Consider the following 71,108-nt stretch of genomic DNA (forward strand, 5'->3'; position numbering starts at 1 on the left):
GGCCTGCAAATCCATCTCACCTTGCCAAGTCTGCCAACCTGGCATATTTACACATGGAGTCTTATGGAGGGATGTAAGGTGCACAGCACTCCAAAGAGCAACAGTGAGCACCACAGTTTACCTTCATTCACATTCTTTATGTATATGTGTGTATATATATATATAAAACTTTTTTTGTTTGTTTATTTTTGACTGCACTAACTCTTCATTGCTGTGCTCGGGCTTTCTCTAGTTGTGGCAGGTGAGGGCTACTGTCTGTTGCAGTGCAAGGGCTTCTCATTGAGGTGGCCTCCCTTGTTGCAGAGCACAGGCTCTAGGCACTTGACCTTCAGTAGTTACAGCACGTAGACTCAGTAGTTGTGGTTCTCAGGCTCTAGAGCACAGGCTCAGTAGTTGTGGCACATGGAGTTGGTTGCTCTGTGGCACGTGAGATATTCCTGGACCAGGGATCAAACCTAAGTCCCCTGCACTAGCAGGCAGATTCTTATCCACTGCGCCACCAAGGAAGCCCCATATGCATTCTTAATCATAGGATATCTGGATATAAATGCCTGCAAGGTGACCTTTGGGTTTCCCTCATGGCTCAGACAGTAAAAAGTCTGCCTCCAATGCAGGAGACCTGGGTTCAATCCTGGGTGGGGAAGATCCCCTGGAGAAGGAAATGAAAACCTACTCCAGTATTCTTGCCTGGAGAATTCCATGGACAGAGGATCCTGGTGGGCTACAGTCCATGAGGTCACAAAGAGTCAGACATGACTGAGTGACTGATACACACAAAATGACCCTACTTTTAACAATCATCACCCACAACTCCCCTTGACAATTCCCTTCTCTCCCTAAAGAAATTCATGCAACTTGGTCACTTGGCTTAGGTTGACTGATTCAGTTGTGATTCTGGAGCCCTGGTTTATTTTGTTTGTGCTTGTGATTAGTTGCTTTAGATAAGCATTGTTTAGAGTTTTCTTAGTAAGGTAGACTTACTTAGTAAGGTAGACTTAGTAGACTGGTGGGCAGCTTCCAGAATCACAGTGGGAGAAATAACCTTGCATGCGACCACCTATACTCTTGTTGCTGCTGCTACCAGTTCCAGACTTAGGCATGACCCAGAATTGGAGGAGAACTGAGGAAAAGGGCAGAAAAGTTTTATGTCTTGAATTTAATTTTTTTGTTTTGTTTATGATGTTTAGTGTTTGCCGTCCGTCTCTGTCTCCATAATTTAAGCTCCTCCAATCCAGGGATCCTTTCTGTTCGTTAATGTGTGGCAAGCACCTAGAACTGTGCCTGGCACACAGAGGCTCTCAGTAATTATTTACAGATTGATTGGATTTATCTTAAGTGTTTCTTCGTCTTCGTCCTTCTCCCCAAGAGAAACTTTAAAAAAAAAAAAAAAAGAGGTGCGCTTAGTGACCAAGGTAGGATGAGGACTCGGTCAGTAGAGTCGTGGCCGAGACCCTGGACAGATCCTTCCCAACCCGAGGATCGGGCGCTCCTAGACACGCGCCTCCCGAAATCCCACCCTGTAGGCGGGCTCTGGGCCGAGCGCACCGTGCGTGATTGGTCGGTGGAGGTGATGGACAGGAGAGGCGGCGAAGGAGGAGCCGCCCTCTAAGCTTCCGGGCGCAGCGGTTACGCGGCTGAGGGGTGACTGTTGGCCTGGTGGTCTGCCGGGTAGTCCCTAACGCTTGAGAGGAAGACAAGGAGGGTGAGCCTGGGATAGGGACCCGGGGCGTGCCCATGAGTTCGATTAGCTCTCAAATTTAATAGGAGGGGGTACTGGCGGCAGCGTGGAAGACAGGTCTGTGGGAAGAGGGAAGGATGGAAAGGGAGCGGGACCGGGGATGAGTTGTAGGGAGGTAATTGGATAAGCAGGCCCCAAAAGAGGCCTCTGTGGGCAATCGCTACCCGAAGCTCCCTTGCAGATGTCTTCCTGTTACTTCAGACACCCGCGCTTATACGTATCCGAAGTACGGGCACCTTAAGGTCAGGGAGAGGTCGCAGTGGTTAAGGATGTAGAGGTATGGGTGTGACTCTTTCTGCCTAGGGATTGGAGACCCTGGAGTAGGATAATGAGCCCTTTACTTTTCTGCTATCCTGGTCTCTGACAGGTTTGAGCATGAGCATGGCAGAAGGGGATACCCTGATATCAGTGGATTATGAAATTTTTGGAAAGGTGCAAGGAGTGTTTTTCCGCAAGTACACTCAGGTATGTGGCCTACCTACCTTATCAGCATGGGAACAAGAGACATGTTCCTGAAAAATATTCTTTGGAGAAGCTGGCTCTTTGGTAACTGAATGGCAAAGAGGTGGTTTGTGGAAGAATAGGTATGAAAATGCTTTGCAATGGGTAAACCACAACGCAAATGGAAGCTTTTCTGTGTATGTGCATGCTCAGTCGTGTCCGACTCTGCAACTCCGCAGACTGTATAGCCTGCCAGGCTCTTCTGTCCATGGGATTTTCCCAGGGAGAATGCTAGAGTGAGTTGCCATTTCCTCCTCCAGGGGATCTTCTCCACCCAGGTCTCTTGCATTGGCAGGTGGATTCTTTTACCACTGAGTCACCTGGGAATCCCTACTGGAAGCTTTGTCTGCTGTTATTATTGGTCTAACAGTGGTATTGAGTACCAGCACACATATGGATGAGCTTCTCTTTTACAAAGAGAAAGGGCTTCTCCAGTTCTCCCTATTGGGGCATCATCAAAACAAATCACAATTCTTACAGGAAAGTTAACACTGATCAGAGATGACATTTAAATGACTGTAATTTATGTAACTGCTTCCTCTGTAGCTGTTGCATTTTCTTCAGACCTTTTTTCCTCTTCAATCCTCTCCCATTCCTCTACTTAATTCCTTAATTATGCTCATTTTAGGTTTTAAAGGACAAGTACCTTTTCCAGGGGAGGACTTCCCAGGTGGCTCAGTGGTAAAGAATCTGCCTGCCAATCCAGGAGATGTGGGTTCTATCTATTCCTAGGTCAGAAAGATCCCTTGGGGATCCCTTGGAGAAGGAAATGGCAACCCACTCCAATATTCTTGTCAGGGAAATCCCATGGACAGAGGAGCCTGGAGGGCTACAGTCCAAGGCGTCACAAAGAGTTGGATACAACTTGCCGACTAAGCAACAACACCTTTTCCAGGTGAACTTTTCTAATGAAAATATTCATTCCAGGGTAAGTAATAGTAACACTGAACATGGAGCCTGGTATTACTATGACATATTAGTAATTGAGGGGATGAACAGACTGTTGACAGCCTCTGCCTTGACTTCACTAATCTTCCCTAATGACAAAGATGAAATCTTAGTTTGCCTTCTGTCTTCTATAGGGGAGTATCAGGCTATTGCCTTCCCAGTGTATCTCCAACCCCAAAGATAATGAGTTAAGACTGCAGAACTTGCCAAAGCCACTTAAAAGTTCAAACCTGAATCTTTGAAATGTGAATGTTAAGTGTCACTACCTCTTTTTCCAATGATTTGCAAATCAGTTCCTCCTGGCCCCTGCTCATATATGAGTGCCTGTTGGAAGAAAAGAATTACTGAAAATCATAGCAAGAGCTATGTTTCAGATAGCTTTGCCTCCAGTCATGTAGGGTAGGCTTCCCTGATAGCTCAGTTGGTAAAGAAGCTGCCTGCAATGCAGGAGACCCCGGTTCGATTCCTGGGTTGGGAAGACCCCCTGGAGAAGGGATAGGCTACCCAGTCCAGTATTTTTGGGCTTCCCTTGTGTCTCAGCTGGTAAAGAATCTGCCTGCAATGCGGGAGACCTGGGTTCGATCCCTGGGTTGGGGAGATCCCCTGGAGAAGGGAAAGGCTACCCACTCCAATATTCTGGCCTGGAGAATTCCGTGGACTATATAGTCTGTGGGGTCACAGTCAGACACAACTGAGCAACTTTCACTTTCATGTAGGGTAAGTTCCTGTGGCTTAATAAATGGGTTAAAAATTAATGAAGATTAATAAAAGTTGTTGAGGGAAAAGGAGCAGATGGCAGAAGAGCCCATCTTTATAGCACCTTCCACCCCTCAATGTAAAGAGATAATAAAAGAATGCAGAAAAACAATTTTTAAATATTTATTTATTTGGCTGTGGCGGGTCTTTTAGTTGCAGCTCACAGGATCTTTGTTGAGTCCTGCAGATCTTTTGTTGTTGAGCTAGGACTCCCTAGTTGGGGTTGTGGGGGGTGGGGGTGGGTCATGTGTCTTAGTTGCTCTGGGGCATGTAGGAAATTAGTTCCCCTACCAAGGATCAAACCCGCATTGCAAGGCAGATTCTTAACCACTCTACCACCAGAGAAATTTTCTTTATCCCTGTATTATTTATTAACTCCTGCTCTAATCTTTGTTATTTCCCTTTTTTGCTTGATTTGAGTTCAGTTTGCCCCTCTCTTTCTAGTTTCTTAATGTGGAAGTTCTAGGTTATTGGTTTGAGGGTACCTTTTTTTTTAGATTGAGACTAGAATTGGTGATTATAATCTTTAAAATGTTTGCAGATGACTGTTCAAGAGGAAATATGGTTATGAGGGAGGATCAGCTCTTGGGAATTTTCTTAGGAGAAAGCACTACTTGCTTGTTTAGATATATAGTCAAAGCTGAACATGAGTCAGCAATATTGTGTTACCATTTAAAAATAAGAACAGAATCCAGTGCACAGATAAAAAGCCATAGGAAATCTCTATTCTCAACATCTGTCAAAGTTGGGAGTGTTTTGTTTACTCTCAGGAATTCAGATAAATCACACTGCAGTTTAAAGTGTATCGAACTATTATAACCTCCTGCTCAAAACCTCCACACAATCCTTCTTATAGCAAGTTACCATATAAGGTAACTAAGAAGGAGGCACAGCCCACCCCCCTGGGTTTACATTAAGTAGAAGAGAGTGCAGTTGTTGCACAAAGTCAGTGGGACATGGAGTCTTATTCAAATCCGTTCTCTGTATTCTTCTTTAATGCTTCAATCTACAACCCTTAATCATGTTGTAGATATCTCTTGTTTTTCTTGATTCCTTAATTTCCTCCATATCCTTTAAACTGTTATTTGACCGAAGCCTCTTTTGTTCATTATGCAAACATGTCTTTGCTTTGAACATAACTGATTTGATGAATACTTCAGTTCCTCATCAAACATACTTTTGCTCTGCATAACATTTTCTTTGGCCAACTCCAGCAATATCCCATATTTACTAGATCACTAGTCCAGCATTTGGACATGCAGTCCTGTTAACTCCCATTTTCTTTTGTAATCCAACTCCTTCTATTTAGATAGAATGTAACAAGCAATAACTTTTATAAATCCTTAGTTGGAAATTTTACAAAAATAAAATTGCCTCTGAAACATTGCTACTTTCCCCCAATTTTCAGTTATTTCACAGTTAATGCTTTATAGGAAAGAACAATAAAAAGTCTAAGAAAAGAGCAGTTACAATGATTAGATGTTTTTCCTAAGCTTATTCAACATTAAAGGCCTTGTGATTATTTAGACAGAAGAAAGTCAAGTGAAAACAATAGTTAATGTGGTCTTATGAAATGTAGTTGTTTAGAGGCTGATCACCAGCAACTTTTTCCTTCTCTCAGAGGATGAGAGAAAATGGGCTTTGAATGCAAGGTAAGGACCTTGGATTAGACTGTTTCTTTACAGTGAGAACAATGGAATGATTTGCCCAGGAAATTGTGAAATACTCTCTAATGATCTTTAAAGATACTTAAGTCATTGGACACTTAATGGACACTTAATCATCTGGGTTTGTTTAGGTATGGTCTTGGCTAAAGAGAAACAGAAGGATCGGATAACTTTATGCTTTTTTCTATTTAATATATCTATTAGATTCTTGATTAGGAGAAGGAAAATGAACAAGATATAGTCCAGTATCCTAACAAAAATCAGCCTTAGAGAATCATTTTGAAAACATCTGATTTGGTCTTAAATCTTTAGTACTTAATCAAATTGACTACGCAGTGAAAAATGCTGGTGCCTGGGTTTTATAGGGTGGAAGAAGGAAATGGAGTCAAGTGGTCAACACTTCACATTAAGATCAGCAATGAGATTCTCCTTGCTGTAGTTCTGTTTTGACTGTTCTGGACAATATCAAATTAGTTTCAGTGGCTTGATTGTAGGCCAAGGTTCTGGCAAGAGACTGTAGTCTTGCTTTGTTTTGTTCAGTCTCACTGGATTTCTCCTCTTTGTCTTTTTCTTTCCCTTAGGCTGAGGGTAAAAAGCTTGGATTAGTAGGCTGGGTCCAGAACACTGACCAGGGCACAGTGCAAGGACAATTGCAAGGGCCCACCTCCAAAGTACGTCATATGCAGGAATGGCTTGAGACAAAAGGAAGTCCCAAATCACACATCGACAGAGCAAGCTTCCACAATGAGAAGGTCATCATAAAGCTGGACTATGCAGATTTCCAAATTGTGAAATAATGGCCTGCATTTAAATTTTCCAAGATACTGAGTGGTTTTGTTTTTCATTGTTAATAGAGATAGAACTATTCTGTGTTCAATATTAGAATTTGTCAATAAGTTATTTTAGCATGTTACTTGCTGGTTACTGTGTATTATATGTGTGATGAAAAGAATTAAAACTATACACAATTCTAATCAATAAAAACAGAACCTTCTGTGTAAGATACTTCTTTTCTTTTTGATGAACTTCATTTTGGGCAAAATAAGAGGCATTTACTCTGTGAACATCTTTGGGAAGAGAACTTTGAGGTAACAAGGAAGTCTGAAAGAAAAAGCAGTTACTTTTACTCATTTCTTTTTAATAGTTTCCACGAAATTTTCTTCAGGAAATTATACCTAATAAGAACAAAAATCCTGGGACTCCCCTGGTGGTCCAGTGGCTAAGACTGTGAGCTCTCAATGCTGGGGCCCTGGGTTTGATCCCTGGTTGGGGAACTAGACCCCACATGCCACAACTAAGACCTTGTGCAGCCAAATAAATAAATAAAAATAAATATTAAAAAAAACCCCAAATCCTAAAGTTCAATTTGTTAGCTGTCCAAATGATATCTGGGTTTCCCTGTTGGCTAAGTAGTAAAGAACCCGCCTACCAATGCAGGATATCCCAGGTTCAGTCCCTAGGTCGGGAAGATCCCCTGGAGCGGGAAAAGGCAACCCACTCCAGTATTCTTGCCTGGAGAATCTCATGGACAGAGGAGCCTAGCGGGCTATTACAGTCCATGGGGTTGCAAAGAGACACGACTGAGCACAGCACATACACAAATGATATCTTGGACTAACTATTTTACATTTTCTGGAGTTTCTGCTGTCATTTCTGTCCTCCAGGTAAGGCATTCACATAAACTGATGCTATGGGTTAAATTATGTTACCCTCCCACCCCTGCCAAATTCACATGTTGAAGTCCTCTCAATACCTAAGTATGCGACTACATTTGGAGAGAGGGCCTTTATAGAGGTAATTAAGATTAAACAAAAACAATACCCAGTTGTGGATGGGACTGGTGATAGAAGCAAGGTCCAATGCTGTAAAGAGCAATATTGCATAGGAACCTGGAATGTTAGGTCCATGAATCAAGGCAAATTGGAAGTGGTCAAACAGGAGATGGCAAGAGTGAACATTGACTTTCTAGGAATCAGTGAACTAAAATGGACTGGAATGGGCAAATTTAATTCAGGTGACCATTATGTCTACTACTGTGGGCAGGAATCCCTTAGAAGAAATGGAGTAGCCATCATAGTCAACAAAAGAGTCCGAAATGCAGTACTTGGATGCAATCTCAAAAACGACAGAATGATCTCTCTTTCCAGTGCAAACCATTCAATATCATGGTAATCCAAGCCTATACCCCAAATAGTAACGCTGAAGAAGCCGAAAGTGGAACGGTTCTATGAAGACCTACAAGACCTTTTAGAACTAACACCCAAAAAAGATGTTCTTTTCATTATAGGGGACTGGAATGCAAAAGTAGGAAGTCAAGAAACACCTGGAGTAAAGTAACAGGCAAATTTGGCCTTGGATGAAGCAGGGCAAAGGCTAATAGAGTTTTGCCAAGGCAACACACTGGTCACAGCAAACACCCTCTTCCAACAACACAAGAGAAGACTCTACACATGGACACCACCAGATGACCAACACCGAAATCAGATTGATTATATTCTTTGCAACCAAAGATGGAGAAGCTCTATACAGTCAGCAAAAACAAGACCTGGAGCTGACTGTGGCTCAGATCATGAACTCCTTATTGCCAAATTCAGACTTAAGCTGAAGAGAGTAGGGATAACCACTAGGCCATTCAGGTATGACCTAAATCAATTCCCTTATGACTATACAGTGGAAGTGAGAAATAGATTTAAGGGACTAGATCTGATAGACAGCCTGATGAACTATGGACAGAGGTTCGTGATATTGTATAGGAGACAGGGATCAAGACCATCCCCATGGAAAAGAAATGTAAAAAAGCAAAATGGTTGTCTGAGGAGGCCTTATAAATAGCTGTGAAAAGAAGAGAAGCATAAAGCAAAGGAGAAAAGGAAAGGTATTCCCATCTGAATGCAGAGTTCCAAAGAATAGCCAGGAGAGATAAGAAAGCCTTCCTCGGCAATCAATGCAAAGAAATAGAGGAAAACAACAGAATGGGAAAGACTAGAGATCTCTTCAAGAAAATTAGAGATACCAAGGGAACATTTCATGCAAAAATGGGCTCAATAAAGGACAGAAATGGTATGGACCTAACAGAAGCAGAAGATATTAAGAAGAGGTGGCAAGAATACACAGAACAACTGTACAAAAAAGATCTTCATGACCCAGATAATCACAATGGTGTGATCACTCACCTAGAGCCAGACATCCTGTAATGTGAAGTCAAGTGGGCCTTAGAAAGCATCACTACGAATAAAGCTAGTGGATGTGATGGAATTCCAGTTGAGCTATTTCAAGTCCTGAAGGATGATGCTGTGAAAGTGATGCACTCAATATGCCAGTAAATTTGGAAAACTCAGCAGTGGCCACAGGACTGGAAAAGATCCGTTTTCATTCCAATCTCTAAGAAAGGCAATCCCAAAGAATGCTCAAACTACCACACAATTGCACTCATCTCACACGCTAGTAAAGATGCTCAAAATTCTCCAAGCCAGGCTTCAGCAATACATGAACCGAGAACTTCCAAATGTTCAAGCTGGTTTTAGAAAAGGCAGAGGAACCAGAGATCAAATTGCCAATATCTGCTGGATCATCAAAAAAGCAAGAGAGTTCCAGAAAAACATCTATTTCTGCTTTATTGACTATGCCAAAGCCTTCGACTGTGTGGATCACAATAAACTGTGTAAAATTCTGCAGGACATGGGAATACCAGACTACCTGACCTGCTTCTTGAGAAACCTGTATGCAGGTCACGAAGCAACAGAACTGGACATGGAACCACAGACTGGTTCCAAATAGGAAAAGGAGTACTTCAAGGCTGTATATTGTCACCCTGCTTATTTAACTTAAATGCAGAATACATCATGAGAAACGCTGGGCTGGAAGAAGCACAAGCTGGAATCAAGACTGCCGGGAGAAATATCAATAACCTTAGATATGCAGATGACACCACCCTTATGGCAGAAAGTGAAGAAGAGCTAAAGAGCCTCTTGATGAAAGTGAAAGAGGAGAGTGAAAAAGTTGGCTTAAAGCTCAACATTCAGAAAACTAAGATCATGGCATCCAGTCCCATCACTTCTTGGCAAATAGATGGGGAAACAGTGGAAACAGTGGCCAACTTTATTTTTTGAGCTCCAAAATCACTGCAGATGGTGATTGCAGCCATGAAATTAAAAGATGCTTACTCCTTGGAAGGAAACTTATGACCAACCTAGATAGCATATTAAAAAGCAGAGACATTACTTTGCCAACAAAGGTCTGTCTAGTCAAGGCTATGGTTTTTCCAGTGGTCATGTATGCATGTGAAAGTTGGACTGTAAAGAAAGCTGAGCACTGAAGAATTGATGCTTTTGAATTGTGGTGTTGGAGAAGACTCTTGAGAGTCCCTTGGACTGCAAGGAGATCAACCAGTCCATCCTAAAAATCAGTCCTGGGTGTTCATTGGAAGGACTGATGCTGAAGCTGAAACTCCAATAATTTGGCCACCTGATGCAACGAGCTGACTCATTTGAAAAGACCCTGATGCTGGGAAAGATTGAGGGCAGGAGGAGAAGGGGACAACAGAGGATGAGATGGTTGGATGGCATCACCAACTCAACGGACATGAGTTTGGGTAAACTCTGGCAGGTGGTGATGTACAGGGAGGCCTGGCGTGCTGTGGTTCATGCGTTCGCAAAGAGTCGGACATGACTGAGCGACTGAACTGAACTAATCTCACAATCCCCTTAGAGGTCCATTCTCATTCCATTAGAAAAATACCAAAAAAAAGTCAGCGAACAGAGTCTTGTTGTCCTCATCTGTAAATTAAGAATAGAGCTATATTGATTCTTCATCTTTCCCAGCTCTGAAATAACTACAGATCTTTAAGATGGAAAGCTCTGGATTAATATTTTAGTGTCTAACATAAGCCTGCAGTTCCTGGGGTAACAAGGAGTCGGACACGACTGAGCGACTGAACTGAACATAAGCCAGGCACTGTTCTTGCCATGGGGATACAGCAGCAAATAAAAATAGACAAATATCCACATTCTAGTGAGTAGACAGATAAGCAAATAAAATATCATGCTTAGTCGTGCCTCTTTGCAACCCCATGGACTGTAGCCCCTCAGGCTCCTCTGTCTATGGGATTTTCTAGGCAAGGATACTGGAGTAGGTTGCCATGCCCTCCTCCAGGGGCTCTACCCTACCCAGGGATCAAACCCTCATCTCTTGCATTAGCAGGCGAATTGTTTACTACTGCAGCACCTAGGAAGCCTCTGTTGAATTAAATGGTAGTACGCACACAGGAGATATGAGAAGGGGAAAAAGGGAAAAACGAGTAAAAATTGCTAGAAACAGCTTTTCACGCCATGCTAAAACGGGATAAGGACTGGAAACTTCGGTGTACCAGTGAGAAGAGACCTGGGGACACGGGCGTTTCCAAGCCGGCGATACCTGGTGCGCATGCGCATCGGGGTGTCACGGACTGGAGGGCGTCCTCCGCGCGGTGCCTCAGAAGCGCATGCTCGCGGGCTCGCGCGTGCACGAGCCTCACGTGTACGAGCCACACCAGCCAGCGAGCGCGCGCCCGGCGTCCCAGGCGGTTGGTATCAGGGAGTTGGGGAGGTACGATTCCGGGTGACTTGGCGTAAAGCACGCGACCAGAGGACGATTCTGGGAGCGCGTCTACCACTCTAAGGGCCTTGGCGACCGCTGCGGGCCAGCCTTACGGAATCACCGCGCGAGGGGCCTGGGAGGCCTCCCGGCCTACCTTCAGCCGGGTGCCCGAGCCTGGGCGGGCCGGGCCGGGGTTTCCGGTTGCCAGCTGGGAGGGGGCGGGGGTGGAGCTTGAGTCTGACTGCCGCGGAGGGTGGGGTGGGATGCGGGTGCGGCCCTGCTCCTCCTCCAAGCTTTTCAGCTCTGAACCCGGATCGAATCGTCCCACTTGTCACAGGAACCCCGAAAGCCTCATAATTAGGAAATCGGATATCGTTGAGTTTTGGGTACCAGTAGGAATACTTACCAAAGCTTGACCTCTCATTTTTTGCCGGCTGCAAAGTACATTATCTTAGAAACCATCAGATCTGCAATTAGAGCTCTGATTTTCCCCGTTTGAAAAACAAGCCTTACCACTTGTGAGACGGTCCAGCCCATGCTGCTGTCAGCTATGAAGGGAGGGGACCTTTCATTGAACTATGATTTTTAGCTGCAAGAAAATGTCTCGTTTGAAGATCCTCTTGCCATCATTATCATTGCTGAGGTAGTTTGGAGCCATCTGTAAAGACCAAAAGTGTATTAATACAAAATAATAAATCATAAGTAGTAATAGGTAAGGGCCTTCTGAAAATTTAGTAATACATGTACAAGATTTAAAAATCAAATGATAGAGAAAGGCTTAAAAGGCAAAGGAATTTTCCTGCTCTACCCGTTCCCATTCTTAGTCTCTTTCCCCTGAGATAACTACATTTAACCAGTAGTAATTATTATAATAATTATCGCTCCTTGATATAATAATTTTATTTCATTTCCTCCTCTTCCTTCACCCTAATTAGTACAGTGTCTTAACACTTCATTGTAATTTTTTTCTAAAAGTCATGGTTATTGTGTAATGGATAAATGTTATGAAACTAGCTTGGACATTTTTTTCAGGAATAATTTCTAGCTAATGTTTCTTAGCGGAAATTAGGCATCTGTTTTTGGTGAAGTGATTGGCATTTTGAACAGTTTAGGGGTCAATTTCAAGTGTGATTATGATTTCACTTAGGGCATTTGGGATTTAGAGAGGAGCAGTAAAAATTGTGAAATTATGAATACTGTTTTGGATGTTAAATCTGCTGTGCCAAATCTGAGCTGTTTGATCTGCCTAGAGATCAGAAGTATAATTTTTGTTTCGTTAATAAGAAATTTCGTTTACCTCAAATATTTCTTTATAATGCTTGAGAGAAATGGTTGATGCCATGTAACTCTGAAGCTTTAATTGTGTGTGTGTGTGTGTTTTGTTTTCTTCCCATAGGCAATTATTTCCAGTCAGAAAAGGGAACCACTGCCTGGCATTCTCACCAGCTTTCTACTTGCCATGATCAAATGCTTGTCAGTTGAAGTACAAGCCAGATTGCGTTCTGGTTTGGCTATATGCTCCTTAGGCCAATGTGTTGAGGAGCTTGCCCTCAACAGTATTGATGCTGAAGCAAAATGTGTGGCTGTCAGGGTGAACATGGAAACCTTCCAAGTTCAAGTGATAGACAATGGATTTGGGATGGGAAGCGATGATGTAGACAAGGTGGGAAATCGTTATTTCACCAGTAAATGCAACTCCATACAGGACTTGGAGAACCCAAGGTTTTATGGTTTCCGGGGGGAGACGTTGGCCAGTATAGCTGACATGGCCAGTGCTGTGGAAATTTCATCCAAGAAAAACAAGTCAATGAAAACATTTGTGAAACTGTTTCAAAATGGGAAAGCCCTGAAAGCTTGTGAAGCTGACTTAACTCGACCAAGTGCGGGGACAACCGTCACTGTATATAACCTGTTTTATCAATTACCTGTTAGGAGGAAATGCATGGATCCTAGACTGGAGTTTGAGAAGGTTAGGCAGAGGATAGAAGCTCTGTCACTCATGCACCCTTCCATTTCTTTCTCTTTGAGAAATGATGTTTCTGGTTCCATGGTTCTTCAACTCCCTAAAACCAAAGACATATGTTCCCGGTTTTGTCAAATTTATGGACTGGGTAAGTCCCAAAAGTTAAGAGAAATAAATTTTAAATATAAGGAGTTTGAGCTTACTGGCTTTATCAGCTCTGAAGCACATTATAATAAGAATATGCAGTTTTTGTTTGTGAACAAGAGGTTAGTTTTAAGGACAAAGTTGCATAAACTCATTGACTTTTTATTAAGGAAAGAAAGTATTATATGCAAACCAAAGAGTGGTTCTGCCAGTAGGCAAATGAATTCAAGTCCTCGGCCTCGGTCTAACCCAGAACTCCATGGTATCTATGTAATCAATGTGCAGTGCCAGTTCTGTGACTATGATGTGTGCCTGGAACCAGCAAAAACCCTGATTGAGTTTCAGAACTGGGATACTGTTTTGGTTTGCATTCAGGAAGGAGTAAAAACGTTTTTAAAGAAAGAAAAATTATTTGTGGAATTATCAAGTGAGGACATTAAGGAATTTAGTGAAGATAATGATTTTAGTTTATTTAGTGTCAGTCTTCAGAAGCAAGTGTCCTCTGATGAGAAGTGTGGCCAGGTCAATTTCCAAGAAGCATGTAATAATATTTTGGATTCCTATGAGATGTTCAACTTGCAGTCAAAAGCTGTGAAAAGAAAAGCTCCTGTAGAAAACATAAGCACACAGAATTCTAGGGATTCAGAAGCTATCAGGAAAAAGACAAATGATTCATTTTTGTACACTTACAAATCCAGTGGGCCAGCCCATTGTAAAATGGCAGAGTCATCTTTGCAAAATGAAGACAGTGCTTGCTTACAGTCAAGGAACTTAGAACAAGAGACAGCTGGAGCATCAGAATCGGGAGAAAATAAGAAACATCAAAAATTTTGCTTGGAACATAATTCTCCAGAAAATCCATGTGGAACCAGTTCAGCAATGTTTGGAAGTCCTTTTCAGACATTATATCACTTTGAGGGGAGTGGAGAAGATCTAGAAATACAGAAAGTAAGTACTACTGTTAATAGCATGGATGCCAACATCCTGGAAAATAACAGAATTCAGAATCAACCAGAGAGATTTAAAGATGCTACTGAAATGGAATGCCAACCTCTGTCTTTTGAGACAGCATTATCAGGAGAACCTAGTGCTCAGAGAGAGGAAGAGAAAAGAAAAAAACCTAGTACTTGTGGAAGAATAAATGTTTTTCATTATGGACAAGTTAAATTATGTTCCACTGGCTTCATAACTCATGTGGTACAAAATGAGCAAACTAAATCAACTGAAACAGAACATTTATTTAAAAATTATGCTCAACCTGGTCCTGTGAGTGCCAAAGAAACATTTGGAAATAGAACACTCCATTCAGTTGAGACTCTAAACAGCAAAGATTTAACCAGCACTTTAAGTAAAGAATTTGCTCAACTGCCCAACAAAAGTCTCTGCAGAACAAATCGAAGTTATGGGCTGGAGAACAAACATACAGCAGCTTATAAAAATTTTGCTATTTTGGGGGAAAGTAGTAAAAAATCACACACAGGTGGCTTATTACCTGACACATCCTCCTTCTCTTGGGGTAGACATGTTTCAGATGGTAGTAAGAAAACAGACAAGTTGATTTGTCCTGCCAAACCCATACCTCGTAAGAAGCTAAGCTTAAATTCACAGCTAGGATCTTTAGAGAAGTTTAAGAGGCAATATGGGAAGGTTAAAAATCCTCTGAATACTGAAGTGGAAGAAAATAATACTTTAGAAATCACTACCAATCTCAGTCCTCAGGTTGAACCTGACATTCCATTGAAAGACAAAAACCACTTAGACAACTCTGATATCTGTGAAATCACTACTATGAAATATAATGATTCCAATAGTAGCTGTCAACCAGTAAATCACATGTTTTTTTCAGAAAAGTTTCCATTCTCCAAGGAATATGATTGTTTGGAACAACAGATGCTTTGCTTAACAGAAAGCACTATAACTCCACAGGAGTTACCTCATTTTAACAGGAAATTTTTGGATGTTCAGAAGTCACCTGAATCACTAGCCTCTAAATTATCCAGATTGAAGGGTTCCGAAAGAGAGACTCAAAAGATGGAGATGAGTCATTTTAATGAATTGCCACAATTAGATTCCAGTAGGAAAGATGGTGACTTGTCCAGTGGGTTAACCCTAGATTCTTGTAAGTTATTTAAAACTGAGCATAAAAAAACAGAAAGTGACAACATCCCAATGTCAGACTCTGTCACACAAGGTAATCTCTTCAGTAAAGACAGTGAAACATATTCTAACAACAATACCACTGAGAAGATACCAGGAAATCCTTTGGTACTGCCCTATGACCATGCTATAGTTATCAGTAAGGATTCAGATGTTCCTATAGCTTCAAAACAACAGATTGGAAGTCCTGACTCTCCGAGTAGAATGTTAATGAGTCGCGTGGAAGATTCCACAGCTAACCAAAATGGAACTTGTTTTCAGAGTGAGGGATCCATAGCAAGAACTTGTTCTGGAAATGAAGAGTCCAACACTTGTTCTTTGGATTGGCAGCAGCATTTTGATGGAACTCTGGGAAGAATGGTTTACATCAACAAACTAACAGGACTTAGTACATTCACTGCTCCTACTGAGGATGTTCGGGCTGCTTGTACTAAAGACCTGACAACTCTGGCTGTGGATGTTCTGCTGGAGAATGGTAAGTATATGGCGTTCACTGGCATGAGTGCTTTTGAAGGTGGAAATAATGGCTGAGGAGTAAGATAGTCATTATTCAAAGAGATTTTATCAACAGAACATTTTGAAGTTTAATTATAAAATGTGTTTTATTATATATGAAAACTCTAGGTCCAATATTATTTAAACATAAAATTACAATGAAAGAATGGTATAGAATGGAACTGTAAGTATATTTATGGGTGTATGTGTGTACAAGAGGATGAGACAATGTTTAATGAAAATGGTGCTATTGATAGTTGAGAAGATCTGCAGTGTTTCCCTGGGGACTTCCCTGGTAGCTCAGCTGGTAAAGAATCTGCCTGCATTGCAGGAGACCCCAGTTCGATTCCTGGGTTGGGAAGATCCACTGGAGAAGGGATAGCTACCCACTCTGGTATTCCTGAGCTTCCCTTGTGGTTCGGCTGGTAAAGAATCTGCCCGCAATTCGGGAGACCTGGGTTCGATCCCTGGGTTGGGAAGATCCCCTGGAGAAGGGAAAGGCTACCCATTCCAGTATTCTGGCCTAGAGAATTCCATGGACAGTCCATGGACTGTTTTCAGACTCAGTCCATGTTTCCATGAACTCTGCACCTTTCCCAGGTAAAGGACTGGAATGATTCTTGTAGTCATCCTAGATTTCCCAGTAAAATCTATGGCTTAGTACAGTAGTATATTTATAAACTTAAAAAAAAAAGGACTTGACCATAAATTTTTTGAAATGTAGGTTAAGTATGTATTTTTATAATCATACTTTTCAAATGTACTTTATTATAATGTATATGCTAATAATCTTGGTCTGTATAAGTGGCCGTTATTCAGAAAAACAATAATGTGGCTTTTAGATCAGACCACAAGGCCACATCAGAGCCTAGGCTAGGACTCTGAGTTCCCAGGTCTCAGTCAACATTAAAAGTGACATTGTTTTGGCAGCATGTTGAGAGCCAGATGTTGGGAGATGGTAAAACTGATTTCCATCTGGCAGTAATCTTGGTTTTGCATCAGGAGGATAAACATTAAATGTTCATTTGTATTAAGTCTTGAATGTTGCAAAAGAATGTAAATTGTATGAAGGTAGTTCCAAATTAACTTATCATTTCTGCCTAGGATAAATATCTCTAGCAGGAGGCTCTGATTCATTTAAGGTTAAATAAGACTTTTATTTTTCAGTGGTTTCCAGTTTTTTTCCCTTGTGAAAAAAAGTAATCACTGTAGTAACTTTCAAAGTATTAAATAGAAAAAAACCCTTTTCTTCAGTACTGCTCCTGAGACTATCACGTGGCTCTTAAAGACACACGTGTTTTTCAGTGTATGTAGTTTTGTGTCCTGATTTATACTGAATGCTAATCAGAGGTAAATCTAAGGCACTGGCACCTCATCTTTCTGAAATAAACTGCTTCTGATATGGTAACAAAAAATAACTGAATATTATTAAACTGAGATGGTTGTTTCTAAAACAAAAGGGGGAAATCTTGGCTGGCCATACTGAACATGAACATCTGCTCCTGTTAAGTAAATCTAGATGTGTAAAATGCTTCAACCTACTTAATTTCTGGATTAGCAGGTCTTATAGTGAACCTTTGAGAGTCACGTTAAGTCAGAGATTCATAAGTATTTGGGGTCTAGGAGCTAGTTCCAAGAAACATGGCTTCTGAGCACCCTCCATTCACAGGTGGGGTGAGGGTTGGCTACCATTCTGTAAATGGCTGGTGTGTAGCAGGACATTAGGACATGGTTGAGCCTCATGTAAAAGGTTACATGAGATGAACTGTTAAGAGGTAGATTTAACTGCACAGAAGAAAGGCTCTACAAAGGTAATTTTAAGGAGTGGTTGTCAGGTCTCCAGCCCTGGTAGTTATTTTTCTTTAAAATGTCTTCAACTCTGTCCTTTCTATTGACAGTGACACACTTTATTTCACCTCACACTTATATTATTCTTAGTTAATCTCTCTCCATTTTTTGTCCAACAGATTTATCTTTTTGAAATAATAGTTTCATCATGTTTTACTCCTGTTCAAAGCTGTCAAATTTGGCATTGTCTCTAAAACTCAAATCTGATCATCCTCAGAGGGGAGGGCAGAATTTGGGTGACATCTTACTGGGCATTGGAATTTAAATTGAGAACTTTTCATTCATTCATCTCTTTATTTATTCACTCATTTGTGATCCACACCATGCTTGGGGCTGTTACATTGCATAATGACTGGCTTTACTTTCAACTCTCCACAGACTGTTGGGGAGGACAACCATCCAAACATATTAATAGGATGAGGTAAATGTTATAATAGATACATACGTATTGCAAAAAAGAGTATGTCCATTGGGGATCTTTTCTAGGTCTTCATTCTGTCTGGTATAGATGGGTAATAGGACTAAGCACTAGGGCAGATTCCTAAATTAGCAGAATAATTTCATTAAAAAAACTTCTGACTCAGTCTAGTGTTTACTAGTCTGCCTTATGTCTTAATTCAGTTTGTACAGAAAGAGATTTTATGAAACTATTATTTTAATAGTGTATATTTTGAGTTCAAATATATATTTGAGTTCAAATGTCTAGATTTTTTTCTTTTTTGTATTTAGGATCTCAGTACAGGTGTCATCCCTTTAGAAGCGACCTTGTTCTTCCTTTCCTTCCTAGAGCTCGGGAAGAGAGGCCTGTGATGAGACAGAATAACAGAGGTAGGGGCACTAACAGAGATCGCCAGAACACCTAGTACATGCTGTGCCACCCAGCTCAAGGAGAACAGAGCAGGGCTGTGTGGTCGAGCTTGATCAGTGCCAGCTGTGCCTTCCTGGAACCAGGAATTCCCTGTGGTCCTGTTTCACAGCAGAACTAAGTTAATTCAGTGCATGCATTTAGATCAGAAATTACTTTTCCAGACGAGGTCATTGCTGGTTGATTAGGCACAGTCTGTGGTGTCTTGTGATTGAGAAAAATGTTTCTTATTTTTAAAGATTGGAGTTGACTCCATATTGCAGTAGTTTTATATAAGCAAGATTCTTATCTTCAAAAAAAAAAAAAAAAAAACCTGCATTTATAATTTTTGTTGATTCTAAAAATAGATAAGGTATATTTTTACCTCAAAAAGTGGGGCTACTAATTTGAACCAGTTTCTTGTGGACTTGTATTCTGAAATATCTCTTGAAAATAGTTTATAGAAAAAGCTATAACGCCAGAAGAACAGTCATCAGGTTTAGTTTAAGAAATAACAAATAAAAACAGTTTAGAGATACAGCCAACACTTCACATGTGCAGAATATGGGAACACAGTGTCTGATCTTTGGTCTTGAGGCTGCACTACACCAACCATGAGACACCATGCACCCTCTTCCCTGAGGCTCTTGATGCCAACTTTACTTGTCCCCTTTTGCTCTAGCTACTGGGGACGACGCCTTTGGTCCTGAATCACTTCAGTCTTTGTTCTCAGAATGGGACAATCCAGTATTTGCTCGTTATCCAGAGGTAGGTCTGCAGCACTTATTCTTTGCATGTTATTTTAAAATTTGAATTTCATTTAAATTGGAGGTGGGCATGAATGACTATATTGATTTGTAATTATGAAGGGAAAGTGAGCATGTTTCCAAATAATGTATTTGGAAATGAATATTTAATGTAGAGAGGAGGAATCAGAATTCGTAGCAGTTTGGAAGCTTGGACATTTTGGATGATACTTTAGACCTGTGTCATCAGTGTGTGAATAGTGAGTGTGTTTACCACTCTCAGAAACCCTGACTTGCAGCTTTGGCCAAGTATTTAAGGTGATGGTAATAAAAACTGTTATCATTTGATAAAGTGCTTTTACCTGAATCTTCATCACTGGACCTGAGTGTGCACCCTCTCCTCAGTGGGTTATCACACAGTGTGCTTTCTGTGTGGTCCTGAGGCTGCATAGTGGATGAGCATTTGTTACTGATTCATCAGTTAAGATGTCTTTAAGGACATGCTTATGAAGCACAGGCAGATTGTTATTCTGAAAGTATTGGGTTTTTGTCAGTAATTTTGTGTATAAACAAAAATTATTATTCAAGAGTGAAAATTCATAGAGCCCTTTGAATTTTTATAAGTTCTCTGAATTCAACCCACCTCTAATAGGTTCTGTGAAAATGAATGTTATTAAAGCACCTTGAGATCTTTGGTAAAACAGTTCTGCAAACATAAAAGATTACAACGTAAATGGCATTTGTTCTGGGTCTTTCTAGGTTGCTGTTGACGTAAGCAGCGGCCAAGCTGAGAGCCTAGCAGTTAAAATTCACAACATCTTGTATCCTTATCGTTTCACCAAAGAAATGATTCACTCAATGCAGGTAAAAGGTTGCCTTTGAAATCTCATTTATATTTATATATATATATATATAAATAAAAATATAATATATAAAATATATATATAGCCTAAGCTAGGCTAACTCATGTGAAATTGGATTTATTTAATGATATAGACCACCCTGATCAAGGCACATGTGTTCTTTTTAATCTTACTAAAACTTTTATCATCAGAAGGAAAAGCAAAGGACTAATTATAATTGCTATTGTTCAGTTGCTAATCATGTTGGTCTCTTTGCAACCCCAAGGACTGCAGCATGCCAGGCTTCCCTGTCCTTTACTATGTCATAGAGTTTGCCCAAATTCATGTCCCTTGAGTCGGTGATGCCATCAATTACAAAAAAAGGTGTCCTTAGTGGGGTGAGCAAGTTTGGAGTGATGAATTATGGATTCAGGCACACAGTTTCAAGGATTATATATTGACTTTCTGTACTGACAATAATTTATAAGTCAACTAAGTAATGTAGTTGACTTATAAATTTGGGCTTTCCTGGTGGCTCAGATGGTAAACAATCTGCCTGCAATGCAGGAGTCCTGGGTTCCATCCCTGCGTTGGGAGGATCCCCTGGAGAAGGGAATGGCAACCCATTCCAGTATTCGTGCCTGGAGAATTCCGTGGGCAGAGGAGCCTGGTGGGCTATAATCCATAGGTTGCAAAGAGTTGAACACAACTGGGCAACTAACACTTACTTACTTAAGTAATGTAGAGACATTGTCCTTAAATGTGCAATGATGCCCCTTTTAAATGGCCCTCTATTGTATGAGGCTGCAAATGACATGGCTTAGGAGATTCCAGATTGAAAAGTTAACACAAAGGACCCTTTTTCTAGTTTGCTCTCTCTCTACACCACTCAGGCTGTCCTCATCTTCTTATTTTCAGTATGGAAACAAATTAGAAGCTGAGACCAATCTAGGTAGAGGGGAGCTACCAAGGTCTGTCTGCAGCCACCAGTGGCTATTAACTTACTGCCTTAATGTACCAGCTCCTACAAAAATGGTTTCCATTTTTTGTATACATTTTTTGCATACATTTTCCAAATTTTTTTCAGCCCTATTTGTTAGCAGTCTCTGGTCATATTAATAATTGTCTGGTCACATTACCTGTTATTAAGAGTCCTTCTGTTGGGAACATTTCAAGTCTACTCTGAAGTTTTATTACCATAACCCTATGAGTTGCTTCAGTCTGTTCCCTTGTAGTCTTTCCTTTTGTCTTATAGTTGCTCTACATGTCTATTCTTTATCCTTCCTAATGACGAACCTTGAACTCCTGCAGGTTCATCAGCAGCTCTCCTCAGTCTTAGATGTGCAAACACCTTTAAATTAAATGTGATTTTGTCTCTCTCTATGCAGATAAGCCATTGTTAACTTATATTTAGTATTGTACCACTCACTTGAATGTATGGCAGGTTCTCCAGCAAGTGGATAACAAGTTTATTGCCTGTTTAATGAGCACTAAGACTGAAGAGAATGGTGAGGCAGGTAAGAATGGGGTTAGTCTTAGTGACCAGCTGGTCTTCTCACAGTCTCTTTTTAAGGTTATTTTTTAATACATGATACAGTTTCAAATTTGGCCAGATTAGGAAAAACCAATCTAATTATGAAAATACATCATGAAACAATAGTTTTAAAGTACATTTAGTTTTATGTGCATACACATAGATGTGTGTGTGTGTGTGTGTGTGTGTGTGTGTGTGTGTATGATACATGTTAAACTATTAAGAATGGTTACCTTGGGAGTGAGAATAGAAATGGGCAAAGGGGAAATTTCATCTTTTACTCTTTGAAATATTTTATATTCTCTAAATTTTTAATGATGTTTTAATACAGTTGCTTTATAATAATAGAAAGTTTATATGATGAACTCTGTTAGGTTTATGAAGAGTTACATATAATCTCTTGGTGACCTGCTTTAATAAAACAATGATAATTTGTAAATAATAACATTAACTCATTCAACAGATGTTGATTGAGTACCTACTACATATGAGGGACTCTGCTAGAGATACAGTGGTGGGACACAATATACAGGCAAGAGAAACAGATAGTTACACAAACATTAACATTTTACCTTTAGCGTTATGGAGGAGAGAAACAAGATGCTGTAAGAACCTGTATTAGAAGATTTGATTTAGTGAGGAGGTCAGAGAAGGTTCTGTTGGTAAGGAGAGATCTGAACTATAAGGAGGTAAAGAAGGGAGGAAGAAGTATTCTGGGCAGAGGGAATAACATGCAATTCGTGCTTCCGTCTCCTTCAGTGAGAGGAAGCAGGGCAAGCCCTTGTGTGAGAGCAAGGAGATGGGCTAGAGATGTAGGTCACAGCCAGGTCTTAAAGCCCATTTACAGGCGTTGTCTTCATCCCAGTACCAATAGGAAACAATTGAAGGCTTTTTGTTTTCTTTTTTATTGTTTGTTTTCACAGTGGCACGTGTCACATCACATTCGATTTTTTTTATTCAACTGTGCTGGGTCTTCATTGCCATGCACAGGCTTCTCTTGTTGGGACTTGCAGGCTTAGTTGCCCCACGGCATGTGGGATTTATTCCCCGACCAGGGATCAAACCCCTGTCCCCTGCATTGGCAGGTGGATTCTTAACCACTGGACCACCAGGGAAGTCCCCACATTTGCATTTTGAAAATACTGCTCTGGCTGTAGTATGGAGCGTGGAGCAGGTGTGGAGGTGGAGACCTAGTCGCTGCAGAGAGAGTGTTAGGAGGATGTTGCAGTATCTAAGAAATGATGGGGAGGTGGCCTGGAGAGAAAGATATTTAGGAGATAAGTCAGTAGGACTCGGTGATGGATTGGACATAGGGAAGGGATATCAAAGAAGACTCCTGGTTTTCTGACCTCTGTAGCTGGATGACATTACAGGACCAGGTTGAAGAAGAAGCAGGCAAGGAGGGTGAAAATCATGAGTTTGGTCTGAAACACCTTTGAAATGTTCAAGAATGTATCAGGAATGTGGTTGGATATTACACCTCTAGCAGAGACTCCGAAATCTGTGACATGGAAGAGAGACTAGGGAGGGTGAAAGCTTTTTTTTTTTAAACTGGGAGAGCCTTGAGCTATTTACAAGGAATGCTAGATCCTGTCTGGTTCTGGAACAGGCCTGAGTGCCTGAGAGTCCTAAGCACCCCTGCAGGAGTTGGCATCTGATCGGTAGGCCTGCAGGAGAGAGCTTCTGAAGTTTAAAAGTGGTTCATTCTCTTTGCTTTTCAAGATGTTAAAATGTTCCCTTTTATCTTGTTACAGTATAAATTTATTTGATAAATATCATCATAGATCAGGGGTAAAGTAACCAAAAATTATCATAATTATCATAAATGTAGAATTAGTAAATGTCAAAATCTAGTAGTCTTACTATATCTAGAAAGCCAATAGATTTTTTTCCCCTAAATATTTGATTACCTGAAATTCTTTGTTGTTTAATACCAAAATCTCTACAGTGGCACCTGAGATGGGTATAGCCACTAAATCTCCAGATATTTAAATGTCTCTTGCAATTCCAGGTTGTCACTGTGTTGATAGGCTACCACCAAGAAGTATGTATTAGATTAAAAAAGTTTTTTTAATCAAAATGAGTTTTTATTGCTCATGAATACCAAAAGCAACCTATCCCTATAATTGTTCTATTTTAGTATTTTCACTAATTTTTGTAATGGACATAGAATTGTTTTAAATTATAGTGAAACTAATGCCATATAATGGCATTTTTATTGCCTGTTTCCACCTATAATTATGATACTCTAAAGAATAAGGATTCATTCATTTATTCTGTAAATATTTATTGAGTGCCTATGATGTGCCTGGTGCTGTTGTACATGCTGGGAATATAACAGACAAAAATCCTTGCCCTTATGAAGTTTCTATTCTGTTATTTTGGAATATCAAAAATATAGCTCTGACATAAGTAAATTACTTTTCATTTATTCTGCTTCATTCAAGGAATGGAAAATGTCATGAACATTTTGTAGACTATAAGTCTTCCCTCCAGAGTAAGGTGCAGGATTGATTTCTTAGAGTTCTTGACTTTTGGTAATTTACACTGGCTGTAGTTTTGAGTTTGAGGTTACTCCCTCATAATTTATTATTTATTCCGTTGTTTTGCCCAATACAGCATGTTCAGTATTCATCACAACCAGCTGCAACTCCTCCTATTCTCAAAGGAGCTTAAAATTCAGCATTTGGGGGCCTGTTTTGTGGTGGAAAATGCTGTCAGAAAAATTAAATAATTTTTTTTTTTAAAGTCTGAAGCTCTTTTGCCATGAATTTGATGGTGTCATAGAAACAGTTTTTTTGTCTTATTAGTAGAAACAGGAAAAACGGACATTATCTCGTTTGATCAAATTCAAGAGGAGAACTCTCATTTCAGTATAATCAGTAACAATAAACGTCAACCCTTTGGCCAAAAGTAGTAAAATTACAAGGTAAAATGTACTAATGTCATCGAGAATCAGTCCTCCTGTCAGTGAGAAAAGGATTTCCCTGTAGGTTTGGCTTTGGGGTCAGGACAATCTGTTTCCTCTGTTGCACTTGAGAGTGTAAAACCTGGCTACTCAAAATCAAGGTCAGTAAATGACATCACATGGGAGTTTGTTAGACTTGCACAATCTCGTGTCCCATTCCTAACCTACTGAATCAGAATCTGCCTCTTACTAAGATCCCCAGGTGATTTGTCTATTCTTCAAAGTTTGTGAAGCCTGAGTCTAAAGCAAGGCACACTGTGGCCTGGGGGCCAGATCCGGACAGCTGTTTCTGTAACATCCAGGGAGATAAGAATGGTTTTTATTTATTTTTTTAAATTGACATATAGTTAATTTACAGTGTTACATTAGTTTCAGGTGTACTACATTTTTAGCTAGTTGAAAAAAAGCAAAGGAAGAGTTATATTTTTTAACACATTAAAATTACATGAAATTCTATGGCCGATTCATGTTGATATATGGCAGAGGCCATCACAATATTGTAAAGTATTATCCTCCAATTAAAATAAACAAATTTTAAAAAATTATATGAGATTAACATTTCAGTGTCTATAACATTTATTGCATCACAGCTACAATATTCACAGATTGTCTATGGCCACTTTGATTCAGAATGAATATTTGAATAGTTGTCTCAGAAACCACATGTTCCAAAAGCCTAAAATATTTACTGTCTAGCCTTTCACAGAAAAGAAACTGCTGACCTCTGATATAAAGTGTAGTAGAATTACACTGTTCATGGGTTCTGGAGTAGCTTGCAAATCAAAGTTAGCTGATTAAAAAAATATGTAGTTTAATGATCCTTCATTGTATCAAATTTGAATTAAAAAGGCAAAGTCAGTATTTAAACATTAAATTCACACATATTTTAGAAATGAAATGCTAATGAACCAAAGAGTTTATCATCAGAGACACATTTGTTTTAGTTTTCCCATAATACTTTTTCGGAAATAAAAGAAGCAGTTGAAAAAAAAAAAAAAAAGAAGCAGTTGTTACTGCATAGTTTGTATGCTTCTCTTATGCTTATGTTGTTAAATAGTTTGAATTATCCTTTCCCTCCTCAACATAACATGATTACTTTAATCTTGACCTAAGAATTTGAAACCCAGTGGTGCTTGCTGGTCTTCTAGGTGGAAACCTGCTAGTCTTGGTGGACCAGCACGCTGCCCACGAGCGAATCCGATTGGAGCAGCTGATCATTGGTAAGGATCTGCTGAGGCCTAGGAAAGATTCGAGACTCCCCAGTGGAATTAATGTGCCTGAGTTTGCCTAACGGTGACTATGGTGAAAAAGATGAGTTGTATGTTTAAAAAAAATGAAAAAAGAAACTATAAAAAAATGAAGCTGAAGCCTGTTGGAGTGACTTTTCCAATTAAGAGAATGTAGTAGTTCACTTTACTAATTCAAACGTGGATCTCACTTACATGGTCAAAGGCATATTTGCCATATACTTACCATCAGCCCTAAAGATGAGGCTACTTTATTACAACATTCAGCACAAAGATATGCCCCTCCACATGCCCATGTAATCATGGTTTACCTTCACAGTTCATCAAGCAGAGACCACCAGCAGCTCAGAAGGCCCAATATATTTTGTTTCTATTTTAAAATTTAATTTGTTTTTGAATAGGTAGTGTAATTGAATAGGTTCCAGTCTGAAAGGTACAAAAGGGAATAAAATAAAGTTTGTTTTCTACCCTTGTCCTTCATGGCACCTAGTTTCTCTCTCCAGAGGCAACCTGCATCACTAATTTGTTACGTATTCTTCCAAAGTCATTATGTGCTTTTTAATTTTTGCTACCCATTTTTTCTCATCATGAGCCTGTGTGTCCCCAAGATGATGTAAAATACCCAGGAAATCGTTACTCCTGTGGTCAAGTAATAAAAAAACCAAATGGGTGAAGACTTCAGGAGGTATTTCATGGACTAGAATGGCAATGATGTCACTTTTCACTTTTCCCTATAAAATGAAGACCTAAGAGTTGGGAAAGATACAGTAAAAGCAGTGTTAGAAAAACTCGCCTGCTATAGGCCCTGGACCGTTTGAGAACAGTAGTGATTCTCATCAGACTGGGCAGTCCCTCCGAAGCAAAGGACGCGCCTTCTTGAGCCTTGGGTTATGCTGTGCTGTGCTTAGTCGCTCAGTCATGTCCAACTCTTTGCAGCCCATGGACTGTAGCTTGCCAGGCTCCTTTGCCCATGAGATTCTCCAGGCAAGAATACTAGAGTGGTTGCCATGCCCTCCTCCAGGGGATCTTCCCCAATATTAGTCAACCTCTGTTATTGAAATCACATTTGTTGACTACCTACAGGATCACTGCATTGTTCATTTGAATGTAACATTTAAGTCTTATATTTCTTATTTAAGAAAATACTGCTAAAATGAGTAGACAAACTAGATATTTACTAGTTTGACTTTAATGGAAATTCAGAGCCTAAAACTGAACATTGAACATGCTACTAAGCACTATAATAATCCCATGACTGTGTCTTCATTTTTATCTGAATTTGCAAGATTCAACTTCTTGCTCTTAACCTGTTCACCTTTCTCCCAATAGATTCCTATGAGAAGCAACAGCCACAAGGCTTTGGTCGAAAAAAATTACTGTCTTCCACTGTAAGTCCTCCACTAGAGATAACAGTGACAGAGGAACAAAGGAGACTCTTAGGGTTAGTACCACCATGAGGCTGTGATGTAGCTAAGGTGCATCCTCACAAAAATTCTGTGAGATGTAAACGTAACTATTGTTCCTTTTCTCAGATGAGGTTTACATGACTTGTTCAAGGTCATAGCAAATATTAAGTGATGGAGCAGGCACTCAGAGGCAGGTTTCTGACTCCAAATGCTGTTCTTTCCACTATATCACAGATGTTGAGTAAAGGATATAGTTTCCCTGATAATTCTTTCCAGAAGCTGGCTTAGAGTACTCTTACCATTCCTTGGAACAGTCAGTATTTATGTTGCGCTGTTTCTGAAAGCGAAGTTGCTGCAGTAATTGCTTCCATTCTGCTTTGCCTTGGTGCATTCTAGATTCTTAGTTTTCATCACCATAATCGTACTGGGAAGAAAGTAAAACCCCAGGCCCCAAGGAATGGACCAATCATATAATGAGTCACAAGATAGGGCATTCTCCTACTTTGGGGCAGCATAGATTATTGGAAATGAAAAAGAGAGAATTGTCTCTAAATTTATTTAATGTGGGGAATATGAGACTGCCAATAAATCTTTTTCTCTGGGGCATAATTTATATTAGAGGCAGATCCATTTATTTACATCCCGTTAATCAGAACTTCTCAGTTCCTGGGGCTGTTAATTACCTCCCTGCTTTAGTGCTGATTCAAAACATTCGCAGCCCTTTTGTGTCAAACTTCTTTAAGTGCCAGCAAGGAGTAGTTAGCAATCCCTCAGCGGAGAATAAGACACAGAAGCAAATTGATTCAGTGGAAAAGAGGGGAAAAAATAAAAGTTACTATAATTCAAAAAGGAAATTTGATAATAAAATCCTAAACAACCATAAGTGTGAGGAAAACAGTGCAAGTTTTAAAGCTCATGGCAGCTTTTGAGAAACTATCAAGTATTTGGAACCAATTCTGAAATGTGAATGAAGTAGCTGTTTTACATTTAAGGTTCTCTTTAGGTGTTACCACAAAAATCTTGAAGATCTGGGCCTTGAAATTGTGTTTCCAGACACCAGTGATTCACTGGTCCTCATAGGAAAAGTACCACTCTGTTTTGTAGAAAGAGAAGCCAGTGAACTTCGAAGAGGAAGATCTACTGTGACCAAGGGCATTGTGGAGGTAAGACACAGCTGCAGATGCTGAGAAAACTGCTGCTTGCTAATAACCTCCTCCTTTGTTTAAAAATTCTCCATATTCATCTTTTATTCAACAAGCATTTATGAAATACCTGCTGTCTGCCAAGTTCCAGAGATTCAAAGATGAATTAGCTCAAGGTGAGGAAGGATACTTAAATTACACTGCAGTGAAATTTGGCCAGCAGAGGTATGTTCAAAGTGTTATGGCAATACAGAATATTTACTGTGCCCAGGAGAGTGGAGGTCAAGGAAACTATCAAAAGAAAAGCCTTTTTTTGTTTGTTTTAGGAAAAGTCTTGTAGAACAGTGGGAGCCTGCCAAGTATAGAAGAGGGGAGGTCATTCTCCACAGATATCAGAGACTTGAAGCAGATCCTGTGCTTAGGGAGCTACCAATACACATGGCTTGTATTAAGACATACACAGGATAGTGGTGGGCTTAGATGAGCCTAGATAGGTGGTCAAGGCCAACTGATCAAGGGATTCAGCATATTCAGCTAAATAGTTTGCATTTTATCCTGTAGGCAGCCAGTGAAGAAGAGTAAAGTATACTTTAGCATTGCACTTTAAATACTTAACGTGTTTTTTAAAAACAAACATGATTTATTTTGTATTTGTTGTCTTTTCTTTCCTGTTTTCTATTAAAGTTTCCTTTATTTCTCTTGTTTTCCCCTCTCCTGGTTTAGAAGGGGAATTTTAACTTGCATACTTAACTCAGTTTAACGGTAATTTGTTCTTCTGTTCTCTTCCTAAACTACATAAAATCACCACCTTTTATCTTCTAGCACTCATCTCCCACCTGTCCTTTTTTCATGGTGTCCTTTTTTTATTCATTGTGATTTCTTAATTGCTTCTTTAGCTCTTTCAGTTTGGAACACAGGCAAATCCATATCAACTCAGTCTATCATTTTTTCCAGACACCTGAATTACTGTAGTAAGATCTAAAAACAAAAGGTAGAAGATAGATTTAGTGGATAAACTGTGAGATAGATGGATTTAGGAAAGATTTGAGGTAGAGAGCACCTGAGGGGCTAGTGCCCTGGTGCCAATAGGACAGGATGAAGGTTTGACTTAAGTCAGTAGCAACGGGAACAGAGAAGAGAGACGTATATGAATGAGACATAATCTGGAAGGCAGCATCAAGAGGACCTGCTGATCAAGAGAATATAAAAGAGATAAAGGAGAAAAGTAAGTAATGATTCTGAGGGTTCTCACTTGGTCGACTGTAGGGATGGCGCTTTTGACAGAAAAAGGAAATGGAGGAGAGTACCCTTGGCTGAGGAGTTAGACCAGGAGCCTTCAGATGAGATATGCAGTGGATAGACAGGCCAGATCCAGCACTTGGGAAAGAATTCAGGCTGTAGTATCTGTTTGGGAGTTAACACTATAGAGTATAGAGTTATATGGCCCTTGAACAGCATGGGTTTGAACTGTGCAGATCCACAGATACACAAATTCTTTTAAAAAAATATACCCTACCCTACTGCAGGATCTGTGGTTGGTTGAGTTCCCAGATGTGGAGGTGCGTCCACGGGGGGCTGACTCTAAGGTTATACAAGGATTTTCTCATGTGAAGAGAGCTGGTGCTCCTAACTCCTGCATTGTTCAACTCCCGTGATGGTCAACTGTTTATAGTTTGATAATATCAGAAGCTGGAAAAGCGTCTAAAGGACATGAGATTGTTCCAGGAGAATATGAAGAAGAAAAAGAGAGCAAAGTGCGGGGTCTGTGGAACACCAGCATTCAGGGTGTATACGTTTTGGCAGCAGTCTGGAATGCTAGGGCTAAAAAGAAGAGACCGTAAAGGATGACTGAAAATATTTGGTGAGAGAAGGAGGAGGAAAACCAGGGAAAAGTAATACTGCCACCGCGAAGGGGAATTTTCAGCAAGAAGGCAAGGGTCAACAGTGGCCAGAGAGTAAAGCCTGAGGAGTTGGCTTGGCTTCGGGGGACGCTGCCTGCCTTGAGGAACCCGTTCTTAAGGGTTGGCAGGAGTGAGGGGAGGGAGAAGGGGGAGCTATGGAGGCCATTCTCCCAAGGACTCTGGCTACATCCAGAAGAGACGGGGAGACAGCGACAGGTGAGGCGTGTCGGGAAGTATGGGGGCAGGGCACCCGTGGAGGAAAGAGTTTTGTCTCTTGTTGGACAGGAGAGACTTGAGCAGGTGTGTTGGCTAAGCATGAGAAGACGTTTGAGAGGAAAAGGCAGCTGACGGGCCAGCTGTGGGATCACCTTGACTTGAGCCTTCCCAGAATCGCCCTTTGATCAGACCACCTCTGCCTGGCTTTCAGCAGGGGGCCCCTTTCTTCCTGCACAGCTTGTTTTCTCCAAGGCTTCTCTTCCAAACTGTCTTAAATCCAAGAGATAGGATCTGCTCGAATCTTTTATTGTAATTCAATCCTTAAGTATTTAACGAGAAAATTATAATAAAAACTTTCCCTAAAGTGACTTCAAAGATGACTGGTAAGAAGTTTACCTCAGACTGAAACAGGGCTTATGGTTTCAGCAAATCTTGATTATGTTAAGTCAGGCTGATCAGAGAGATTTTGTCGATTCTGAAAGAAGCTGGAAAAGTTCTGGCATCTTGAAGAAGAGGTAGTTACTTGGATCCTAGCAGTTGAAAGATCAAACCAAGACATCTTTCTATAAAGTTCTACCTTACAGCTTAATGAATGTGCCTTTTAAATATTATTCAAATTATCTAGCATTAATTGAACCATTGAAATATGAAATGAACAGAGAGTAAGATCCATTTCCCCTTCCCCAGGCTTACAGACTAATGTTTTACAAGTCCCAGATAGATAAGCAAAAGAGAGAATAGCAAAGAAGTTAGGATTGGATCTGTAACCACACTAAATTTTGTTAGTGGGTCAGGTATAATGAGACATCTATTTAGGTTTGTTTGGGAAAATGCATGGCTTTTAAAAAATACATAATATCTACCCCCTAGTTCTTGGTAACTGCTCATTTATAAGTATGGTGTCCTAGTGTCTAAATGAGAGAGGCAAGAGAATTTTCTGAGTCTGGTTTAAAAAGAATCTATCATGTTGTAATCTTGGGAAGCTATTTTTTTTTTAACTGTACCACTTGGCTTGTGGGGTCCTGGTTCCCCAACCAGGGATTGAACCCAGGCCCCAGCAGTGGAAGCACTGAGTCCTAACCACTGGGCCACCAGGGAATTCCCAGGAAGCTGATTTATACATTTTTAGGAGTAAAGAAATCCTGTGTTTTCTTATAAAGAAATTATTGACTATGCCATATCGCAAAACAGTTTTTCACCTCCAGAGGTTAAACAAATTAATAACATGAAATAGTGTCTGCTTTAAATTTCTTTAGTCCTTTCATAAATATTAACATCTGCAGGGATATTCTTACTGCAAAGGCTACCCTAGGGACAGAGATATGCAAAGGAGGAGAAATTTCCCAGCAGAATGCCTCAAAGAGTAAACTTTTTGACCTGAAGGGAATTATTGCACACAAAAAAATGCCTCTGGGAACTAACTACTTATGTTTGTGATATCGAAGCAAGTGTTACACTGAGTGCACAGTTGTGTTGATGACCGTTGTGTATTCTGTTTATGTGCCACATTAACGTGTTCTAGCCAAGGTAATAAATACAAACAGACAACCTCGCAGTAAGAAACCTCCCTGATACTTAGTCAAGTCATTAGCCTGCCAGTTACATAACCTCATGAGTTGATGAGCTATCTCTGGAGAAAGCTTCAGTAGCTAAATATATTCTCCACTGAGCAAGAGTTCTTTCAGTTGTCTTGGTATTTCATATTCAAAGTGCCGTACAACAAATACATTATTTGTATCTAAGTGCTATATTGCTGGAGCTCTTTTCTTCAAGAGGCATATTTTTAAAGAAGGAAATTGGGATATTTTGTAAATTATCAAAGGGCAGTTATAACATAGCAATAGATTCATGTCTGTTGTCCTTTTCCCTTTGTAGGAGTTTATTCGAGAACAAGTGGAGGTAAGCTTTACTTTCATTTTGGGGTTCCACACAGAGGCACCGCACACAGAAGGCTCCATTGTTCCACTGGCTTTTCCATTAATGGATGTGTCTATGCATTAGCTACTCCAGACCACAGGAGGCATCCAAGGGACTTTGCCACTGACCGTCCAGAAGGTGTTGGCATCCCAAGCCTGCCATGGTAAGACTCTCAACACACCAGCTATTGAGTGCCTTTGCATGCTAAGCACTGGCAGGGTTCAGCAGTTATGAAAGAAGTAGAAGGCACGATTATCATCTGCCTCTTGAAAGGTACAACTTAGATCAAGAAACAATACACTAAAAATGAACCGTAGAAAATTATTTTTACAAAGCAAAATTTGTTGTTGTTGTTGTTGAGTCACTAAATCGTGTCCAACTCTTTGTGACTCTGTGAACTGTAGCCTGCCAGGCTCCTCTGCCCATGGGGTTTCCCAGGCAAGAATACCAGAGTGGGTTTCCATTTCCTTCTCCAGGGGATCTTACTGACTGAGGGATTAAACCCACGTCTCCTGCATCGACAGGCAGATTCTTTACTACCGAGCCACCAAGGAAGCCCACAAAGCAAGATACCAACATATATAGTGGACCATAATGCAGACTGATTTATATGAGTAGAGGAGTAACTAACTTCTAGAGTAGATGAATTTTGAGTCAAGTTTTGAATGAGCTGAAGGACATGGATTTAGAGGAAGGGAAGGTTTAGTACAGGGGAAGAAACAGCCTGTGCAGAGATCCAAAGGCAGAAACAAATTGGTTATATGAGGAGCAGCAAAGAATACCAGGAAATTAGGATGGTGAGGAAGCGTAGAATCCTAGAAGTCACAACAAAACCTTTAGACCTTATACAAAAGGCAAGAATCATTGAGGGTTCTTGAGTAGGGTAATATGATAAAATAGAGAAAATGGTGTTGGAGGAACTTACTTTAGGGATCAAGAATCCCCTATAACTCTCATTTGACCACAGTGGGATCTCCACTCCAGACACCCTCCCCATCCATTTGATCTCCCCGCGACCCCCATCGACCTTCCCCTCTTTTCACTTCCTGTCTTTTCTGGCCTTATAACCTCAGTTCCTCATTAGTTTGTCTCCTGCAAATACCACAGATCCCTTCCCCACTTTATCCTATCTTTACTCCTTGTGTCTTCTCCATCCCCAATTTGATCATCTCTACCTGCAAAGTGCATCTTCAGGTGTCTAATGCGATCTGCTTCCACTGCCGCCTCCCCTCCCCAGGACTCAACGATTCTTCCCCTGTTGAGTCCTCTGACTTAGTCTTCCCATATCTATCCTGGCTTCCCTTCAAGCCATTCTTGCCACAACACGCAGAGGAAACTTCTTGAAACATAACTCCGAGCTTGTCCTTCTTAAAGAAACATGACGGTGACTCCCCATCACCCTGAGGATGAACGTGTTATTCTGACTGTGGCCTGCAGGGGTCTTCAGTTTCTTCTCACTGTACTCTCCACCTCGCCCTTCACATTCCAGCTGGCTTCCTTGGTCTTGGTCTTGTGTGCTAAATTCTGCACTGGCCTTTTTCCTCTGTCTGAAATGCCCTTCTGCTCATTCTTCAATTAGCTGTGTTTTTCTTAACCCAAGGTCTCAGATTAAATATCATTTTGCCACAAAAGCCTTCCCTGACCCTCCTAAACCAGGTTTGGTCTTCCTTTATATATATTCTTTGATTTTCTATATTTTATAGTACTTACAATTTTAATTATTGTGTAACTTTGCTTAATGTCTGTCTCATCTGTTAGAGAGCAAGCTTCGTGGGGGTGGTGATCATCCATCTCGTTCATTGCCTGGCAGAGCTCCAGCACAGAGTAGATACTTCATATTTGTTGACTGAGTAAATTACTGTAGGCGTAAAGGCCGTTTCTGACAGTATGAGAGTTTCGAGTAAGAAGATTGTGATGGAAACAAACAATCAGCAAATAAAATGGACATTGTAGGGAAACAGATATCTTGGTGATAGACTGGCTCTGGATGGAAGATGACCTTGATTTCACAAACTTAAGAAGTAGGCAAAAATATTGCTCTTACCTCTCTGAGAAAACTCTGAAAGCAAAGTCCTAACAAGATATGCCTGCTGCAGGGATTAGAAAGACAATTGACTCCATAAGGAAAGTTGAGAGACAAGTCAGTCCTGAAGCCTTAGTTTCATCCATGGAAGTAAAGGCCAATTTCAAGCAGTATTAAAGTCACATGAGAGAAGTCTAGGAACCATGTGTCTCTCCCCAGAGATTTAGCTCTCACCCAGGGCCAGCAGGGTTTCCCACCATACACACCATACCCCTGGTTTTTGTCTTTTGTTTAGGGGCCATTAAGTTTAATGATGGCCTGAGCTTCGAGGAGAGCTGTCGCCTTATTGAAGCGCTGTCCTGGTGCCAGCTGCCGTTCCAGTGTGCTCACGGCAGGCCCTCCATGCTGCCGTTAGCTAACATCGACCACTTGGAGCAGGAAAAACAGGTACAGAAATGACTTAACAGGAGACTAGCTCCTGTGATCCAAATGTAATCTGTCTTAATCCTTTCCCCAATACAAGAGTTTTGAAAAATACTGGAAGTTTTTTTGGAAGTCTCACCATTTCATCTTCTAGCTCAAATTCAAAATGGAGTTTAGGCAGAACTATCTGATTATACATATGATGCCTTCGTATTTTTTAAGCTTAACACATGTGCAGACTAAAGCATCCTAAACACCTGTTGCCTACAGGCTCTAGGTTTTCTGAGATAGAGAAGTTCTCTCTGGGACCACAGAAAGTTGGCCAAAACAGCAAATTCACTGCCGGCAAATGTAGCCTAATGAGCCAGTTGCTTGATAGTATTGGGTTGGCCAAAAAGTTCCTTTGGGTTTTTCCATAACATCGTACAGAAAACCCCAAACGAACTTTTTGGCCAATCCAATACTTGCTGGAAATGGTAGCCATCTCCAGGGATCTCTAGAGTAATGATTTGAGGATCAGGCAAGGAACAAAGCTTAGGAGATTTTCACATTATGTTTTGGCCCTGATTACTCAGCAGTCCAAGAACAATGATGTGGATAATTCAATAAAGGCAGCAAGTGGTTTAAATTAAAGAACATTTCTATCCTTGTTATAATCTTAAATGAAACAGAACATGAGAGCATAATAGGAATGTCTGCTTTCCAAAACCTTTTATTTTGCTTACTTTTCCTGCTGAGGGCTGTATAGTCTTTTCTTGCATGGAGTTTTCAGGTACTAATGTTTTCTGACTCATCTAGTCCATTTTACTCCATTAAGAACTTTTTGTTTCATATGACAGTGGAAAAATGAAAGAAGTTTTGTGCCCATTCCTGAAGAGATGTGCCTCTAGACTTAGTTTTCAGTCCCACTTATCCTAAGGAAATCTAAAAATCTTTTCTGAATCCAGAAACTAGAAATCTAAACTAATGTGAGTAGCCGTAATTAGGAAATACTTATATGCTCCTTGGCTTTTCATACTGCTAACTGGAGTTATTCTCTTTCTTCCCACAGACTAAACCCAATCTTGCTAAACTTCACAGAATGGCTCAGGCCTGGCATCTCTTTGGAAAAGGAGAAGGATGTGATATGGGGCAAAGCCTGCAGGCATCCATGCCTCCTTGTGAGCTGCCAAGAGAACAGAATTACTGTCTGTAAAGAACCAAAGGGATGCTGACTATAGGCCTTTGAGCAGAGAGCGCGAGCAGCAGGCACTAGTCGGGTCTTGAATGAATGGGCCTGGGGCCCTGATCAGCATCTCCATCTTCCGTGAGCAGGTGATCCCTCCAGTTGAGGAGCCAGATGGATTTCAAGCCTAAAGACAGGTCATTCATTGGCATCCATGGACACAGGAGGTTGCCCTCTAATATCTACATTTTGTAATTTATAAAGAGGATAAAATGTAATGATTAATTGTCTGATTATCTGGTTGGTTTGTTTGCAGAATTTGGGGGTAGTAGGATGGGGGTTTTGGTTTTGTTCTGCTACTTTTTTGAGCCTCATAATTTGCACCCGATGCTGAACTCCCTTCCCCTCTGGCCACCTCCACTGCCCGCCGCTGCTGCTTCACATTCAGCATCTCGGCCTTAAAGAGTTTCTCCATGCTTAAAAATGTGCCTGGCAGTCTTCCACCAGGCCTGTAGTTAGATTATTTTAAGGATAAAAGCAATTGATAAAGAGAAGCGAGGACAAGGATGGAACAGAGAAACTAAAGCCCTGCTGCTGGTTTTTGTTTTATTGCCTCCTTGAAACCTTTTAGGCAGGCACCAGCCCACCGTGGCTAGAGCTGCGCCCGGGCCCCCAGGCAGGCCCGGGCCCCCAGCTCTGCAGTCTCCATCTGCCTGCAAGAGAGCTGTCAGCTCCCTCTGTCACATGCTTGTTGATCATATGAAAATTCTAGAAACAGGTCCCCTGACATCTAAAAATGTTGGAACTGTATTGGTGAGGGCTGTAGCCTGTGGTGATGTAATAAAATTACAGATTAAAGTGGATGAAGAGGGGAAGATCATGAATGCCAGGTCTAAGATTTGGCTGTAGTTCTGCAGCTGCTTCCAGCTGGTTAACCACCCAGTAGGTAAAAGGGAAAACAGTAGAGGAAGCTTGAACCATCAAATACATGGACGTAGCCAAGGAACTCTGCCTTCCTCCTGTGGCTGCACTGTTCCCTGCTGGCGGAAGGTGCAGTCCAGGCTGCCCTGGCTGATGACACAGGGAAACAAGAACCCAAGAAGGCAGGGGCAGAAAAGATAGGAGCCCTTGGCGAAGAAGCCGCAGCCAGGTTGCATCAGCAGTTTGCTCCCCCTCCCCGACAGTAAAAGAGCTACGAGATACACAAAACATTTGCTTTTCATAGTGTGGCTCAAATGCCAGCAAAATGCACGGTTTAGTTTTTCTGAATCCTATGCTGAGCTTTCAGCCCACGTTTATCACCTTGACCCAGTTCATGAATATTCTGAACTGTCTGTACAGTCTCAAAACTGAAATCAATAATGAAGTTTCAGACTTCCCTGGTGGTCCAGTGGTTAAGAATCTGCCAGCCAATGCAGGGGACATGGGTTCAATCCTTGATCTGGGAAGATCCCATGTGCCAAGGGGCAACCAACTCTCAGTAGAACAACTACTGAGCTCACACATCTACATTCTGTGCCCCGCAACAAGAGAAGCCACTGCAATGAGAAGGCAGCACACCGCAACTAGAGAGTAGCCCCTGCTCACCATAACTGGAGAAAGCCCATGCACAGCAACGAAGGCCAAGCACAGCCAAAAATAAGTTATTAGTTTAAAAAACTTAAAAAATAACAATAATAAATGAAGTCTCAAGTTTTGGTAGTCCACAAAATGCACAAATAACAATTTCACCTGAATCTATTTTGAGGAAGATTACCAATAGAAGTCTTTGATAAAAGACATAGGTATGATTATTTGATAGAACCAATTCTGTTCATAAGTGAAAAGTGAAGTCACTCAGTCATGTCCGACTCTTTGTGACCCCATGGACTGTAGCCTACCAGGCTTCTCCATCCATGGGATTTTCCAGGCAAGAATACTGGAGTGGGTTGCCATTTCCTTCTCCAGATTTTCCTGACCCAGGGATTGAACCCGGGTCTCCCACATTGTAGGCAGACACTTTACCATCTGAGCCACCAGGGAAGTCATATTAATAAGTAAAAGAATATAAGACAAAATAATAAATAACGCCCCCCTCTCTCAGAGACTGATATTGTTCATATCCCAGACCAGTAAAATGGTGAAAGTACTGTGAGCTTGTTTTAGAAAAGATTTTTTTGTACACAAAGTATCTCTCTTAATGTGAAAGCAATTTTCATATCAAAAAATGCAGCATTAATTCTTTCAACCTAACCAGATACATTCTCTACACTTTTTCAGGAGACATGTGTTATTTTGGTCCCTTTCAAATTGCATCTCGGTTTTTTTATTGCGGTACACCTATCTAATGGCCCCATAATTTCATTTGGGACCAGGACTGATCTTTCTGCAAATGCTTGTTATGCTACTCTTAATCCATACTTGTCCCACCTTTTTAGATGACTTGATTTCTGGTTAATAAGACTCAAGAGACTAAAGTACTATAAAAGGAGGAAGAAAAAAAAAAAAGCAAAAACAAAGCTAGTAATATGTCTGGGATGGGATGTGTTTTGAATGGGATGCCATATGATGAGAAAGATGTTGCAATGAGAATTTCTACTTTTGTATTTCCTGGCCAGCCTGCTCACACTGGTCTTTGTAGCAAATGGAATGATTTTCTTCCTTTTTAAATACAGGAATCAGATTTATCCTCATGGAAGAAAAATTCACTTGCCAGCAGCCTTGCAGTGAATCTTATGGGAGCGATGAAGTAGCGCATTCACAGAAGGTTTAGGGAAAGCCTTCACTGGTTTTCAAGGGGATCATTGTAGAATTATGTAATTGGACCCCGGAAGAATAGGCGCCACTGTCTAAATATGGCCCTTATTCCTCTAAATAAGTATAAATGATTTCATAGGCTGGGAGGTATGACCTTAGAAAGGAGAGTGTTTTCAGGGCCTCAGCCTCCAGGAGGAGTGGGGTGCTGTGGCCTCTGGACCTCTGCCGCCACTCCCCAGAACTTCATGGAGGTCAGCTGTCCTAGGTGTTTTAAAAATCTTTTTAGGTCAGACCAATCTGTAGGATTAAAAAAAAGTCTTACTATACCTCTTATATTAGGATGATGGGGTGCGATTTCACAAGGTTTTGCTAAAAATCCCAAACTCTGTGTTCTTGAGCAGGAGACTAGAAAAAGTTCTCCAGAAATCATGTAACCAGTCATCCTGGCCAGCCTGACTCTAGCAATGCAAGAGATAATTATTCTTTCTCAATAATTTTTATGAATCTACACATCTTTATCTTTACACAGCAGAAATGATTTATAACAAAGAGTCAAAATGCTGATCACATAGTTACATCAATCTAGTATCTTTAGTTTCACATAGCAGCAATCATAACAAAAGGGTAAAAACACTGATTATGTAGTCACTATATACATGTTATCCTTACTGTTTTTATCCCATCACATTCAGGTAATAAGAAAATGAATTTGTTATTTCCAAAATTTACCTAAAACAGCCAAGGTTTTATAATTCCACTGAAGTTTCAGAATTCAATTAAACACACACAATACAAAGTGTTCTCTATCTTAATAATTTATACACGCAGTAGCATGCATCAGCACCAAATCAACCAATTAGCAAAAAACATCATTACTTTTATTGCCTGTTAGCATTCTGTTAAGTTTTTTTAATCAGGTGCCATATTACAAATAATATTTGCATAATTTACTTGAATTCTTGGTAATCCATGAAATAAGGTGGTAATTATTCTCCCCATTCTACTAAGTGGGAAACTAAGGCTGAAAAATATTGTCTAACATCACACAGCTAATAAGTAAAGCAGAGCATGGTATCCATGTTTTCTGGCTCCAAGAACAATGCTGGCTACCATTTCCTGAGGGCTCACTATTATACCAAATGCTTTGTATACGTGATCTCTAATCCTTACAAAGTCCCCTTAGGAAGCTAATATCTCTCTCTTGCATTGAGACTTCTTAGCCTCAGAGATGTTAACAGGTTTGCTGAGCATGAGAATTCCAGCCCAGGTCTGTTGGACTTCACATTGCACCCTCCTTCCCATTATTACCCCACACTGCCCAACATATTTTTAATTTATTAGGGATTTATCAGATTGTAAACCTGGGGTGGTTCAACTTTGTTCGATTCTGGTTGATGGAGGAGGCTTTGTTAACTTCAGAGTAAAACTTGAGAGATGAGAAGTGCAACAAAACCATTCTTGAGAGTTCCTTTTGTCAGTAACACTCATCAGAAGTGCATTGGGAAATAAAGGTGTATACCTTCAAGACGCTTAGCTTCAGTTAGGGAGAGAGACAAGGAAACTAATTAATATGTGTGCCATGTGCTCAGTTGGGAATGGCTCTCTGCGACCCCATGGAATTTTCCATGCAAGAATACTGGAGTGAGTTGCATTTTTTCTCCTCCAGGGGATCTTTCCAACTCAGAGATCAAACTGCACATCTCCTGTGTCTCCTGCCTTGGTAGGTGGATTCTTTACCCACTGAGCTATCAAGGAAGCCCGAAACTAATGATAGACTATGGTAACTTCCTCTAGGTGTAGGGATCACCATGAGTTATAGCTATGTCTTTATTATTGAAACAAAAGGTGATAATTCTACGGTCAGAATTAAGATGGCAATAGAAGCTAGTAAAGAAAGCTGAGCACTGAAGAACTGATGCTTTTGAACTGTGGTGTTGGAGAAGACTCTTGAAGAGTACCTTGGACTGCAAGGAGATCAAACCAGTCAATCCTAAAGGAAATCAGTCTGAATATTCATTGGAAGGACTGATGCTGAAGCTGAAGCTCCAATAGTTTGGCCACCTGATGCAAAGAATTGACTCATTGGAAAAGACCCTGATGCTGGCAAAGATTGAAGGCAGGAGAAGGGGATGATAGAGGATGAGATGGTTGGATGGCATCACCAAGTTGATGGATATGAGTTTGAGCAAGCTCCAGGAGTTGGTGATGGACAGGGAAGTGCTGCAGTCCATGGGGTCTCAAAGAGTCAGACATGACTAAGCGACTGAACTCAACTGAGAAGCTAGTATCAGAAAAGCTCAAGGTAGGAATTCCCTGGGCCAGCCAATGGTTAGGACTCTCTCACATGCTCTCACTGGTTTTTATCCCTGGCCGGGAAACTAAAATCCCAACAAGCCATGTGGCCAAAAATACATGAATTTTTTCTAAGACAGAAATTTGGCAAAGCTTAAAGTGTAGGCTACAAGGAAAAGGAGAGGCTAGGGAGGGGGCTAGGGCAAAGTCCAGAACCCAGGTGGGGAGGTGGAACTCCTTGAGTAGCTGAAAATGAAGAGGATCTAGCAATCAGACATCAGAGCAAGGGAAAAGGTCAGACACAAATCAACAGCTGGGATCTGAGCCTAACAGACAGAAAAAAGAACAAGGCAACCCTAACAGGTCAGAGCAGGAGGGGGCTCAGGGCCAAGTTCTGGAGATGTGTTGGGGGCTGAGGAAGCCATGCCAAGGGAGAACAGACGCAGCCCATCATTTCCTAGACAGCACTGACAACCACCAGCTTCAGTGGAAGCCTCAGCTGGGGGCCAGCACCAGCATCCCTGAAAGGAGGGAAGAACAGTTTCTGGCACAAAGAACCAGGTTCTCCTTATCTGTTTTCCACTGAAGTGCACCCCCTTTCATCAAAACCCTTTACACAAGCAGGCTAACAATGAGAACTAACTGCTGTGTTTGCCACTGTATATCATGCCTGTTTTCACCCCTTCTCAGCTGAAGGTGTTCATCAACACTGAGATGGCAAAATGTGGGCTCAGAAGAGAGGAAAAGAAGGAAGCCTGGGAAACCAAAAATCTGGATAATCTGCACCAAACAAACCCTTCCTCCCTTCTATCCCTCCATTTATTCATTTATCATTCAGTAACCTCTAGTGAGTCCCTTCTAAACATATTGATGCAAAAATTGTGGAGGCAATAAAAAAAGTTATCCTATGGTTTAGGACTTTTCAAGCCTTAGAATCACTTTCATCCCATACCCATTTGTCACAGAGCACTCAGTTTTATCTAGAAACATCTGATAAAGCTCAGGCAAGCTGATCAAAGACTGTGGAAATCTGAGTATCTAATATTTTGCAATCTATCGAGCCAGCAAACTAGCGTGACTCAAGTAGCGGTGTGAAGAAGCTGGATTTGGCCAGATTTTCCCTGTACAACTTGCCTGACTAAACAGTTTGCTCATATTTACTTTAAGAGAAAAGAGTATCCAACTGTGATTTAAAAAAAAAAGTTGGTCTGGAGTTAGTCTATCATTAGTTTATCACTGCCCTTGGTCTATCATTACTTAAATATGCTACCACCTCTCTTTAATAGTAGTTAACTGTAGAATTTTACATATAAATTATGAATCTTGTCAAGTTTTTAAGTAGCTTCCTTCTCTAGGCAGGTCTTAATTCTAAATGAAAATAACATGCCTGCAAATACACTACTGAAAGGCCCCTTCTTGTCATGACAGTACTTAATATAAACATCAGGAGATCATCATTTCAAGTGCGGTTAGGCTTGAAGGCAGCCCCGTGTGTTGTGAAGGTTAAAAGCTTAGACCATAGCTCTTTATTAATAGTAATTGCTTAGCCATTGTGCAACATCCTGGAACAACTGTTTGGTGAATGAAAGGGTAATTCAGAGCAAAGTAGACCAGATAAGAAAAACACTTCCAAACCACATTTCAAAATAGCTCCTTTGTGTCAACTGGGTACACGTCTGCAGAGTAGTTTTTGCGAGGACAGGTGGATAGTATGGAGCCTTTACAGTAGTGACATCCCCATCTGGTACTATCTTTATGGCAAAGCATGCTGTTGTACCGAGGTCTACACATGTGGTGTCACAGAGTCAGGGAGCTCCGGGGTGGAACTGTGAGCCCGGCAGCCTTCATGAACCCAAAGACTGCTGCAACAGCTCACGTTGAGAAATGGCTTTCAGGCACATCTGTGAAACTTACGATCTTGAGAGTACCGGCATTTCTTTTGAGGTATCACTTTACACTTCAGTTTTTCTTGGTAGAGTATTTTTCAGAGACTTCTCTTAGGAGGCTATATTAGGAATTTCTGTTCCTTATTTGAGTTCCAGGAACTTGTGCCTTTCCTGCCCGCTGTCCAAATTGGAAGATACAAACCGTGGGAAAACACGTCTTTACAAACTCTATGGAGTGAGTGATCTAACTTGGTTTATTTAGCATATTCAGGAAGACTTTCATGTCCATGGGATCCCTTATTAATTCTAAGCTACCACTGTTTTTAAACGAGCTTCTGAGTTCTGCTGCAAAGGCAGGGGTGGGAAGCAAGTTCAAACAAAGGTTGACAGGTAGTAAGCTGACAAGAACACCTTGGTGTCCCCCTGCTTACATCAGGTTCTCCCTTTCCAATATTTACTCTTCCTCAAGCAGGAAAAGGGAGAGAAAGAAATAAAAAAGCGAGGTATATAAATAGCGTAGTGGGATTTGCTTAATTGAAGTTCTAAAGTCCAAAGAATCCACATCTGTGCAGCTCTGTCGCAGGCGCTGTAAGAGCCAGCTGCAGACAGCAAGCCTCTACCCTGGTGACCTTTGTCCATCTCAGGGATGCCTGGGAAGGATGCTGGTGCTAACTTTAGACCCAGAGACTAAGATGCACAAAGGACAAGTATCATAACAGACTTTCAGAAACAGATTTAAATCCCTTCTGCTCTTCCTCCAGAGCACAGTCACATTCAGGCAAGCCGCTGTTAGGATGGGTGCCTTCAAAGACTTCTCGAAACGGGTAGCTACAAGCCACTTTACTGAGAAAGCATGCGGTCTTAGATGTTTTAAGAAATAATTGACAACAAAGACCTGCGTGAGCCGGGCTCTTCTGGGTCAGAGAGCTTTCAGGTCAGTTCTTTAGACTGACTCTTTTCAGTCTTGCCTTTTTCCTCTCTCAGGGTCTGAAGGCAAAGATCTGCCCACGTCAAGTAGGATCAGAGTAGAGGCCTTTCCCTCATTGTCTACCTTCTGGCCAGTGTTTACCAAAACACAAATATCAAATCACCTGGTAAAATCCCTTGAGATGCTTGTTAAACATGCAGATTCCTAGAACTTCCACCTTCTGCCTCATAGACACTGATGTCAGAGGTTGACTTTGTGACAAGCATCCTAGGGGGGTTCCCTTGCACACTCAGGGGATCTTGGCCCTGAGAAGAAGTTTGCTTTGCACCATGCTTCCCAAACATGGCATCCAGATCATCTGACCTGAGGAGGCTTTTTGAAAACATAAATCACTAAAGTAGCACACATGAAGAATAGAAACAATATCCTAAATAAAATCAGAAACTATCCTTCTGCTTGCTACGGTTTGGTGTTAATTCTTCCAGATTTTTATCCTGTGCATCCACATAATTTGTTTTAAGGAGCTATGGGTCATTTCATGCAGATTGCTCTGCAGCTTGGTTTTTTTCCCCAGCTTGTTTTTGGTTAATAGAATATAAAATAGACTTGTTTATATATCTATCCCATGCATTAACACAAGGGTCACAACTCAGATGCCCATAAAGGTTCAGCAGACAATATAAATGAGTTTTGCAAACCTGGCTTGGAATTGTAGAAAACGGGGTTCCCATTTACTAGAATTAGAAGCTATCCACCTATAGTCAAATTGTTGCCATTTGGGAATGCGGGCCCAGAGTTCACCAAATCTTCAGGAGACAGAAGAAATCTGAATTTATCTAATGTGTAACATCCAGATTTAAAAATACTGGTAACTAATTCAAATTAAATACCAGATGAATCAATCAAAATGTTTTTAATCCAGACACTGATCTCAAGTCACCTTTTGAAACCTCTATTGCAATGTATACATCATCAAATAGGTCACATTTAAAAACCTTTCTTGTTTTTAACTAACAGAATACAAAATGCTATATCGCTGGACCCTTAGGCTGTGACATTACAGCTGCTACAATGGACATTCTTGCCTATGTCTCTCTGTGCTTGCAAAAATAAATCTAGAAGGTTGAAAATTTCCCTGGAAAAGGTTGCACCAATTTGCAGTTCTATTAATAGTTCACGAGGGGGTCCTTTTCCGGGACGCTCTAAGCATATTCCCAGGACACTCTAAGCCAACCCCGAGATCAGACACAGTAGGTCTGAGATGGAGGCTGAGATTGTATATTTTCTTAAGCTCCCAGATGATTCTGATGATCAGAGATTTTGGAACCACTGTCTTGGATTATTAACGAGTTGTTTGGGACCATTTCCAGTGAGTTATAAAGGAAATCATAAATACTTTCATCTGAATTTCTGTTTCAGGCTGTTACCTCTAATTACTGCCCTCTATGAAAACACCAAAGGGCTCTGCTGCTGCTGTTTCAGGCAGTTCAGCTGGAGCAGAACAATAAATAAACCAACTCAGGAACCTTCAAGCAGCTTTTATTGGCACGGCCTCGGAAAAGGTGTGGCAGTCATTTCTGAGCAAAAACCTGTAGCCCAGCAAGTCTTCGGTGTTGTGTTTAAAACACCACTGAACCAGGAAGTTTAAGTTCCTGAAACAGATACTCCAAGTCACTAAGAGGCTCCAAAATCAAGAGATCAAGCTCTGCTGGCTCTGTAAGATCCAAGAGACAAAAAACAGTCCTGGGAGATGCATCTCAGTTATGGGATGACCGCAATGGCAGGAAACAGTATCAGGTTTTCTAAGGCTGACTCTTGTTCGCTCCCCCATTACAAGGAAGATGCATTTCAGTCGTGGCACAGAAATCTCTCCATTCTGTCTTTGCCTAAGCAACTTCTGCTTAGGACGAGTGGTGGTTATAGGATGTGATCGTCAGGATGGTAGAGTTCACTCATCAGGCGGTAGATGTAGGAAGGTGCATTCCCACCAATGTTGGAAATAAACAGAGTAATGAGCTCTGGAGGGACGTAGTCAAACACGGGGCAATGGACACTGACTTTCTCCAAGATGTCCCCTGAAAGGCAATCACACGAGCTAAAGACAAAACCGAGGCTCCTGTTCTAATAAGTATCTCATGGATTCTGGGCTCAATAACACAGGGATACTTGCCACCCCAAGGAAGGGAAGCTGTAGCAAAATATAAACCAGAAGAAAAGACGTCTGATCATGATCTGCCCTGTGTTTACGACTCTCCAATACCTTCCCACAGAAAGGCAAAAAAAGTTTCAAATTCGGGATTGCAGCCGTCAAGATTTGGGCCCTCCCCACTGCACTATAGGCCGTATCGCTCTCCCTCTTGCTCATTACTCTCCAGCCACATGGCCATCTTTTCCAACTGGCTAAGCATGTACCTAACTCGGGTCTTTTGCACCAACATCTGGAAAACTCTTTCCTTCACCTTCACGTGGCAGGCTCTATTCCTTCAGGAATCAGCTGAAATGCCATCTCATTAAGTCCCTTCCCCAGTCTAAGGTAGTCCCCTACTCACTTTCCATCATATCATCCGTATTTTCTTCCTAAAACACTTCATGCCCTGACATATTCTTGTCTGTCTTTTGCAACATGATTTAAACTCTGGGGGAGCAGGGCCCATCTGTGTTAATCACTTTTATATCCCTAGTGCCTGAAATAGTGCTGGATACACAGTGGGTGCTCAAGAGTCATAAATCTTTCTTGAAAGAATGAATGTTTGAATAAATGGTGAAGTTATTAAATTTTCAAGAATCAGCACTCCAGGTACTATGTTTTGCTCCCGGAGGATGTTAAAGACCATGCAAACTGTTGATGAGGCAGCAAGCTCACTGAGCAAAGCTGCTGCCTTCAGAAGAAGAGAAAAGGTCCCCAACACACCAAAGTGTCCAGACTACAGGCAAGTTTTATAAGTAACATTTCAGAGCCTGCTTCCTTTAGCAGTCACATCACCAAAATGACTCCCTGCAGCAACCAAAATCAAGTACACTTTCTGACTGGGCTGTTGCCTGTATCTCAACTTGCAAAGCCAATCCCAGTCAATGCCGGGTGATCCAATCCCACATGGTCCCCATAAGTCAGCTAAAATATATTAGTTTCAGAAGAAAATGAACATGGATTAGGTCAGGTCTGCAAACACTCTAAGTTGCTAAAGAGAACAGTCCCCACAAGAAGTATGATTAATAAAACACAGCCCAACGACATTCAATCCCATTGACCACCAAAAGATCAAAACAAATATATACAAAACTCCAAAACACACCAACTGCGTGTGCCATATACATTCAAGCAACTTCTGTACCTTCTGTGAAAGGCAGGACTTCTTCAGGAGCCACGAACTTGTGAAACGAATCTTCTTCATTGGGGAACTGGAAAAGGAAAAATTAGGAAGAGAAAAAGAGAGATCCGACACTTTGACTTTCAGGTATACACCCAAGAGAAATAAAAAGACATCCAGACACTTGATTACAAAGGCTTATTGCAGCATTACTTACAAAAGCCAGAAGGTAGAAATAACCCAGATGCTGATCAACAGATGAATGGATGATTAAATTGTGGTATATCCACACAACAGAACATTATTCAGTCACAAAAAAGGAACAAAGTACGTGCTATAACTCAGATGAACTCCCAGAGTATTTAGAAATCAGAAACAAAAGGGTCCATACTGTATGACTTCTTTTATGTGAAATATCAAAATTAAGCAAATCCATAGAGACTCAAAGCAGATTAGCAATCACTAGGAGATGGGGAAAAGAAAGAAGGGAGTGATTACTTAATGGGTACAGAGTGTTTCTCTGGGATGATGAAAAAATTCTGAAACTAAAGAGTGGTAGTTGCACAATGCTGTGAATGTACTAAATGCTACTGAACTGTACATTTTAAAATGGTTAATTGTGTATTATGTGAATTTCACTTCAATTTTTTAATAAGTAGACACCTATAGATAGGTTGTTATTTTCAAAGCAAGTAGTTTCTATCACTGGTAAAATGACTCTTTACTTAGTAACTGCTTGTGTTCAGGCTACAGAATACAGTTCCTGGAATTATGACAAATAAAAACCAATTTCTATGTTTCTAGTTTCAACTTGCTTGGCATTTTCAGAAATGGTCAGGGTGACAGGGGAGTGGTGGCAATGTAGACAAAGGGCCTTCCCCAACTACATGTTATCCTGACCTTACAATTTTGACCTCCTAAAGCTGAAAGGTTGTAACTATCAATGGCTCTTCCTGGATCAAGACTACTGTGACCTTTTCCAGTCTCCACTGGGTCTAATCAACTGAGTAAATGCGGAAAAAGAGAAGTCCCAGAGTGAGAAGGTTGAAGGTTAAAGAGTTCAAACCTATACTTTGACTTCCTTCTGTTGGCTAGAGACAGACAGACATACCTGTGGGGAAAGCTTGAACATAGGAGCACAGACGATGAGTGGGGTGGAATGGTGTTTTGCGGCCAGTGCTAGAGTATGAGTTCCCGCCACAGCTCGCAGGGCACCGTTGGCCAGGATGGTCTTTGTGCCAATGATCACCTTTGGGACAGGAAGAAAGAAGCGAGCCATCCTGAGAACAGAGCCTTCAACAGGCCATTGGGCATGAGCGCCTGAATGCTTAGCCCCCAGTCTTGGCAATTAGCAGGGGGTGGGCGTGGAGGTCACACACCAGGAGAGGGAAAGGGATTCTAGGTTCAGACCATAAGTTCTAGTATAAAAGTGGATTCCCAAGGGAAAAATGAACACAGTACAGGACAGAAAACTGCAGTGTTTATTGCTCTTAGCCCCGTCTTCTCTGGAAATCTATCTGCCACACCTCCTGAGAAGTGGGAAGCCTTTCTTCTACCATCCACCACTACCAAGCTCTCTGAGCAGAAGTGGGCAACTCTCTACCAGATCTCTAAGAGGCTGACATGATTAGCTTTGACCCATTTCATTCCTTTCAATCCTTTAACCAAAATGAGGTGCCTCCAAGGGAGGACAGAGAAGGAAATGGCAACCCACTCCAGTACTCTTGCCTGGAGAGTCCCATGGACAGAGGAGCCTGGTAGGCTGCAGTCCATGGGGTCGCTAGGAGTTGAACACGACTGAGTGACTTCACTTTCACTTTTCACTTTCATGCAGTGGAGAAGGAAATGACAACCCATTCCAGTATTCTTGCCTGGAGAATCCCAGGGACAAGGGAGCCTGGTGGGCTGCTGTCTATGGGGTCGCACAGAGTTGGATTTGACTGAAGCAACTTAGCAGCAGCAGCAGCCAAGGGAGGAATAAAGAGGGGGGATCAATATTAATAGAATAAGAGATTTAAAAGGTCCATGTATGTGTTTTCAAAAGGTACTAGAAACTCTCCTCTCTTCTTATAGATATTGGGGCCAGGGAGGGGGGCAGATATTAATATTTTAAAGTATAATCTTCATAAATTTGACGTAATATAACTCAAATGCACCCACCTTGTTGACTCTTGACATAACAGCAAAAATGGCAGCATCAGTCATGACAGTTGTCTCAATACCTGCTTTGGACAAATTGACTGCCATCTCATGACCCTGCATTTGGAGAGAAAGGCTGATGCTGAGAGGAAGAGTGGGAGAGAGAGAAAAAGCTTTCAAACATAACTGGATCTGGGGGACTGTGTGACACTGGGCATATCCAACATGCAACTTCCAACAGGTAACTAACTCATCTGGTAGGTGTTCTCTGGGAAGCGGCAGGAAGCCCAGGGGAAGCTAATTAATGTTTATTACTCCCCAGCAGTGCTGGGACAGGCACAGAACTGGAAATACAACTTGCTTGTGTAACTGGGCAGAGTGCACAGGACAGTTCCTGGCTCATTATTTTACAACATCCTTACATATTTCTTTTCTGGAGACCTATTATTTACCTGAAGACTGAGTGAGGTCAGACCAAGCATCAGTCATCCCCAAGGTTATTACCCTATTCTGATTTCTGAAAGAACTAATATTTGTCTTTTCTTAGGCCAAGTAGTTCACTCAACTTCCTTAAATGAATACTTTAAGAATGTTCACAGGATCAACAATGTGAAATTCTCTTCAGTGTTTTACTCTATCTCCTCAACGTTTGAATCGCATCAATTCAAAGACGGCTTGGAGCCCACCGACCTCTCCTTTATTCTCTCCTCATTTTAAACTTTTCATAGAGGCTCCAGCAGTCCCCATACCTGACAGAAAGGTGCACACTCTGCCACGATGACATGGAATTTCCTCTTTCGGGCGGCCTCTTTGAGGAACGCCTCCACTGTGCGGGAGAAGCCAATGGTCATGATGACCTCGTTGGAGTGGATGTGCTCCAAGGCCTGGGCTGCGATGTTCTCCGTTGTCCCTTCTGCAAGAAGCCAGTTTTGCATGGAAAATACGACACAGTCATGCTACAACACAGACTTGAGAGAACAGAAAGGGACGTGTGCCCTTCTTGTACACTGCCCACCTAGCAGAGCCTGGTAACACATGGTCAATGGACTAAACATGAAATGTCCTATTGCCTTAAAAGCCTCTCCCTCCAGGGTTTTCTATCTCCCAAGCTCTCAGCCTACCGTCTCGCCCAGCAGTACCCCTACTCATCAACTTACTCCCTTCACCCCTAGCCCGCCCCAAAGCTAGTTCTTTACAACTGACTTTGAAGACAATGAATTTAGGCAAGAAATGTCCCATCTGGGAAATTGAAAGTGCTGACAGTAGGGTAAACAGAGCTTCCCTCTAAAAGAATTCCTCCTCCAAAAGGTGGCCACAACGCCTCCACCTGACAGGGAGGACACAGAAGAAAAACAGGGGAGGAATTTGGAAGAAGCAGCTCAGTGCAAGCAGCTCAGGGAACAGACAGACCCAGTTTCTTCCTTTCCTGGGAACACTCAGGGCAATAAATATCTGGTCTCCTAGGTCACAGAGACAGGGGGGATAGAAGTGGCTTGTGTGTATGCATATGGGTATGTATGTGTGTGTGTGTCTGTAAAATTTCAAGAAGTTGAGTGAAAAAGGGTTTATAAATTGTGGTTTTCAGAGGTTCATCTTAAAAAATAAAAGCTCTTCCCAAACAGCCTCTGCCACAGTGGATTTGCAGTGGGGTCAGTCTGTAAAGAAATGTAGAGAGGGTTATCTTAGTCTTGCCACCTATTCCAATCGTTCTTAATCAGGATGAGGCCAAACCTCTGAGAACCAGAAGACTTGTTATCTCCCATCTCTGCTTATGAACAACTTCCAGGGTCTTCTGTTCCCTCATCTGCCTGCAACTTGTCCTGTACACGTAAGGATCAGGACTCACCCAGTTCCACCAGCAGCTCATTAATTGCCTCAATGATGTTGGACTGAAGTTGAGCATAATGGGAACGGAAATCCTCGCTCAGGCCCCCGGATGTCAAAAGTTTGTGCAGAGACTCCTGCTGATCGCTCTCGTCGCTGCGTCCGTGGAGTCTACGAAGGCAACAAGACCCAAAGGAGTTGGGGTCAGAGATGTGGTCATTTAAGTAACGACAGCTGCTCAGCTCCAACAAAGGCTCCAAGCTGGGGGAGAGAGGGGCCCGTGCAAAAAGCTTCACTGGGCCCAAGCCCCGATTCAGGATGTGGGCCTGACCTGCCATACTCCTCCCGGATGATTCTGAGCACTCTCCGCACCATGTTGCCCACGGTGGTCTCTGAGGGTTGCGCGGCCGTCATCCTCCGGCCTTCTCTGCGGATCAGTTCCATCAGCTCCCCTACCGCCCAAAGAGAAAAGGTGAGGGCGAGAAGCGCGCGGCGTGGGGCCTGGACGACTTTCCGCCTGGGGATCGGGATCAGAAAGGGGCGAGGCCTGCCTCACCTGCATTGCTCCAGCGGTGGTCCGTGATGATGCGGCGAAGCAGTCCCAGAGTCTCCCGGGCCATGTCCTCAGAGCTGCGCCGCCCGCCGCCCCGCTTCAGCGCCTCCACGAAACTCTCGATCCTCTCGGACAGCTCCGAGCCCTTGGCGGCTGCCCCTGGCATCTCGAAAGAAGCCGCCTTGCGGGCGGAATCCACACCTGGCAGACCTCCGAGCTTGCACTTCCGGGGCAGGAGAGGTCGGCTTCCGCTCTGCTAGGAAAAAAAACTCGCCCTTGGGAGAAGACTGGGCCACGCCCCTCCCTGCTAACTCCCGCCCCCCACCCCGACAGAGCCAATCAGACTCTTGGAACTCGATGTGTTACGTTTACCGCCAAGCGTCCGCGGGCGTCGGAGGTTAGAAGGCTGGAAGTGTCCTTTCCTGGTTTCTCGATCACTGAAGACTTGACGGTTGACGCCACAAGAGGGTGGCTAGTCCCGTTGCTGTGGAAACAGCCAGTCCGAAAGGCCCCTACCACATCCCGAGGCTACGCTGGAGAAGTTGCAGGCCTACTTCCCGGTCCCTCAGCTTCGGTGACGACCAGAGTGCGGCTCCAGGGTCCGCTCCCCCTAGGGCAGACGCCCCATTATAATGCTGTTACATTGCATGATACTGGTTCGTTTGCGCCTCTGTCTGTCTAACAGATTGAGCTCCCTCATGGCAAGGACTTTTTTTTTTTTTTTTTTTTTGCCTTTGCCTTTTCAACGTCTAGCACATCTCCTCAGAGATGAGGAGACCGAATATCCACCAATAAGGAGATTCAGAGTGGCAGTTAATATGGGAGCAAAGATGATGTCCTTCCATCTGGACAGACTAGAGGGGAGTAAAACATATAACACGACCGTTTACTTTTGAGTTTACTAGGTGTTGGACACTGTGTATGAATTGTCTCATCTAATGCATCTCTATGAGATAGGTCCTCTTATCCTAATTTTACACATCAGAAAACAAACCTACAGGATTTTAAGCAGTTAATAAGGGGATGCGTTTATATTTAAATCCAGTTGTGTCTCAACCTAAAATCTGTGTGTAATGAGAATCTCTATTTCATTAAAATACATTCTTAGAAATGGGAAAAAAAGAAAAGAAATGGAATCCTTTGGCACGCACTTTTCTAAGACTTTTGTTACAGTTGACAAATTGCCTTGCAGAAAAATATATCAGTACCAAAATCAGACAAAGATAATACGAAAAAAAGAAAATTAGAGACCAGGGTCCCTCCTGAATGCAGATACAAAGAGCTGCAACAAATTATTAGCAAACCAAATTCATCAGTACATAAATGATTCATGTAAGGACTTCCCTGGTGACCCAGTGCCTAGGAATCCACCTCCCAGTGAATGCAGAAGACACAGGTTCAATCCCTGGTCCAGGAGGATCCCACATATTGCAGAGCAACTAAGTGGTGTGCCACAACTACCAAAGCCTGCTCCGTCTAGGGTGGGAGAACCACAACTACTGAGCCCCTGTGCTGTAACTACTGAGGCCCATGTGCCTAGAACCAGTGCATCACAACAGAGTAGCCCATGCTCACCACAACTAGAGAAAGCCTGCGTGAAGCAATGAAGACCCAGCACAGTCAAAAGTAAATAATAAAATTAAGATCAGTGTATAATTATCAAGTATAATTTAAATCTGGAAGGCAAAGCTGTTTCAATATTTGAAAATCAATTTGAGAACTCTGTGTTAATATTCTAAAAAGTAAAACCACATGACCATTCAATTGATGCAAGAAGCATTTGACAAAAATCAACAGCCATTGAGTTAAAAACAAAAAACCTTAAAAAACTAGAAATAAAGAGGAACATCTTCAGCATGATAAGGGCCATCTACAAAATCCTGTACCTAACATCGTACTTTGTTGTCAAAGAAAATTTCTGTCTAAGATCAGAAACAAGGCAAGAATGTCCACTTTTACCACTCAAATTTAAACTCAAAGATCCAGCCAGTGCAATAAGACAAGAAAAAGAAATTTAAAAGCATACAGACTGGAAAGAAAGAAAACTAACAGAAAACATCATTGTCTTCATAGAAAATCCCAGAGAATCAACAATAAGAAAAAACTTCCTAGAACTAATTTAGCAAAGATGCAAGGTCAACACACAAAAATCAATCATATTTCTATATACTGTTAATGAATAATCAGAAACCAAAATTGAAAGCATAATTACTCCCCAAAGCCATCAAGTATTTATCAATTTACCATGTTAACTTTAAAAATGTCTGAAAAGTTGTATCAATTTACAGGCTTGCTAGCACTTATCATGTTCTGGCCAACCTTGGATATTGTCATTATTTTTCCAGATATAAAGACATTAAAAAATAAGATATGTACTGTTTTATAATACAAAAGAATATGTATGTGTGTATATAACATGTATATGCAAGTTATGAAATGACAATAAATGAATACCTGTGAGCCCATCTGTCAACTTGAAAACTAAAAATCTCAAATTCATAGACACAGGAAAGTGGAATGGTGGTTGTCAGAGGCTGGAGGGAAAGATTATTTATTGTTTAATGTATAGAATTTCAATTTTACAAGATGAAAGGAATTCTAGAAATGGATGTGCATTTATATTGTATAATAATGTAAGTGCATTTAATGCCACTGAACTGCACACTTAAGGGTTAAAATGGTAAATTTTATGTGTATTTTACCACAATTTAAAAAATAAATATGTGAAATTTTAAGAAAACACCTAAAATACTGCCAATACCATCACATCATGTGTCTGCTCTTCTCCTAATCCATGTCCTTGCCTTCTACCACACTCAAGGATAACCACAAAATTTTGATTGATATGCCTTTGGTTTATAAAAAAAGTTTTATATATTTACAGCCCCTAAATAACAAAGTGCTTAATTTTGCTTATTTGGAATTTTTTATAAATGGTATTATAATATAATCTTCTATAAGTTGCTTTCTTTTTAACTTGATATGATGTTCCTAAAATATCCCTCCATGTTGCTACATGTGTCTATAGTTCTGTTTGAACTGCTGCATAATGTTCCGTCTGCACTGCTGCATAATGTTCCGTCATGTGACTATACCACAATTTATGTATCATTTTCCTTGAACAGATATTTGGGTTGTTTCCAGTCTTTCTGGAGGGTGAGAGAATATAAACTATAAATATTCTTGTGTATATCTTGGCATACCTACAAGTGGAACAGCTAGGTCATAGGCTATGTGAATATTCAACTTTACAAATAGTGCTAGTATTCCAAAGTGGTTACATCAATGTATGCTCCCTCCAGAAGTGTTTAAAGAGTTCTAGCTGACCTACTCCTTACCAACACTTGGTATTATTTGTGGTTGAGGGAGGTGGGTGGAATCAGATAGATTATAAAAGGATGTATCATTGGCATCTTAATTTGTTTTTCTTATTACTAATGAGGTTTTTTTTTTTATATGTTTATTGGCCATGTCCTTTTTCTCCTTTGTGAAATATCTGTCTTTTACCTACTTTCTTTAGACAAAGAAAAAAAAAACTTTTCCTAATATATTTGTAGGAGTTCCTTATATATTTTGAATACTAGTTTTTTTCCCCCTTAATTTATGGCTTGTCTTTTTACTCACTTTGAGATGTCTTTGAACAAAGGTCTTGATTTTAATATGATGAAATGTATCACTTGTCTTTTATAGTTAATGCCTTTTGTGTTTTATTTAGAAAATCCTTCCCTAATCTAAAAGCATAAAGATAATCACCTGAATCTTCCTCTGAGTAATTTTACAAATTGCCTTTACACATAATTTTGAATTACTTTCTATATAGGATGAGAAATGAGATGTAATTTTATTTTCTTGCTTCAGTGATTTTCAGTACTATCATGGTAATTTGTGAAATTTCTATATTGTGAGAGTCTGTTTTGGGGCATATTTGTTTGTTCCTATTGCTAAATTTGCCTGTCCTTGTTTGTTCCTATTGCTAAATTTGCCTGTCCTTGAATCAATATTACATTATCTTAATTACTCCTATTTTTTTTTTTTAAGTCTTGCTATCTGGTAAGAAAAACTCTCTTACCATATTCCTTTCTTTAAGAGTATCTTTAGTTTGGGGCCTTTGCTCTTTCACGTATATTTTAGAAATAAAATATCTGTTTCTCAAAAATAAAAACCCACTCTATTGAGATTTTGTTTGGCATTGCTTTAAATCTCTAAACCAATTTGAGGACAATTGACATCATTAAGATACCAAGTCCTGCTATCCATGAACATGGTATATATCTGCATTTACTTAGGTCTTCTTTAATGTTGTCCAGTAAAATTTTATAATTTTCTTCATTTAGGTCTTGCACATCATGTATATAAAATTTCTTCTTAGGCATTTTATATATTTGTCTGTATTGTAGGTGATTATCATTCTTTTTCATCATTTCCAAACTAATAGAGAAATACTGAAACTACTTTTAATTTGTACTCTTTTGCTCATTAATTATGAAGAGCCTTTTTTCATATTTATTTACCGTTTGCTTTTCTTCTCTTATGAAGTACTGGTGCATGTGGTTTGCCCATTTTTCTGATGTGATGTATAGCAGACATTCTGATTGTTCATTCAATATCCATTTCTCTCTTTTTTCTTATTAGAAAGAACTTATTTTGTTTGGTTTCTACCCACAGGAAAGGTGGTTTTAGCTAATGAGTAAATCTTGATTGATCTAAACCAAGCATAGCCATTCCATTCTCCTTTTTTTTTTTTTTTAAATAGATTGCTATAGAGCAACCTATTTACTAGCCAGTGGAATGCAAGGGAAATCTGTTTGGCACTTCTTGGAAAGGTTTCCCTGTTCTAAAGAAAGAGACAAGACTACTTAGCCTTGTCTATTTCTGGACTTCTTGGGTGAGATTCCTAGAGTTAATGCAGCTATCTTGTGACCCTGAGGTCTGAAGACTGAGAATAATGTTAACATGCTAAGGATTCCAGAACAGAAAAGCTGGAAGAACCTGAACTCTTGATAATGTCAACACTTAATGGCTATTTTACATATATTAGCTCTTCATCCTTAAACCTATGAGATAGATACTATTAATATAGCCATTTTCAAAATAGGAAGCTAAGGCATAAATAGGATAAGTAACTTGCTCAGTGTCCCACACTCAGTAAATGGAAGGGCCAGGGTGTAAACCCAACAACCTAGCTTCAGAGCCTTTACCATTTGTCTATGTTTTGTGGTAGCTTTTTTAAAGTTATTGTGTGAAATCAACAAAATCAGAAGTTGCCCTACCTTTGGAGTTATTATATGACGTCTAAATTTCTCTATTGTTTACATAATTTTAATTGGAATTTTATATCATTTGCAGCCCAAAGCATCTTGATTTGGGGCATTTCTTTTTTCTAGGTGACGTATAAGATCTATTTAGATATTAAGAATGCTAACTGTTTGATTGTAATTTGTGTTGAAACATAACTGCCTAATTCTTATATACTGCTATGGGATTGTAAATTGAAACCTTTAGTAGGACAATTTGAAAAACAGAAAGCAAAATACTTTATAATGTTCATCCATACCCTTTGTTTTTATTCACTTTATTTTTTGGCTGCACTGCACAGTATGCAGGCTCTTAGTTCCCAAACCAGGGATCAAACCCACACCCCCTGCTATGGAAGCTTGGAGTCTTAAGCACTGGACTGCCAGGGATGTCCCTTCATTCGTACCCTTTAAACCACTATATCTATGTCTAAAAGTTTATCCTGAGGAAATGATCAGAAATAGACACAAAGATTTTTCCACAATATTTTTCATTTTATTATTTATAACACAAAAATAAGAATACTCGTAAAATTCAGGAATTCCTAAAATTTAGATCGATATTATAGTATGGAATAGCATGTTTTAGAAGTATATTTAATGACATTGTTGTTTAGTCGTTATGTTGTGTCCGATTCTTGTGACCCCTCTGGACCGTAGCCCAACAGGCTCCTCTCTTCTTGGGATTTCCCCGGCAAGAATACTAGAAGTGAAAGTGAAAGTCACTCATCTGTGTCCGCCTCTTTGTGATCCTGTGGACTACCCAGTCCATGGAATTCTCCAGGCCAGAATACTGAAGTGGGTAGCTGTTCCCTTCTCCAGGGGATCTTCCCAACCCAGGGATTAAATCCAGGTCTCCCGAATTGTAGGCAAATACTTTACTGCCTGGAGTCGGTTGATGTTTCATTCTCTAGGAGAGCTTTTTGATCCAGGGATTGAACCCATGTCTCCTGTATTGCAGGCAGAGTCTTTACCACTGAGCCACCTGGGAAGTCTTATTTAATTAAATAGAAAGTGTTTAACGATAAGGAAAATTGTTGACAACATATTGTTAAGTTTAAAAAAGTAGATTGCATACAGTGAGTCTGCAAAATAGTTTGGCAATTCCTTTCAGAACTGAAGATGGACTTATAATACAACCCAGGAATTATACTCTTGCTCATTTATCCCAGAGAAGTGAGCACTTCTGTCCAAATAGGAAGTTGTACATGAATGTCCATAGCAGCTTTATTCATGATAACCCCAAACTGAAAACTTAGCCAAATGTTCTCCAGTTGATTAATGTTTAAACAGACTGTGGTATTACACATCCATACCATTGAATACAGCTCAGCAGTAAAAAGAAACAAACTATTGGTGTCTACAGCAACTCAGATGAATCTCAAGACAATTATAATGAGTGAAAAAAGCCAATCCTAAAAGTACTAATACTATCTAATTCCATTTGCTTAACATTCATGAAATTATGGAGATAAAGAATGGGTGCGTGGTTGCCAGGAATTAGGAATGAATGGGGGATGGGATGGGTTTGGCTCTAAAGGAGTGATGTACAAAGGATAGAAGAATTGAGTTTCTTTATTGTGGTGATGTAAAGCTACACATGAGTCCATGTATGACTAATGAAATCTAAATAAGCTCTATGAACTGTACTGATGTCAATATATTGCTTTTGATATTGACCCACCATTGTATAAGATGTTACCTTTGGGGGAGGCTGAGGAAGATTGCATGGGCCTTGGTGTACATGGCTTTCAACCTCCTGTGAATCTACAATTATTTCAAAATAAATAAACAAAAACTTCATAAACCAGGACCTACAAAATAAAAACATCTATTATTATTTAAAAGAAATTCATAAAACATTACCTTACTCTAATTGTTTAAATGACTCAGTGCTAAAACAAACTATAAAAGAGACTTTATTTAAGAGCTGTGATTTCTCAAAAAAACAGGATAAAAAATAGTATATTTGGTGGGAGCTCAATTTTAGTTAAAATATATATGTTATTTATATAAATTTTACATAAAAAGATGCATACATATACACATATGTACTTCAAGCACATATGTGTACCATGTAGCTTTATCTACATATCTACACATTCCTATATTTATTAGATTGGTGCAAAGATAATTATGGTTTCAGACTCTGAATTTTAAATCATTGTAACTAGGCTCAAGCACATCTTTATTAACCAAAATAGGAACTATTGAAATCAATGAGAAATAAGTTTGCTTATTTCTGTTGCATAAAATCCGTGCTTCAGAATTCGACAAACTCTTGGAAAGCATTTTCTGCCTCTTGCTGGCTGTGGAAGCATTTTTCCTGCAAAAAATTTTTGCGATGCTTGAAGAAGTGGTAGTTGGTTGGCCAGAGGTCAGGTAAATGTGGCAGATGAGGCAAAATTGTAGACCAGTTCATTCAACTTTTGAAGCATTGGTTGTGCAACGTGCAGTTGGGCGTTATCGTGGAGAAGTCGGCCCTTTCTGTAGACCAATACTGGCTGAGGGCATTGCAGTTTTCGGTGCGTCTTATCGGTTTGCTGAACATATTTCTCAGATGTAATGGTTTTGCCAGGATTCAGAAAGCTGTAGTGCATCAGATGGGCAACAGACCACCAAACAGTGGCCATGATGGTTTTTTTGGTGTAAATTTGGCTTTGGGAAGTGCTTTGGAGCTTCTCAGTCCAACTGCTGAGCGAGTTGTCGCCGATTGTCGTATACAATCCATTTTTCCTTGCACATCACAATCTGATGGAGAAACGGTTTGTTGTTACAGAGAATGAGAGAAGACAAGACCTCAAAATGACCGTTTTAAAAGCTTCCAGGCAGCTCACGAGGCGCCCACTTATTGACCTTTTTCACCTTTCCAGTTTGCTCAAATACGGAACAACCATAGAGTGGTCGATGTTGAGTTCTTGGGCAACTTCTCGTTAGTTACAAGAGGATCACCTTCGATAACAGCTCTCAGTTGTCGTCAGCTTCCAATGGCCAGCCAGCCGCTACGCTCCTCATCTTCAAAGCTCTTGTCTCCTTTGCAAAAATTCTTGAACCACCACTGCACTATATGTTCATTAGCAGTTCCTGGGCCAAATGCACTGTTGATATTGAGAGTTGTCTCTATTGCTTTACGACCCGTTTTGAACTCAAATAAGAAAATTGCTAAAATTTTGCTTTTTGTCTAACATCATTTCCATAGTTTAAAATAAATATAAAATAAACAGCAACTAATTCTTTAGCAAAAAAACATAAAGTGAGAAATGTGCATTAAAATGACCTATTATATAACTGCATTTATTTAGAATGTATTCCAATATCAAATGGCAAATTTCAGCAATGCAAGACCATAATTACTTTTGTACCAATGTAATGTTTTTCTGTATGCAGGTGTGTGTGTGTGTTTGTATGTGTGTACGAATGACATATACCAAGATGTTAACAGTGGCTATCTCTGGGTGTATTGGTAACAGGTTTATCAGTTCAGTCGCTAAGTCATGTCTGACTCTTTGCAACCCCATGAACCACAGCACACCAGGCCTCCCTGTTGATCACCAACTCCCGGAGTCCACCCAAACCCATGTCCATTGAGTCGGTGATGCCATCCAACCATCTCATCCTCTGTCGTCCCTTTCTCTTCCTGCCCTCAATCTTTTCCAGAATCAGGGTCTTTTCAAATGAGTCAGCTCTTCGCATCAGGGGGCCAAAGTATTGGAGTTTCAGCTTCAGCATCAGTCCTTCCAATGAACACCCAGGACTGATCTCCTTTAGGATGGACTGGTTGGATCTCCTTGCAGTCCAAGGGACTCTCAAGAGTCTTCTCCAACACCACAGTTCAAAAGCATCAATTCTTCAGTGCTCAGCTTCCTTTATAGTCCAAATCTCACATCCATACATGACTACTGGAAAAAACATAGCCTTGACTAGACGGACCCTTGTTGGCAAAGTAATGTCTCTTCTTTTTAATATGCTATCTAGGTTGGTCATAACTTTCCTTCCAAGGAGTAAGCGTCTTTTAATTTCACCATCTGCAGTGATTTTGGAGCCCGAGAAAATAAATTCAGCCACTATTTCCATCGTTTCCCCATCTATTTGCCATGAAGTGATGGGACCGGATGCCATGATCTTAGTTTTCTGAATGTTGATCATTGGCCAACTTCTTCACTCTCCTCTTTCACTTTCATCAAGAGGCTCTTTAGTTCTTCATTTTCTGCCACAAGGGTGGTGTCATCTGCATATCTGAGGTTATTGATATTTCTCCCAGCAATCTTGATTCCAGCTTGTGCTTCTTCCAGCCCAGCATTTCTCATGATGTACTCTGCATATAAGTTAAATAAGCAGGGTGACAATATACAGCCCTGACGTACTCCGATTTGGAACCAGTCTGTTGTTCCATGTCCAGTTCTAACTGTTGCTTCCTGACCTGCCTACAGGTTTCTCAAGAGGCAGGTCAGGTGGTCTTGTATTCCCATCTCTTTCAGAATGTTCCACAGTTTGTTGTGATCCACATAGTCAAAGGCTTTGGCATAGTCAATAAAGCAGCAATAGATGTTTTTCTGGAACTCTTTTGCTTTTTCAATGATCCAGCGGATGTTGGCAATTTGATCTCTGGTTCCTCTGCCTTTTCTAAAACCAGCTTGAATATCTGGAAGTTCACGGTTCACATGTTGCTGAAGCCTGGCTTGGAGAATTTTGAACATTACTTTACTAGTGTGTGAGATAAGTGCAATTGTGTGGTAGTTTGAGCATTATTTGGCATTGCCTTTCTTTGGGATTGGAATGAAAACTGACCTTTTCCAGTCCTGTGGCCACTGCTGAGTTTTCCAAATTTGCTGACATATTGAGTGCAGTACCAGAGACCCCTTAATTGCCTCAGTAATAACTCTTCTGTAGTAATATTCTGGGCAATTAGCCACCCAGAAAAAAAAAGACTACATTTCCCAGTTTCCCCAGCAAGCAGATGTGCCCATGTGACTACATTCTTACCACCAGGACAGTATGGACACCTTGTGTTGCTATTTCTGAGAATCTTCCCTAGGAGTAGCTGTCATGGGTCCTTGACCTCTTTATCATCTTCTCCTTCTTGCTGTCTTTCTGCTCTGCTCACTTAGATTATGAGGTGGCAGGCCTCAGTGCAGGGATGGCAGAGTAGTGAGCTGGAAGGAGTCTAGGCTTGGCAAAGTCTCTGGAGAGCAGAAGTCCCACCCAAGCCTGGACTTTTGGACTTCATGTAGCTTTGAGCAAAATATACTTCAGTCCTGTTTAAGCCATTGTTAGCTTGAGGTTCCTATCAGTTTCAGTCACACCCAATCCTAACTAATACAAGAGTAGTTTGTTTTTTTTTTAATTTATTTTTGTATTGAAGGATAATCACTTTACAGACTCGTGTTGTTTTCTGTCAAACCTCAACATGAATCAGCCATAGGTATACATATATGCCCTCCTTCTGAACCTCCCTCACATCTCCCTCCCCACCCCACCCCTCTAGGTTGACACAGAGCCCCTGTTTGAGTTTCCTGAGACATACAGCTAATTCCCTATTTTTAAAAATAGTTTACATATGTTACATATCTAGTTTACATATGGTAATGTAAGTTTCCATGTTACTCTTTCCATTTTTTATGTGTTCTGTTCTGTATTTTCAAAAATTCCTATAATACACACAACCCATTTATAAACAGAAAAAGTTATTTGTAAGAAAGAAAAGTTATTTGTCAGGGGAAAAAAAAAAGTCATCAGGCCCGTTCTCTCAACCAGGAGTGTGATTATGTTGACCAAATCTTCCAGATTTTTCCAAAGGATCCCAATTTCAAACATCCTAGCTAATTGTCTGCATAATTATCAAATCACCATTTTCAAATTTAATTTGGAGAATAAGGTGCTGCGCTGTGCTCAGTCATGTCCAACCCTTTTGTGACGCCAAGAGTGGTCTGTTCACCAGGCTCCTCTGTCCCCGGGATTCTCCAGGCAAGAATACTGGAGTGGGTTGCCATTTCCTCCTCCAAGGGATCTTCCCACCAGGGGTCAAACCCGTATCTTCTGAATCTCCTGCATTCCAGGTGGAATCCTTACACCTGAGTCCCCAGGAAAGCCCCAGAGAATAACATGATTATGATGATAATTCTCAACTGGTTGGGGGGGGGGGGCGGGTTGGGGGGTTGCTGACCAAAATATTTGTGTCTTTCTCCTAGTGTTCTAAAGAATCTCTTTTAGGCCATCGGATCACTTCCTTTTCCTGAAGGGCTTTGACTCAGCACTTGGGCATGTGAATGCACTATTGTTTTTATCCTTCTTGGATTGTTTTGGTGGATAAGTCATGTCTCTACACAACCTGAGAACAAGTACTATTGTAGTGGACACCTGTTGTTTTTATCTCCCCTGTACCTCCTTTCCTTTGGGAATTGCCCCTCCTCATCCCATGTCATTCAGGTGGAACTGTCAATCCCAAGGCCTCCTGGTACCCAGCGTGGCTCCTCACCACAGGGATGGCACACCACCCAGGTCTGGTCAGTCTCCCACTTCCATGCTGACTGATTGTGCAAAGCCCTTCAATTCTTCGCTGTGATTTGTCATACAGACCCCAGAAGAGAGCAGGTTTCTATCTTCCTCGTCTGCTGTAGGGAAATTGGCTCGGGTCTATCAGTGGCCAGCTTTCCTGCCTCATAGAGAAAGCTTGTCTGCGGGAGAAAGTCAGGCAACTGCTCCAGGAGAAACAAAAGCAAGCAGAACCAAGTCCTGGAGTGAGAGGAGTGAAAGGGGAAAGAGAAAATAAGCTGATGATTTGAAGCGAGCTGATGTAGGCCCTTAGATTTAGCCAGTCCTGAAGGCAGTCACCCTTGGACTTCACAACAAATTCCTCTTTGGCTTAACTTTTGGGGTTGCTAGAGTCTTGACTAGGTTTCTCTTTTGTCTCCCAACCTTATTGTCAGCTAAGGTAGGAGTTTATTATTATTTGATTGATCCTGTTAGACTAGAAGCTAATCTTGGTCTAAATATGAATGTACATTTTTTTTGGAAACTGGCTCTGTTCTTGAGATTCCCTGGCACTTAAACATGATTCATTCCTAAGAATTTGGAGGGAAAGTCTAATGACGACACAGTAGTAGTCCCAGGGCATGTGATTAGAAAAAAAACAAAACACACACTGTTATTGCTATTAGGACTGGGTATTAATAGTTGCTCTTCATAGAGCAACATATTCAGTATGCAATAAACATTTATTCAGCATGTAAATAAATATAAGCACCATGTTGCCTATTGGAAAACAGCCCCCATAGTAGGGGAGACTCTAATAATAAACAGCATCACCCCTTACACTTAGAGGATCTTGCCTTTTAGTCAAAGATATTCGTATTCCTTGCCTCTCTCGGTCTCGAAAGAGCCCTATGAAGTGGGCTGGCTCTGGTCAAGAGATCAGTCATTCCACAATTGATAGGTCCGTTCTTTGGATTTGGAAGTCATGTAAATCTCAGTTTAGATCTTAGGTCTGCCTCTCTGAAACTAGGTGACGTTATCTGTCAGGGGAGATGATAATGGCAGTGCCATTCGATAAGGGTGATCATTTTAAAGATTAGTGTAACTGCACGCTAAGTTGCTTCAGTGTGTCCAACTCTGCGACCCCATGGACTGTAGCCTGCCAGGATTCTTTGTCCATGGGATTCTCCAGGCAAGAATACTGGAGTGGATTGCTGTGTCCTCCTCCAGGGGATCTTCCCAATCCAGGGGTCAAACCTGTGTCTCTTATGTCTCCTGCATTGGCAGGCAGGTTCTTTACCACTAGCACCACCTGGGAAGCCCAAGTGTAACCACCTGTGAGTATTTCAGAACAGCTACAGACACTGCATGATGGTGTAGCCCAGTCAGGAAGCCTGGGTCCTGGGTCCCAGCACTTCCTACCATTCTTGGTGCCTCTGTGACACTCAGCCACTAACCTGCAGGCAGAGGCTACTGGTGGGTCACAGGAGCCCAAGGCCCACCCTCTCCCATCTGGCTCCCCTCCTTCTTTCCCTAGAATAGTTTCTATCTGATGGTTTGATGGTTTGATGCCTAAGGCAGGAACATCCTTAACAACACACAGTTGTCGTCTAACTCTAGAGGGTAATTTGATTGACTGGTTCCTGACCAGAGTGGAGAAGGGAAAGGTGAGGGAGCTTCTCAAGCATGCTGTCCACATTGTGCAGAACCTGGTGGGTGGGGAGAACTGAACTGAGTACTGAGATCAGAAAGATCTTTCTAGTCTCAGCTTAGTTTCCTTCTTTGGGCTTGGGTAATAAAAATCAGTGTCCTCCACTTATTAAACACCACACCTACCTTGTGCCAGAGACTATTATTATAATTACATCAAAACCATCCAAGACTCTATAGGGTAAATGTTAATGTCTTTATTTCACAGTGGAGGGAGCCGAGGCTCAGAGAGATTGAATTCAATGCCCAGGCATGTAGCCAGTGGGGCAGAGGTTAGGTTCTAACCCAGGTTTGTCTTCCCCAGAGATTTCCACAGTGTCTCCCAGTTCCACAACATCTGTACCCTTCATGTTAGAGTGGAAGTCAGGGGGCCAGGCTCCCACCAGTCTCTGAGGTCTTCAGGATCTTGGGGATATAAAGTCCTGTGTCCCTACCCTGTCACATGTTTAAGGAGCTGAAGGATGAGACCAGAGCCGATGCTGAGAAAGATGTGTGGCAGGCCTCTGAGAGCTGTGCTCTGGCCTTGCTAGGATGCCCTGCACACACCTGAGGGCACTGGGGGGTGGTTAGTGGAATCTCCCCGTCAGCCCCTATCCCCTGAAGGGAAGGCTGCATGGAAACTTCCCAGGGCTCACAAGCCCTAGCCTGGGGTGGATGGATCCATGAAGCCCAGTGGCCAGTCACACCCCGTGGGAAAGCCTTGGCCCTGGCCTGCCTGGGAGCCACGGCGGTGCCGCCTCCTGCCCACGGCTTGGCTCAGCGGGTTCCCAAGTGGCTTGACTTCCTGCCCCCCCATCCACCACCAGACTCCCCCACCACGGTCCCCAGGGAGCTAGGGAGGCCACTGGCAGAGTTGGCTCTCAGTCCCGCAGGACTCCCAAAGCCTGTTCTCCCTACACCTTGGAGCCAGATTTCCCCCCAGGGAAGCAGGAGAGGAGACCCTCCAATCCCGCTAGGTCTCTTTGGGGCTGGCAGGCCCCATCCCCACTCCTTCTGCTGCATGCTGAGGCCCCAACTCTGGGCTGCAATAACAGGGCTTTGGGTATGGGCTGTTGTTTTTGCAGCTGGGCCGGGGCGGAGCAGCAGGGGGAAGGCTTCGCGGGTACCAAACATCTGAGAAAGCCCCGAGCCCACATTCCCATTAGGGCTGGGACAGCGCTTCAGACTAACAACTGTACTGTTCCTACAAGAGAGGCCCCTGGGCAAGGCTCAGAGTGTGGAGGGAAGGCAGAGAAAGAGGCCAGCCAAAGGGGAGCGAGAGCATAAGGGAGACCCCGGGCCTTCTTTGAGCCAATCCTTCCCCAGCAGGCTGTGTTTCTTCCCTCATTTCCAACTGCAGCTGGACGGAGCCTCTCCCGCCACCCCCACCCCCGCACACATCTGGGAGATACTGGAGCAAGCTTCCTCAAAACAAACAACAAACAAACAAAAAAACCCTCATTTACTAGGGCAAAATGTCAGAAACTAAAAAGAAAGATCAACCCATAATCCCTTTACTCAAAAATATTCATTAAGGGCATTTTGATGTATTTCCCCTATGACCTCCTTTTTTTTTAAATAGAGATAAAATAACATAAAATTTACCATTTTTACCGTTTTAAAAAATATAGTCGTTTTAAAATGTATATTTATATTCTTGTGCAACCACCATCATCGGCACTTTTTATCTTCTCACATTGAATCTCTGCATGATTAAATAATAACTGCCCACTCCCTCTAGCAACCACCTCTGTCTCAAAGAATTTGACTACTTTAGGTACCTCATATAAATCATACTGTAATTGTCCTTTTCTGCCTGGCTTATTTCACTTAGCATAATGGCTCTAAGGTTCATCCATGTTGTAGTATCTGTCAGAATTCCTTTCTTTTTGAGCTGAATAATAATATTCTATATTTTCCTAGACACAACTTTTAGTGCTCATTCTTTAATTCCTTGTGTAGATGATATAGCATAATATGCTTAACCAGTCTCCAACTATTGGATACTGAGATATCTTCTTTGTATGTTTGCTACTATAAATGACACTGAGAAGAACATCTTTGAAGACATTTTTTCCCTGCCTTCCTACAGCTCTGCCTGACTTCTGACATTTCAGATTATTTCCCAAGATAGAGTACCAGAAGTGGAATTGCTCATAAAAATGATAAACCCTCCTCAGTCTTCTTGATAAATATCACCCCAAACTTACCAGAAGAAACCTGTCTACTGCTCCTCCCTCGAGCAGTGTAGGAAATCCAGAGCCTTTTCCTTCCTTCACCTCATATTTTCCACATTGCTGAGCACTCATGTGCCTGGCCCCAAGGAACCAACGATGCTCGTGCTTTGACTTCTCTTCCCTGGAGAAAGGTCGAGGACTCCATTAGCAGAGGCTTCCATGGTGGCCTGACGATAAAGAATCGGCCTGCCAAAGCAGGAGATGCGAGTTCAATCCCTGGGTCGGAAAGACCCCCTGGAGAAGGAAATTGGCAACCCACTCCAGTAATCTTGCCTGAGAAATCCCATGGACGGAGGAACCTGGCGGGCTACATACAGTCCATGGGGTTGCAAAGACAGCGACTAAACACCAACAAGGCCCAGTGACTCTGCTCACAAACCATAGGCCACAGTTACCTCTGCGGTCTCCATTTTACTGACAAGGCAACTGAGTTCCACGGCCATCTGCTTCTTCTTTCAAGGCACACAGCTGGTGTGTCATAGAGCTGGGATTCATGCGCAGATGTCTCTAGCTCTGGACCCTGTGCTCTAGACTATTCCTATCTCCTGCTTCTTCTCACAGGGGCACCCCCAAGGAAGAGAGAGGGAAGGGCTGTGGACCAGTGATGGTCTATGGGGTGAGATTTGGCTCTGCCCTCTCCGCCCAACCTGGCCAAATTCGAGACCAGAGACCCTTGGCCATCGGGAATGGGGAGTGCTCTATGCCCCCAAGGGGACCTGGGTGGGGCAGGGGTAGGGGCAACCAGAGAGAGTGTCTGGGGACCACACTGCACACAGAGTCTGTTGTGTTACAGCCTCTGCTCTTTGGGAAAATGAGCATCATGAAGTCTTCCTGTTTTGGACAATCTGGTGTCCCAGAGACCCCAAACCAAAGAAAACATGGACTGAGGAGCCAGAGCCGCAATACTGAAGACTGCAGGTGAAACCGGCCCTTCTGGGGTTGCCCAAGGGAGCTCTCGTAGGTTCTCAACTAGAATGCGGGTGCTAATGACCAGAACAGGCTCCTTGCTTGCGGCTCCTTCAGGTTCAGTCAAGCCTGGAGCTAAGGGAATTACTCCACAGACAGATGGAAGCCACTGGAAGCTCAGAGATCTGATGCACATTCCCTGGGCTCCCGTTGCTCAACCTGGGGAACACGCCCTGAGATGAAGCAGGATAGGGGCCCGCCAGGCCTCAGGTGGTCTACAAAGCAACCTACAAAGCAAGGGAAGACAGCTCAGTGAGAACCCCGGCAGGGAGGAGTGATCTTTTTTTCCAGAACAGGACTCCCTGCGGGGCGCAGAACAGAAGTCAGTAGGCGCTAGAGTCCTGGACATGCCTGCTTGACTTGGCTCGGGTCAAGAGGGCAGCCCACGGGCCTGGCCTCGCCAGCCAAAGCCAACACAGGAAATGCCAAGCAGACCGCAACAGCTGGGTACCTCATTTGTACCGGCTAGCAGGGAGCACCCGCCTCCCCAGCACCGCTGGGACTTAGCCAAGGCATCAGCACTCAGGAGATGCACAGTCCCAGGCCTGCCCTGGTAGGCCCTCCACCCCAGGGCCCGGAGGAGCCAGGCAAACACACAGGAGGCTAGCAGGCAGTTAGAGGAGTCAGGCGTTAACCTGGATGGCGGCCCTCAGATTGCTGTTGGGATCCAGTTTCACACTCCTACTCCTTGGAGGAGAGCTGTGAGGGATCATCCCCTCCGAGACGCCCTGGGAAGGAGACTGATGGGCAGACAGTTGTTATTCACGCCACCAGGGTGATGAAGGCCGCTGTAATTGGCCCCAGTGAGGGCCAGAACTGTGGAAGTGGGTGGGTTTTGGGCAGGGAGGGGACATGGGTCTTCTGGGGCTCTTTTTACCTTCGCACTAGCTGGGGCAGCCTCCAAGGCGAGACTCTGCATCCTAATTATGGCCTCAGCTTGGCCAAAGCCCACTCTGAGCCCCGCAGGTACTGCTCGGCCCACCCCCAGTGGAGGGGTCCGTTCATCTCTTGCTGGTAGGCCCCCCTCATTCCCAAAGCCAGTACACTCTGCACTCCCAGGTCCAGCACAGTGCCTGGCACAGAGTAGGTTTGCCAAGGATCTTGGCACAGTGAGCACATTGGTGTCCTCTTCCCTAGTTGGTCTGAGTACCTTGTGGGAGAATCTCTGTGATACTCTTTGAGGTCTGAGTGGTCCTTGTGGGCACATTTTTTAGACAGTCTCAGCTATAGAGAGCTCTCGGGCCACCAGCCCTGACCCTGCTTCTCCAGGCAGCATCCTTTACACCATCTCTGATGGGCAGATGTGCTACACTTCAGCCAAGTTCTTCCTTTCTACATGAGTGTGTGTGTGTGTATGTGTGTGTGCACACAAGTGTGCACATCCATGTGTATGGCTGGGGGAGACTACGTGTGCGGCCCTGGGTATATTCTTTCCTGTCCATCCTCTATGTTCCCTTCCTTGGAAATCCCAGGCAGGGAGGAGAAAAGTGAGGTGTCTGGTGTGGAAGCTTCTGGGTTAAGACCTTTTCAAAGCCTGTCTTATTTATACTTCAGTCTGAGGAACAGGGTAGGCTGGCCTCTCACAGGCCTGTCCCCTCAGCCCCCTCCTTGAGAGGGTGTCCCAAGCCATCTGAGAGTAAGAGCCGGTCCTGGCTGCTCAAGATCATGGCTGGGATTCCTTTCCACGGGAGGAAATATCAGAGGCCAGGTACCTGGAGCCCTAGAGGGAGAACAAAGGCCCATTAGGTCAGTACCAGGGGGCAGGGGCAGTGGCCAGCACTTACCAATGGTGATAGAGGAGAAATGTCCCTTCAGGCATAAGAAGGCATGTGCCCCAGGGACACTGGGGACTGAAATGCAATCCTTCATTCCCTTTTTAAAAATGTATTTATTTTTAATTGGAGGATAATTGCTTTACAAAATTGTGTTGGTTTCTGCCGTATATCAACATGAATCAGCCGTAGGTATACACATGTCCCCTCCCTCTTAAACCTCCCTCCCACCTCCCACCCCATCCCACCCCTCTAGGCAGCACTATTTACAATAGCTTGAACATGAAAGCAGCTTAGATGTCCATCCACAGAAGAATGGATGAGGAAGTTGTGGTATGTATACAGAATGGAATATTACTCAGCCATCAAAAAGAACACATGTGAGTCAGTTCTAATGAGGTAGATGAACCTAGAGCCTTTTTTAAAAAAAAAATTATTTTATTTTATTTATTTATTTTTGGCTATGGTGGGTCTTCATCGCTATGCGGGCTTTTCTTCAGTTGAGGAGAGCAGGGGCTACCCTCTAGTTGCGGTGTGCAGGCTTCTCATTGCAGTGGCTTCTTTTGTTGCAGAGCATGGGCTCGTGGGCTCGTGGGCTTCAGTAGCTGCAACTCCTGGGCTCTAGAGCACAGGCTCAATTGTTGTGGCACACAGCTTCTTTGCTCTGCGGCATGTGTGATCCTCCTGGATCGGGGATCAAACCTGTGTCTCTTACACCGGCATGCAGATTCTTTACCATTGAGCTACCAGGGGAGCCCCCTACAGGGCTGTTGCCAACGTTAAACGTTAAGGTACCTTTGTTGAATGAATGAATGAATGATGGATGAAGGCCCGGTGCACATCTGGCT

At 41.8% G+C, this 71,108-nt stretch overlaps 3 protein-coding genes across 18 annotated transcripts; 2 read left to right on the plus strand and 1 right to left on the minus strand.

Moving 5' to 3' along the window:
* Positions 1 to 1,584: 1,584 nt before the first annotated feature.
* ACYP1 (acylphosphatase 1) lies at positions 1,585 to 6,615 on the plus strand. The gene is made up of 3 exons (XM_061156595.1): positions 1,585 to 1,702; positions 2,106 to 2,203; positions 6,192 to 6,615. Exons 2-3 carry the CDS (start codon positions 2,114 to 2,116, stop codon positions 6,405 to 6,407), a joined length of 306 nt encoding a protein of 101 aa, XP_061012578.1. The 5' UTR covers positions 1,585 to 1,702; positions 2,106 to 2,113; the 3' UTR covers positions 6,408 to 6,615.
* Positions 6,616 to 11,122: 4,507 nt separating this feature from the next.
* Positions 11,123 to 36,455, plus strand: MLH3 (mutL homolog 3). Of its 16 annotated transcripts, XM_061156607.1 has the most exons (14): positions 11,123 to 11,170; positions 12,581 to 12,847; positions 15,710 to 15,923; positions 18,521 to 18,619; positions 19,318 to 19,403; positions 20,141 to 20,245; positions 21,668 to 21,740; positions 25,874 to 25,945; positions 27,302 to 27,413; positions 28,382 to 28,541; positions 32,513 to 32,536; positions 32,639 to 32,717; positions 34,873 to 35,024; positions 36,052 to 36,455. In XM_061156607.1, exons 2-14 carry the CDS (start codon positions 12,644 to 12,646, stop codon positions 36,193 to 36,195), a joined length of 1,524 nt encoding a protein of 507 aa, XP_061012590.1. In that variant the 5' UTR covers positions 11,123 to 11,170; positions 12,581 to 12,643; the 3' UTR covers positions 36,196 to 36,455. The 16 variants fall into 16 exon arrangements, 13 of the variants coding, with proteins under 13 accessions (XP_061012590.1, XP_061012580.1, XP_061012582.1 ...); XM_061156597.1 differs by having other exon boundaries at positions 12,581 to 15,923; XM_061156599.1 differs by having other exon boundaries at positions 12,581 to 15,923; positions 27,302 to 27,360; positions 28,371 to 28,541.
* Positions 36,456 to 45,530: 9,075 nt separating this feature from the next.
* Positions 45,531 to 52,074, minus strand: EIF2B2 (eukaryotic translation initiation factor 2B subunit beta). The gene is made up of 8 exons (XM_061156611.1): positions 51,835 to 52,074; positions 51,610 to 51,730; positions 51,301 to 51,449; positions 50,204 to 50,367; positions 49,476 to 49,571; positions 48,427 to 48,564; positions 47,340 to 47,406; positions 45,531 to 46,082 (listed from the first exon to the last, which is right to left on the minus strand). Exons 1-8 carry the CDS (start codon positions 51,995 to 51,997, stop codon positions 45,925 to 45,927), a joined length of 1,056 nt encoding a protein of 351 aa, XP_061012594.1. The 5' UTR covers positions 51,998 to 52,074; the 3' UTR covers positions 45,531 to 45,924.
* Positions 52,075 to 71,108: the final 19,034 nt, after the last annotated feature.

This window comes from Dama dama, chromosome 12, assembly GCF_033118175.1.
Source record: "Dama dama isolate Ldn47 chromosome 12, ASM3311817v1, whole genome shotgun sequence".
Classification (NCBI taxonomy): Eukaryota; Metazoa; Chordata; class Mammalia; order Artiodactyla; family Cervidae; genus Dama; species Dama dama.

Coding starts and splice junctions, on each gene's coding strand:
- MLH3 (XM_061156597.1), top strand. CDS start 12,644: ATGATCAAATGCTTGTCAGTTGAAGTACAAGCCAGATTGCGTTCTGGT. Junction 15,924..18,520: donor GGATGTTCTGCTGGAGAATG/GTAAGTATATGG, acceptor TTTTGTATTTAG/GATCTCAGTACAGGTGTCAT. Junction 21,741..25,873: donor TGAAGAGAATGGTGAGGCAG/GTAAGAATGGGG, acceptor CTGGTCTTCTAG/GTGGAAACCTGCTAGTCTTG.
- ACYP1 (XM_061156595.1), top strand. CDS start 2,114: ATGAGCATGGCAGAAGGGGATACCCTGATATCAGTGGATTATGAAATT. Junction 2,204..6,191: donor TTTTCCGCAAGTACACTCAG/GTATGTGGCCTA, acceptor TCTTTCCCTTAG/GCTGAGGGTAAAAAGCTTGG.
- EIF2B2 (XM_061156611.1), bottom strand. CDS start 51,997: ATGCCAGGGGCAGCCGCCAAGGGCTCGGAGCTGTCCGAGAGGATCGAG. Junction 48,565..49,475: donor TTATGTCAAGAGTCAACAAG/GTGGGTGCATTT, acceptor CCTGTCCCAAAG/GTGATCATTGGCACAAAGAC. Junction 46,083..47,339: donor AGTCCTGCCTTTCACAGAAG/GTACAGAAGTTG, acceptor ATTGCCTTTCAG/GGGACATCTTGGAGAAAGTC.